Source organism: Nicotiana tomentosiformis, chromosome 7 (assembly GCF_000390325.3).
Source record: "Nicotiana tomentosiformis chromosome 7, ASM39032v3, whole genome shotgun sequence".
Lineage (NCBI taxonomy): Eukaryota > Viridiplantae > Streptophyta > Magnoliopsida > Solanales > Solanaceae > Nicotiana > Nicotiana tomentosiformis.
In genome coordinates, this window is record NC_090818.1 from 47608379 (window position 1) to 47680467 (window position 72089).

A 72089-nucleotide genomic window follows, 5' to 3' on the forward strand; every position below is an offset into this window, starting at 1 on the left:
GAGTTACCATTTTTATGAGAAACACTTTCATTATTGATTTTACCTACAGATAATTTTAAATAAAAAATTTAGTTAATAAGATGAATTACTTTTCAGTTTACGTTGTTGAAAATTTGGTATTAAATTATAAAGGCCGTGAATCATATTGAGGCAAAGTGCCAAATTGTGAAATATTATTCGGTTGAGTTGTTCACTCCCGACCACTTTGTTAAGATGTTGTGCACATTATGATCGAGTCATGGCTCCTTATTGTAGACAAATAATATGTTGTAATATTTGATCATTTGATGTGCAATTTGTGATATGTTGTAATATTTGAGCACTTGATATGCAATTTGTGAAGTGTTGTAATTTTTGAGCACTTGATGTGTAATTTGTGATATGTTGTAATATTTGGGCACTTGAGGTGCAAGTTGTATTATGCTGTGATATTTGGGCACTTGAGGTGTGATTTGTTAAATATTGTGATATTGATATGCATGCGGTGAGATAAGGGGGGCTTGAAATGCGTGGCTAGTAGGGGGAACTACTAGAAGTCATGCGGTGATATAAGGTCAGGGTGTTGAAACGCATGCGGTGAGATAATGGTGGTTTGAAACGCGTGGCTAGTAGAAAAACTACTAGAAGTCATGTGGTGTTATAAGGGTGGCTAAAACGCAGGATGCTATTTCGGAAAAAAAATAATTTCTTTAAAATTTAATGTGAACGCTCCCGCGGTGATATAAGAAAATGAAAGATTGTGAATTTATTTATGATTTGGGATTACGAGACAGTACCTCGGGAGTGCCCTTTTGTTGATATTTCTCTATGGCTGCACTTGCCTTTGGTTATTTTGTTTTTTCGTAATTTGTAAATTCTTGTGTTCTCCGTGATGTATTATTTTATTTAATATTAAGTGATTTGTATTTCTTGATGTATTGTGTTGACCTTGACTTTTTTCGTACGAGACTTTGAGGATTTGTATTTTTGGGTTTTACTTGTTTTGATGATTGAGTTGTTTTAAATGAAAGAAATTTTTTTAGTATGTTTTAATTTAATAAATTTTATATTCAAATCAGTAGTTTATCTTTTGCTTTATTTTAATGGAAATTTTATTTTCTTCACTCAAACGATTTCTAAAATAAACTTATCTTTTTGTTGATTTTTTACTTGATTTAAAGATTTTTACCTTACTTTATTGGAAATAAATTAATCCTGCGGATATTATATATAATGATGATTTTATTATTGACACGTGAGTTGTCCGTATGATGGTGATAGAAATATGGGTATAAGGTGCCGTGAAAAATATAAAAGTTGTCTGAGACCCGTAATTTTTATGATTGTGAAATGAGATGTCACATGGTGACTTTTACTTGAAAATATATTTATTGGAAAGTATTATATCCTGAGGATTTTTATTTGAAAAACATATAGACGGAAGAATTTATATTTGAAGGACTTGATAAATTGGTTGTACTTGTGTTTCCTTATTCGTCTGAGCAATAATTATGATGTTCTTGTTGCCTTGTTGGTATATCACTGGTTGAATTTATTGTTATCATTGCTAGTTATTTTTCAGTACTATTGTATGCTGCTATATTGCACAGGTTATTTGACTAGTGAGTGTCTTGACTGTACCTCGTATCTACTCCATTGAGGTTAGTCTTGATACTTACTGGGTACCGACTGTGGTGTACTCATACTACAATTCTGCATATTTTTATGCAGAGCCAGGTATTGGAGATATCGGACTTGAGCAGAGTTAAAAGCGGGATCACAAGGATTCAAGGTAGAGCTGCTTGATCGTTGTAGTCCCTTGGAGTCTTTTCATTTCATTGTATTGTTAATTTTTAATCAACCAATATTGTATATTCGGTCCTCGTGATCATTCCATGTATTCGGTTAGAGTTCGTGACTCAGTATTACCAGTCTTGGGAGGTTGTTATATTTGTAATTATTTTCGCTGTTAGTTTCTATATATATAAAAACAAATTAGCTTGAATTGTATAAAAATCGGCTTACTTAGTCTTAGAGACTAAGTGTCATCACGACGCCTGTGGTGGGATTTTGGGTCGTGACACATGCATTACTAATACTTGTATTAAAACACAAAATGACAAGAATACCCTTTATTCAAACTTATTTTTTTTGTTTAAAAATATATATATTTAAACTATACTAACAATTTTAATAAAATAAAGTAAGCTAATAATAAATAGCACTCACATTACATTTATATTACTAATCCTTATATAACTACCGCATAACTAATCCATGCATAACTAATCCCAACATAACTCAATCTTGCATAACTAATACATGCATAATTAATCCATGCATTACTTATTCCTGCATAACTAATACATGCATAACTAATACATGTATAATTAATACCTGCATAACTCTAACCGGCAACCAAACGACTCCTTAATATTTGCACAACACTCATGAAGTTAAGGACATGATGTCTTAAAGTTTAACAACATAAGGTAAAAATACAGGACACTTTGTCCTTAATATTTACACATCACTCACGAAGTTAAGGACACCATGTCCTTAATATTTACACAACACTCATGCAGTTAAGGACACTATGTCCTTAACATTTACACTGCACACATGAAGTTAAGGACAACACATATGAAGTAAGGACATGATGTCCTAAAGTTTAACAGCAAAATGTGCAAATACAGGACACATTGTCCTTAATATTTACACAATACTCATGGAGTTAAGGACACCATGTCCTTAAAATTTAGATAACACTCATGGAGTTAAGGACATGATGTCCTAAAGTTAAAACAGAATATGCTAATTCAGGACACGTTGTCCTTAATATTTACACATCACTCATGAAGTTAAGGACACCATGTCTAGTACAGGGATATTTTCGTCCGGACGAATAAAATTTTATTAAAGCATTAGCTAAAGAGTAAATATATTTTAAACATTGGCTTAAGAGTAAATACAACTTTAATTAGTGACTAACCGTGAACTTCCCCCCTAAAATTTATGGATAACAGGCCAAAAATTCAAGGCTTAAACAGGAATAAGGCCGCAGAAACGTCACAATATAGTCGCTTTTAGGGACATTACTAGTGAGGTTATGTCCGGGCTAAGCGCGGGACCAACGGCTAGATGAATCTTCACGTTAGCAGATCCATGAACATTTTTATTTCCATTGAAATTATCAAAATGAATAGCATAAGCAACAACTACCTCTAACATTGCTGTTACTGTTCTTGCTAAAGAAACTATAGATTGTTTGCTCCACTTTTAGCAGAGCCTAAACTAAAACATGGCAATACTAAAATCTATTAAGATGTATTTGTGAGCTTAACACATATTTCAAATTGCAAAGAGTTTGTAAAGTTTTTAAATTTCATCTATAATAAAATAAAGTATAGGTATTCTATCTTTCTTCTGAATCAAGTATTTGAGAAGACATGTGATTTAAAATGTTTTGCAAAAGCATAGTGTTTAATGTCAATTACTCAACATATCTTTGCAACTCAGAAATTATTTGGTAAGATCAATTTATGAACTTCACATAAGAACGAAATAGGAATTATGAAAATTGTGAAGGTTCCATCCTTTCGATCTTATGCTCAAAGTATATCACAAAGTATTCCAAATTTTTTATAAAATCTAAACCACAAAGCATTTTTCTTCGTTGATAAGTCATTAGTTAATAATATTAAATAAGATGAGATATCTTTTTTTTAACGTAAGAAAAAATATGTGTCATTAGAAGTGGACCTGAAAATATAAAAACAAACATTTTTAAAGAAATACTAATTATATCCTTTCTTTTTATAGACGTTTATCATTAAGTGCTAGAATTAAAGGTAGTTGTTTGAGCAATTTTTGAAATATTTACTTAACATTCAAAATAATCATGAAGATTCAAATGGTCAAGTTATTAGAGTTTGAATAATAATACCGTGAATTCTAAATCGACTCCGTATCGTTTCCTAATCAAATTACTCTTTTCTTGTTCTATATATTAAAAAAAAGAACATAATAAATTTATTATTAATATTTAAAATTAAGCCGAAGCATGTTTTTACTAAATGAGAATAACTTAATTAAGTTTTAGTTTGAAATGACATAGTAATATTTACAGATTAGCCTTTTGTAAGTAATTTTGTATTCTGCTTGGTTAGAATACTTAATTATTTAGTTTGTTCTTATTTTTAAAATAGACTATTACTGAAAAGGGATTTAGTAAATAATTTTGTATTCTGCTTGGTTATAATAGTTAATTATTCAGTTTGTTCTTATTTTTAAAATAGAATATTAAGGCAAAAAATATTTACTTGCTTCTAGATATTAAATCAAGAGAAAAGAATATGTAACACACTTTAAAATTACATAGTTAATGTAATGCTTAATTAGGGTAGCCGTTTAAGAGGAAATTGGATGTGAGATGATAATCATTAATAGTAGCTATTTAAGTGGGGCTCATTCTAATAGAAATATGTAGAGAGGAATGTGTGGAATGACAAATTTATGCAGGCCTCATATTATAATAGCCTTTAACCTTGATTGATCTGTAAATTACAAATTTAATGGGACCTACTGTTGCAGCAAACTCACAGCTGAGATATTAAGCGGTATGACAAACTGTAATATAATTTTGGGCCAGGCAGACATGTTGACCATGAGCTGCATGATTATTCCTACTTATAATATAGATATAGATATAGATTTAAAATATATTTAGAATTTTGAAGGTATTTACAGTTTAATCAGATTTCAAATTTCAGATCTATTTTCCTCTTCCATCTTCACAACTTAAAAGAAGCAATACCTTGCTATGCGTTGTTATAAAACAATGAACAGACTGCAATCAAACTGAGATAACTTTGGAATTTTTTTTGATAGGTCCAACTCTGAAGGCTTTGAATTGCCATAGCTAAACGTCACTCCTAGTAAGGTTGATTTTGAGGCGGCTAATTTTTAAATACTTTATAATTTTTAATTATAATTTAAATAATGGTCCTAAAAGAGACTATTTATGAACTTGGGTGATAAAGATGATAGCTTCACTTTTTGCAAGTGTTAAACCCAAACCTTAGTCCCCTATAATCGTTCAAAGAAATATTGCCTTGAGGGACAAGTTCCAACTTTATCTTGTAAACATTGCTTGAATGCCAGTGTGATTGAAATAAAATTCGACAGTGTTATCTCCTTTCATCATCAGTTCCTTGTAATCTTTCACCAAATTTCTCCCCGTTAGATAATTTTAACTAATCATTTTAGATTAATTTTTTAAAATAAGCTAGTTTAACTATACATAATCAAACCTGACGGTTCTAATCTTACTTGAGGAGAAACACGTACAATCTTTTGTTCACCAAAACATCTGCTGCCCCTTTCAGTTGAGAATCTTGTTTGGTCATTGCTCATGCCAGCTTCCAAATCCAAAACCCTAAGCTCTATGTTTCGCTCCGCCAGTAAAATATCAAAGCAATGGAAATCCGCTGCCCCTTTTACCCCGGCTGAGGATATTGCCCTAAAACAGTACGTCTCCTCCATTAAATCGCCATCTTCATCTCGGACTACTGATTGTTCCAAGTCTCTCAGTGAAATAGCCGCCGAAAGCCTGAATTTTAAGTCAGCTGCTGATTCTGGTACCACACTTGTAATTCTTCTTTGCTGGAGCATTATAAACACTTAAAATTGCTTGATTATTTATGTTCTTTGTTTCGTTCAGGAGAATCTGCAAAAGTGCTATCAGGAGAAATATCGTCGATACTATGTGGTATGCTTTTTATTTCTGTGTTAATTTGATAATTCAGGTACATTTGTCATAAATTTTAAATTTTGGATAAGTTAAAAACTGAGGAAGGACTACTAACTTATGCTGGGATATTGCCTTCTTTTTGTTTATTCTTTTATTGCTCTGTTATTCTTTTGGTTGTTCTTGTTTTACTTCGGCATATCACATGGACTCATTTGTTAAAGTAGTAAAGAGCTGTTTAATATGAATGAACATTATGATAATTGTTAGTTTGCTCTAAAAAATGAATGCACATTATGACGAATCATGTTCTGACCTTTGAAGTCTTAAATAATAGTGGGAGAGCATCTAAATGAGTTTCTTCTAAAAATAAAAAGCTCCTAAACGAGTCACCACAAATTTTCAGTTGCCAAATTGGAATATATCAATAATTTTCAGTTTAGCTGTTCATCTAATACAAAATATAAGTGCATTCCCTAGTTTAGAATTTGAATATGTTGTGGTTGTCTAGGAATTCTTGTAATGATATTTAATAGCAGAGGGTTGAACAAATGTGTGAACTATGATCGTCCAGCTACTGTTATCCTTATATTGATATTTCTGCATTATCCAGAAGGCTTAAAAGATGGGCTTCAGCAGGTGGGATCAGAGAGGACTACCTGAAATAATTCCTATCACAAGATCCACTGTGATGTAATTAGATGTGGGGAAAAAATGCACGACTTGGAATATCTATTTGTTTTTGCATACGTCGTCTGCATGCTATTGCCTTACAAACCTTTTTATCTACATATTCTTCTTATTATCTCTTATTGTAGGTGATTTAGATTATGATTTGATCGATTCAGAAACGAGTAGCAACACAAGTTGTTTGGAAACTGTATTGGATGTACCATGGTTATCAAATATAGATAGATCCAATAAGTCATTACGGCGGAAAGAAATAGCACGAGAAAGGAAGGAAATATGGACATTCAAGAGTAGTCAGACAAGCCGTTTCCACCAGTTGGTTAAACAATGTGCCTGTAAATTGGGGACTGATACTACCATTAAAGTGTTTGGTAAATTGGGACGAGAAACTGGCCTGAAAGAATATAATGCTCTAATAAGACTCTGTATAGAGAAAGCCAGAGAAACAAATGATGAAGAGGTGTCGTTGAAGCAGCTTTCAAAAGCTTATCAACTTCTTAAATCAATGAAGGAACAGGGTTTCCAAGTAAAAGAGGAGAGCTATGGTCCAATTCTTATGTATTTTATTGATTTTGGCATGGCACAGGAGTTTGACTTTTACTGTGAGCTCATAATAGATAGAAATTCTGATTCACTTGCAAGATTAGCTTACTATGAGATGTTGCTTTGGATTAAAGTTGAGAATGAAGATAAACTAGAAGAACTCTTCTATCATCTTTCACTTTATGATGGCGACGATAAATCCTCCTTTCAAGGTTTGCAATTTACTGGACACATGTCCCTATTACTATTTTATTTTTTTTATTCAAATTCGTTTGATCCTACTGGTTATTAGAAGCTACTTGTGGCACCTTGTACTTCAATGAGTAGATATTAAAATGATTAAGTTGCATGTTTCTTTTTCTCATATTTATTGTACATTATGTTTGTAATGCATATGCAAATTGTTGATGAATTTGGAGTCTGTCTTTGCAATCAGATACCATCTTAGAATGTCACAATTTTTTCTGAAATGCATCTTATGATGAGTTCTGGCAAAGGCTGTCTCTGCACCAGTGTCATACTTTAGAATCTCACAATGTTGTACATGTTGCAGAAAACTATCTGTTAGCACTGTGTGAAGAGGACCGTGTTAAAGGTTTTGTGAGGCTCCTACACACTGTTGATATAACAAAAATTTCATCTATGAATTGTGTCACAAATATATTCAAGTTCTTGGGGAAGTTGCAACTGGAGTCCTTCGCAAAGAAGTTACTTCAGGAGTTAGTAACAATAGGTAAACTTTTCAGTTTTCTTTTGTTTAGAGGCGCCTATATAGTTGGTTCATTTGTTAATTCACTGGCCTCATGTTAGGCAAATCTTTTCTAATTGCATTGGGTACTATAACATGAAGGTTACCCATTATTATTTAACTCATAGGATGTTCTCTATGTTGGTATCTTATCCCAATACATCTTAGAAAGGGTTAATATAAAATTTTGCGAATAGATATACTATATACAATTTTCTCAAAAAAAAAAAAAGAAAAGGAAATTACTATATGCTAGAAACGTTTTTGAGTATTCACATCATTTGTAAGGAAATTGACGATTTTCCTTTTGCTGTTCCTGTTAGCAAATCCTTAACTTCTGACAAAGTGCCCTAATCTCTTCCACTTACATTCCCTTCTCATGCATCCTAATGTAATCTCTCTCAAAGCAGATATTGGAGCAGAAAACATCTCAAAGTTCATTTACAATTATACAACTAGCATGCCAAATTTTGCGGTGAGGAACTTCTCATGAATGCTGCTGGTAATCTCCCTTGGTATACAAGTCACATGACGCTTGCATAAACAACAACAACAACAACCCATTATAATCCCACAAGTAGGATCTGTGGAGGGTAGTGTGTACGCAGACCTTACCTTAACCTGTGGGGCAGAGAGGCTGTTTCCGATAGACCCTCAACACAAGAAGATGAAAAGAGACAATAGAACAGTAACAACAACCAACCAGGGCCAAAAAGATAGAATTAGAAAAATAAATGGAAAAGATTGTTGGATAGAATATCTAAGACGCTGTTTTTTCTTAAGTCACAAGTTACATAAACATCTTAAACTCTGCGTGCAGTCAAATGGTGTCAACTGATGTCACATGAACTGGAACAATGGAAGTTAAAGGGAGTTCAATTTTTTATTGTATTTTGCCCTTCTGTTTATGTTTTTTCCTCTAGATACTGATTGACTCTGGATTGCGATTAGCATAACTTCTTTACGTTGCTAATGTAAAGTTGGTTGTAAATTTTAAATAAACTATTGCTGTTGCCAAGTGGATCTGTAGCCATGCTAGTTCTTAATATGTGTCCACCTGTGAAATATTGCTCTGATTGCTTTGTTATGTTGTGGAAGCTTGAAGATGTGATGCTTGAATTCAAAAATTTACATGCTGAGTTGGAGCTTACACCAACATCTTCCCAATATCAGAAGCTTATTATGTACTGTTGTGAGTTATTTAAGGTATGAACCGATTGTTTACTGATGTTTTAGATATACTCTATGCAGTGATTGGAGATTTCTTTGTGCAAATAAGTCATTGCATGTTATGGTTGATATCTAAACTTCTCCAATGTACTGATACTTGCAACTTTGCAAATAGGTACATGTTGCACTTGATATGGTTGATCAGATGTTTGAAGCGGGTGTGACGTTAACGTTGGACACATTTAATTCCATACTAGATGCCTGCGATAGAAGCTGTGAGTATAATTTGGTAGGTTGGCTTGAATCTTTTATCTTTTTTTTTGATGTTTTAGCTCATTAACTTAAGTTATGAGGAGCTGACGCATAGTTTGGGCTAGGACACATCAATTATCTGAGATTTTACGGTCACAAATGATCCTTGCTGTTCTGATAATTTGTTACTCATGTATATGGTTACAGTAAACAGTTTTGATGCTCCAAAGCTGAACCTGGATAAAGAATCAAAGCATCCTGGGCAGCACGTTTAGATGAAATACTAATGTACTAGTATAGATTGTGATATCAATCTTTAGGGGCAAAAGATAAGAATTTGTTCTCCTTCTCAAAAGAGAGAAGAATTAGTTCTCATAATCTGCTCGTTAGAGCTTTTAACTCTTAGGAACAGCAAAGTTGGAGTCTCCAAATAGGTTAAGTATTAAATAGCAAATGGGCTTAACAAATATTGATATATGTCTTATCAGTAGAAGAGCTAAGTTTATGATGTCAAATCCAAGTAAAAGGTAAAATCTTCATGGCTGTGATAGATTTTCAGCTGAATTTAACCCGTCGGTGTTCTTATATATCTGTTCAAGATCCACTCTAGTCCCTTCTCTTTGTCCTTTCTTCTTTCTCCATTGTCAACTGAATTTTTTGCTGCTTCTTTGATTCAATCACTTTTAGCGGCGAAATATTTCGAGTTGAAATTTACATAAGTAATTTTTCCCGAAGTACCAGAGCATTATATATTTGCAAATTATCCATTGCATATCTCTTGTATCTTTGATTTATTTCTGGCCGTCACAAATCAAGTTTTAATGTGTATCCTCATGAATCTTAGGTTCATCGAATATATTCAATGTTACTTCGCCATGGTCTCAAGCCAGATAGCGAGACCTTCAGGATAATGATAAATATGACTGTGAGAGCAAAAGATGTAAGTTTTCTCTTAGGGAATGTATTTGTGTATGGGTGCCTAACTACAAGAGCTCAGTGTTCTTTATGTTGTCCTAAATGCAGTTTGAAGGTGCATATGGCATGATCGAAGATTTGAAGAAATTTGACGTGATGCCTACCACTAGCATGTACAATTGCATAATGGCAGGATATTTCCGGGAGGTGGGTACTCCTTTTATCATGTTATCTTCTATGCTTGAGTTGTCATAATTTATCTATGTGCGGAACGACTAACTTCCACTCTCAAACCTATTTATTGCTTCTTGTGGTCTTCACTTGACCACCGCGTCTCTTTCAAAGTACTTATAGAATGTCTTTTTGAGTAAAAGGGAAAATACATCAAAGTATATTGCTCAATTTTAAGTCGCTACATTTGAGAAGTAAGGTTTACCTCTTTAGTGGATCTAGACATAGTAAGAAATCTAGCAACTTTATCTAAATAATTTCACTAAATTATGTGGGCAAAGTTGTTTGTTTCTCTACAAGAGTTGTGAAACTAGAGCTAGGGGTCGTCTGGTTACTCGTGTTATTGGAAATAATTCCGGATGAATTCTGCGTCAAATGTCAAGTGTTTGGTGATTGTATTTTGTTTTTGTATTGTTATTCAGATGTTTGGTTATCAAATTTTGTTTGCGTATTAATACCCACATTGGTTATGTGCATATTCATATCGTTGTGAATAACAATACACATATTAGTAATATATGGAGGAAATGATTTTCTATGCTTACAGTTTGAATAGAAGAAAATGGTCCTTCAAAGATCTCCTGTGTTAAATATAGATCTCTTTGTTATTTTTCACTGATCTCTTGTGAAAAGGGTTCTATAACTAAAATAACATTTGTAAAAAACTACAAATTCAAATCTCCTGTTGTTTTGATATTGGTTAGCTCATAGTCTGATACAGGGTTTTTTTGTAATAGGAGCTAACCTTTATCCTCTTTTGTATTCTTCCTGTAGTTTTGATATTGGTTAGCTCAGTCTGATACATTTTTTTTTTTGGTGGTAACAGGAGCTAACCTTTATCCTCTTTTATATTCTCTTGCATCTTCTTGATGCCTTTTACATAACACGGTACTACTTCAAAAAAAAAAAACTCTTGTTATATCTGCATACGAGCATGTAATGCAGAAACAGTGCTTTTTATCTTATTAATTGTTTAGCTATTATACTCGTTGTATCTCATTTATTTTATGTAATGCTTGTACTTCTGGTTTAATAATTCGAAACAAACTGTTTAAAATGGGTCTTCCATGATTAAAAGAGTAATGCAATGTTCATTATTCATTATCTTATCTTATCTTCCTTATAAAAAAAAAATTTCATTATCTTATCTTTTTTGAGAATGATAACATTTTATAAATATAAAACAGCACAAAGTTTGTGCTGCTATAAGTGATAGAATACATCCCCCAAAAAGTAAAAGAATCCCCCACTACAAAAATATACAAGGATTCTATGATATGAAGTATGGAGTTACTATCATTTACAGGGCATTCTTTACACCAAAAAAGAAAAAGTCCTAAACAGTTCATTTTGATTTTCTGAATGGAGTTGCTAACATTCTCAAAACATCTGGAGTTCCTCTCGTTCCAGACTGACCACCAAATGCAGGCTGGGATCTACTGCCACCATTTCTTCTGTCTGACTCCACCTGTCACACCAGCCCAGCATCTCAAGAGGTCGGATGTATCTTTTGGCATGGCCCAGTTCGTTCTGACAATACTTAGAAACACGTGCCACAAATGATTATTTTAAAATTCTTATCTTTAAGATACATTCAGAAAATTCTCTTAAAACTGTTCATTATTTTGAGATAATTAAGAATTGATTATTATGAAGTAAAGTTATTATAATTTATAGTTTTGTTACACACACACACATGTATATAGTACCAATTATTTTCTTCTTTTATGATAATAAAGCATATAGTTGATACATATATTGGATTAATTAGGATCAAAGTAGCTATCCGAGTAAGAGTACTTATGGGATTTAGAGAGCTCCGAATTTGCTTAAATTAACTAGTATTGCAATGAAACGAACTTGAATGGACAGGCTGGATATAGATAATTCATATAGTTGACCCCAAATGATTTCAGATCGATGCGTATTGATTGATTATGTTAATAAACCAAATATTTCAGTGGATAAATAATGTAGCAAATTTTCATTAAATTTAAAATATTTCATTGGATAAAATATTATTGGTAGCAAATTTTCAATAAATTTAAAACGTAATACATTTATTATATTATACACCTTATATATTTATCAAGTTAAACATCCAATGGTACAAACTATCTGGTGATTGTTATTCAATACATCCCTGTAAATATAATTTGTTTTGTATAATTGGTCGGCGAACCAAACCACCCTTGCAGAGACATGTCTGGATACTTACTCCCCCAAATTCTTGAATTTGACCAATGTTTCTGTAAATATAATTTGTTTTGTATAATTGGTCGGTGAACCAAACCACCCTTGCAGAGACATGTCTGGATACTTACTCCCCCAAATTCTTGAATTTGACCAATGTTTGTGCGTTACAGGTATTAGAAAACAATCTTTCTTTATGTCCATCCTTCTCTATATTGGGAAGGGAAAATCAAGTGATGCTTCCATCATGATTCATGGTCGATAAGTTGTCTTGTGCATGCATTTTAGGTACAGAAACAGCCCTTTTTTGGGTGTGAAAAGCCATCCAATCCACGTGAAACATACAATTGCTTGATGGCTTTTACTAATATATTGAAATTTTGTTGCATGAATTTCCTTATCGCCGGAAATGATAATGGCTGTATAGTGCTTATTACTTCTAATTTTTTCTGCTTTTGACTTTTCCTATTTGCTGAACTTTCCGCAGAAAGACATTCATGCTGCACTAAAGGTTCTCAAACAAATGGAAGATGCTAATGTGAAGTCAGACTCTCAGACTTTCAGCTATCTGATAAGCAATTGCACAAGCGGAGATAACATATCTAAGGTCCTTTTGTTTTTCATCTTAGTTCAGTACTCCTTTGTGATATGTTCTATTCTGTGATCTGTGATAAAAGAACCTGCCCAGACTTGGCCAAATTATTTAGCACCCATTGTTGTGGGAATAGGATTATAAATCTGGACTTGCATTTCTCATTTGGGAAATAGCCGCTCTACCTTCACAAGGTAGGGGTAAGACTGCGTACACACTACCCTCCCTAGATCCCACTTATGGGATTACACTGCGTTTGTTGTTGTATTGTTGTGGGAATAGGACTATGAATCAGGGCTTGCATTCTCATTTCTCTGGCTGACTAAGTTTGATAATTTGAGTGGATGCATTATTTTCATTGTACTAGCTTATTCAAGATTATGTGCCCTTTCATATTTCTCGTTATTATAGAAGGCGGTTCAGTAATCGGGAGTAAGAAGGTAGAATGGAGATGATATTCTAACTTCTTGCAATGGAAATGATAGAATGGAGATGATAGTATCCTTGATTATAGAAGGAAGGCCAGCTTATGTTGAGCTTAATTCCAATTTAAGATTATAAAGCTAGTTCAATTCATGTACTATCAGAAGTCGTGCAAGCATATTGACAAATCCTTGGATTCCTTTGCAGACAAGTATGGAAGGGCCACTGTTGAACTCCTGGGTAGGAAGGAGGATTTGTGGATTGTAGTTTGCCATATTAAGAATCATGAGGTTTCAGGTTCAAATCCCAATGAAGATAAAAATTATTAGGTGATTCTTCCCATCTATCCAAGCCTTGGCGGGCAGAGTTACCTGGTACGTGTGCTGGTGGGAGTTAGCAGGTACCCGATGGAATAGTCGAGGTGTGGGCAAGCTGGCCCATACACCACCGTCATCAAAATGAAGAAGTTGATAACTGCCACATAGAAGTGGGATAAACTGTGTATTGCAAATTAACTAGTGCAACATAAGAAAATTCTTGTATTGACCCTCATATCAAAAGAGAGGAAGGCCATTAAGGCCTCATTTGTTTTTTTTAAGATTAAGACGTCTGAATCTGAATGCACGTCTGAATATCAAGATGTGTATTAAGATTAAGATGTTTGAATCTGGATACACATTTGAATGTTAAGATGTGTATTAAAATCTGAATACTAAATGATTAAGATTGTTTTTTTTCAATATCTGAATGAATAAAATTTATCTTTATTTAAAAATTAATAAATATAAAATTTAAATAAAATACTAATTTACTTAATATTTTATCAACAAAATATTTTTAAAAAAAAATGGTAGTTGATGGTGGTGATGGCTAATGGTGGTATTTGTAGATGCCCACTAGAGGTGGTGGTTGGTAGTGGTGGTTCTAGGTAGTAGCTAGTAGTGATTGATAGTGGTGATTATGGTTGAGAATGGTGGGTGGTAGTAGTTGATAATGGTGGATGGTGATGGTGGTGGTTGAGGAAGGTGGTGGTAGTTCATTACGGTGGGCACTAGCTCTTATGGTTAATAATGGTGGTGGCAGTTGAGGTGAATGTGTGGATGGTTGTGGTTGTGGATGATTGTGGTGGTGGCGGTGGTAGTTGATAATTGTGGGGATGGTGAGTGGTGGTAGTCAATAATGGTGAGGTGGCGGGTGGTGGTAGTCAATAATGACGGTGACGATGATACTTGAGGATGGTGGTGGTCGGTGGTGGTGGTTGAGTATGGAGGTGGCGGGTGGTGCATGTTGGTAGTTGATAATGGTGGGCAGTGGCATTAATTAATTGTGAATATGGATAATAACATCTTAATGAAATTAAGTCTCTGTTATAGATCTTAATTGTTCACACCTATTCAGACTTATTAAGTAGTTGTGAAATGAAAAAAATAAATACACTTAATTATTAAGTAGTTGTGAAATGAAAAAAATAAATACACTTAATAATCAAGATCTGAATGATTCAGTTTCAGACTTAAAAAACAAACGCACTTAACATGTGAAATCTTGAATGATTAAGATTCAGACCTCCATTAAGTGCAAACAAATGAGGCCTAAATGATTTTTTAATCAGGATAAAAAATTTAACGATGTCTCGTGAATACATCCATCATCACAGTGCTAGTCTTTCCATTTGATGTAAAAATTGTCCTTTATGTGACTAAAATTCTCTTGAAGTGATCTACCATAAAATTATCATAGAATTTTTGTCAGTGGTAATTGGATTCATAAATCTGATTCCTTTATCTAATTTATCGAGGCATAGACTTTTTTGCTCTTTTGTTTCTTCTTTCCATATTAGCGCAAAGATGCTTATTCTATTGACATTGACTATAAATATGCACAATAACAATTGGTAATTTGAAAATCTGTAGTTTCTTGATGAGATGAAAGATTCTGGAGTTCAATACACAAAGCATGTATATATGGCCCTAATAAATGGATATACAGCGTCTGGACAGTTTGAAGAGGCTAAACAGGTACACGAGTATACCCAGTTCAGTTTCTTGTTTTTACAAGTCTTTGATTGCCATATGTTTCCCTTTTCTGCATGATAAATTCTTTATTAGATCCACGAATTCTTAATAGCTGGTTTTCCCCTTCAAAATTATTTCAGTTGTATGCTTTTCTATATTTAGACAAGAGTAGGTTGCTCTAGTGGTAAGCACCCTCCACTTCCAACCAAGAGGTTGAGTTTGAGTCACCCCAAGAGCAAGGTGGAGAGTTCTTGGAGGGAGGGAGCCGAGAGTCTATCGGAAACAGCCTCTCTACCCCAGGGTAGGGGTAAGGTCTGCGTACACACTACCCTCCCCAGACCCCACTAGTGGGATTATACTTGGTTGTTGTTGTTGTTGCTTTTCTATATTTATCTATTTATTTAATCTTGTTGAGGTCTCTGGTGGCACATTTTTGGTGGATGCATATGTGAATATTAAGAAATAAGTTTAGTGCATAAAAGATGTAAATTCATTGCTTTCTTCGAAGCTAAGTTGCATCTCAGTGAATTCTCTTGGGGCTTTTTATCTTGGCCAATCGGAAGCTTTCATGTGAAATATATTCTTTGCAGCAAAATGGAATTGCGTTCTAACTGATAAGCTCAATGTAGAGCATTCATGCGAAAGTATTTTCTGTTCCTTTGTCTCCTCGGAAGAGGCCAAACAAAAATGCTATTTCTTCTGATGATTTAGAAGCATCAAAATATGTGCAGGTAATCTATGATCGAAGAGTACCTGTAAAGAGCTTCAATGAAATCAGAAGTGCGCTTATTTCAGCTCTTGCATCACATGGACAAATGCTTGATGCCCTTAAAATATATGAAGAAATGAACAAAGCTCAATGCAAGTTGGAGCCAAAAACAATCATATGTCTCATTGTAAGTGCTTTCTTGCTCATTTTCTCTTTCCCAAGATCTTATCTTTAAGCACCTTCCGAATTCTTGACACTTTTATTCTTTTAAATCATAATTTTATAGGAACACCTTCAGTCTGAAGGAGAGTTGCATAGATTGCTGCACTTGCTTGAGCAACTAGATGGCCTGGATCGTTGGGTTGATGCTTGCTTTAGGGTCATAACATATTGTGTTCGGCACAACCACTTGAGGTATAAAGTCAAAACTGTTTCTTGAGAGTTATTGCTGAAATTTGACTCGCTTAAAATTTCCCCCTTTGTGTAATAGATCTGCTGTTGACTTACTCAAAAAGCTGGTAGATGCATACAAGAACGATGAAGTGGCTAAAGAAGTTCTGTTTGATGAGGTTTTGCTTTTGTTCCTTTTCTCTGCTTTTGGTTGGAAATTATAATTATGGATCATGGATCTTAGTACTTTTAGGGCTCCTGCCGTTGATATACTCTTATCAGTCCTTGTGTGTAAGATGGAGTGTCTTGCTCCTCACTGCATATAATATTTTTACTTGTCAAAATTGTTGGCTCTCATTATTTATGGAGACCTTAATTTAGCTCTGATGTGTTAAATTCTTGTTTGATACTGATTTTTGGTAATCATCGAGCAGGTTTTCTGCCAGATTGCGATAAATGAACCAACAAATTTGCAGTTCGGCTTGGATCTCCTTCAGGCTATTAAGAAAGAGATTGGTGTCCGCCTTTCAAGAAAAAGTCTTGATTTCCTCCTCAGTGCGTGTGTCAATGCCAAGGATTTACAAGCTTGTTCTCTGGTTTGGAAAGAATACAGAACAGCTAGTCTTCCTTACAATGTTTTAAGTTTTGTGAGGTAAATTTTGAATTACTGATATTTCTCAATCTTGTTTGCTTGCCTGAACATTCTGTTCTTAGGAAATTCATGATAGTTACTCATATTCTTTATTTTAATTTCTCTACAGTTGCATCTGTTGAGAAACTATTGAGTCAATCATTCAACTCTAAAGATTTAAATAAGCTTGACTAGTGCATTTTCATATGTTTGTTGCGTTTTTTCCTTCTTGGTTAGAGTGAAATGCAAAGGTATCCATCTAATACAACTTAAAGTTAAAGTTGGAAAGAAGTTAGAAAAAAGCATCGAACTCATAAAGCTTCTGAACTACAGATAGGTACATACACTAAATGAATCATTTATATCAATTTTCATACAATAGTTATTTTCACTGATTCTAGGAGTTAAATTGTAACAATTATTCTGACAAAAGCTGCACTTTCCCTATTGGTGACTACCGAAGGATGAAACAATTGATGTATTTTGACCTTATGTTTGGGCTACTTTTGAGAGGAAAAGCCCAAAACCGTACATGATCTTTGGCTTTAGATTCAAAGTCATACATATTCTTTCACATGGAGCACTAATAGTACATTTACTTTAACAAAGTGGTGCACTTTTAGTCATAACACTGAAAAAAACCCAAAAACATACATTATCTTTGGCTTTAGACTCAAAGTCATACATATTCTTCCACGTAGAGCACTAATAGTCCATTTACTTTAACACAGTGGTGCACTTTTAGTCATAACACTAAACACATTTTAATTTTTAACAGAAATCTAAGATCTGACAAAATATTTGTTCCCTTTATTTTCTTATTTACCAAAAGAAATAAAGATGACAGATTTATCTAGATAGCAAATAGTAAAATGTTTCTATATCTAGATAGCAAATAGTAAATATGTGTAAAGATGACAAAAAATAAATATTATGTTTACTATACGCTGACTCCCATAAAATAAAAAAATCTAATAAATATATATTACGTATATTTATTTTAGTAATAAAATTTATTTATTCTCAGCAATGATTTTACGTATATTTATTTTATGTCAACGTATAGTAAATATTATGTATATAATAAAAAATCTAGATACCATTTGAGGTTATCTAGATAAAAATCATTGCAAATAAAAGTTAACGGTGTTTAACATTTCTTAGTAAAATGTATATTTTACGTATAGTAAATAAATTCTATGTATATTTACTATTTGCTATCTAGATAAATCTGTCATCTTTATTTCTTTCGGTAAATAAGAAAATAAAGGGAACATATATTTTGTAAGATCTTAGATTTCTGTTAAAAATTAAAATGTGTTTAGTGTTATGACTAAAAGTGCACCACTTTGTTAAAGTAAATGTACTATTAGTGCTCCATGTGAAAGAATATGGATGACTTTAATTCTAAAGCCAAAGATGATGTATTGTTTTGGTCTTTTCCTCTACTTTTGAGATCACAAATGTTGTTTGTCCTTTTATGTTTTCCTTATTTGCTCTAATACCCCGTTTGATGCAGGATGTATCAAGCCTTGTTGGCATTAGGGGACTACAAATCTGCCGCAAATATTTTCAATAAAATACCAAGGGATGATATTCACGTTTGCAGTGTACTCCAAGCTTGTCAAGAAACTTATGGAAAATCTGTTTCCGCAAAGGGGAAAAAGAAGAAAAACAAAATTGGAAAGAGTGTGAGATGTGAACAGTGGAGTTCATAGATGATTTAGAAAATTCTTAGGTGTGTATAAATTTTGAACGTGCCATCTCTGTATGAGAATATTCTTTGCAGATCATTTAGTTTATCTATTCCTGCTTGGTACTTTATTTTCCCCCCCCCTGCTCATTTTTCTTCGTCCTTTTTGGTGCAGCAATTGCTTGAGATCAACTTTTTGCAGATCATGTAGATGTACAACTTTTAGTGCTGAGAACTCATACATTGGGCGTAGAGCTCTATGTTAGTCCAGCTTTAGAATTGCCCAGAGATTCAACATCAAGTTGGAAGTGGATCAAGAGAAACGTGAGACACTTATTTTGACTTCTGTTATCATGGATTTATAGCCTATGATCATTTGAAACATTGAAGGGAACTTGCACTGGAACGTATAAAGGACTAAGAATCAAGTGGTGCAGATGTCTTGTTTCATTTTGAAGAGCAAGGAGAGAATCTGAAACATGTGTCCTCCCGAGGTTTTAGTTCTCCCTTTTCCCAAAAAACGAGTTCTCTGTAGAATCATATGTTAATTTGGAAATCAGGTGTATGATAGTTTCGTATTTGTAATTGGTCTATGATACACACATTTAGCCTTCAAATTTCCTACCTGATATTTTCGATGGTTTAGTAGGCCTTACCTGTATTTTCATTTTGTAGCTAGTCATCTTGTCTGGTGCTAACATTTCAGACCATTTGGTTTAAACCTTATGTTAATGGAACGATTGTGAAAACACCATAGCCTGTAAGGTATAAACCCACATGGAGAATAAGAAAACAGGGCATATTGGTCTGCCTGTGGTTTTAAGCAGAATGAGAAATCCTAGTCGAGTAATGCAAAAGGGGTCAATTGTAGACTGTTGAGCTCTCTTATTATTTTCATCGTCAAATAAACCTATAAAAGCAATTGTTCTTCTCTGTTTTCATATCTTCTGAATGAAACAAATATGAAGTGATTAACAGCTTTGTAATAACATTTCTTTACCGAGTCTTGTTTTGTTCTTTATCAAAATTTCTTCATTGCTAATTGTAGCAACTTGAGTACAATATTTATACGTGGATTTGATACTGAAGTCTTTCTTACAGGTAAGGTCTATTCAGTACCCACATATCTAACTTTCAAGGAAATGCTAGTTTGTTCTTGCAATAGTGATGTCCTTCTGATACCAGATAAATATTTGATTTTTTTTCTTTTTTTGGTGAGAAGAAAGTTTACATACCCATGTGTCTAAAACAGTATTTTGTTGATGCAATTGTCCATCCACATTCTTAACCCCCGAGGGAGTATGTTGAGGAGGGGAAAGAGCAAGGGAAAAAAGGAGGTAGAAGGTTTTGCTAGTCCAATACTGTAAATTAAACACTTGAATGCACTATAATTCTATAAGAAGTGGTCAGTTAACTGAGAATCCAATACAGAAAATTGCTTTTATAATGAATTTTCGGTAGAACAATTTCTTGTACTACTGGTAGTTATTATTACTCTTAACATTAAAGAAGATTTGAGCTTCCCATTAGCAAAATCTTTCAAAAAGAATTAGCAACAAGAATTGCTTGCCTACAACGTGCCTTAGCTTGTTCAAGTCTCTCATTCAGTGTCTCTTCTTTCACTGCAGCACTAACCATAGCCAAATCCATCTCCATTAACTTCAGGACTCTGGACAATTCTGTCACCATTCTATCTTCAACTTTCCCTTCTTCCCTTAACACTTCTGCTTCTTCTCTGGCTCTTTCTGCCACTATTTCTCCCACTTTAGCCAACAATGCTGTCGACCCAAAATCTCTAGCCATCAACTCCTCCAATTTTTCTAAAAAATCCATTATCACATATCCTACAGGCTTCTCCAAATTAATAGGCTTTGTTCTCTTCCATCCAATCTCAAAGTTTGGTGGATCCTGCTTCACAAGCCCTGTTCTTGATTTTCTATCGCGAATTATCTCTGACTTTCTTCGTTTCTCTATTGGGAATTTTTCTGGGCTGATTGTTGTTTCTGAAGTTGGAGTGGGACTGAGGAAATTGGGGTCTGAAGACTCAGGTGTGGGATTGGAAGTGCATTTGATTGTGAACTGCTTTACATGGATATGATTTGTGAGTGGTTGTGATGTTGGAATTATAGAAATTGGATTTGAGGGAAGATGAATTGAAGGGAGAGGGTGGACATGGTGGAGTTGGAGGATATTAGAAGCCATGCTAAATTGCCCAACAAGTTGATAAGGTCTATTTTGTCAAGTGGTGCCAAGTATCTCGTTTGTTACTACTTTACTAGTAGGGAGGGGCTAAATATCTTGCCAAGGCTTTTGCTTTCAATTGTAGAAAATTAAGGTGTTCCATTTTGAGTATTTTGTTAAAGGATTTAAATATTATGTACACCGGTAGTTAGTGTAAATTTTTTTCTATTTTTATATCAATTTAGATTAATAAAATTGCAGCAAATATATATGCCGAAGATGTAGAAAATTTGTTAATATTCTACTTTAATTGGTTTTAGCAAATTATATACACTAGCTATATATATAAAAAAATGTTTGTGTCAGGTGAAATTTAACGTGTTCTATTGTGTTCCTTCTTTCACACTGTATCCCTTTTGTAGTTTATCAGTCTCCCTAATTGCGTAAGCTTCAGCATCATTAGGATTTCTCACATCAAGTAAACTGTAAAAGACAACCCCAGGCATGAAGCAAATGTTGCCACAACAACCAAACCAACCTTAAATATATTGTATGTTAAATCCATCATCATTTGAGATAATCTTCAAGCTGATTAAAGGATAATCTCACGAAATTCAATGTATCATTTGAAAAAGAATTTCTGATGCCTTAATTCTTAATATTTACTAGTTCCTCCATCCAAGTTTACTCGCCCATTATACTAAAAATAGATATCTACTTTTACTTGTTCACTTTGAAAATCAACAGATAATTTATCACTTTTTCAACCTATGTATAACTAATACAAGCATTAATTACACACCCGATCTGGTATTATCATATGTAGCTAATACATAGCAAACCATGGTATTAGCAATACCAAGATTATTAATACATGCATAACCTTAGTTAAAGATAGGGGTGTACGACAAACCGCACCAAACCGATAATTCGAGTCAAATTGAGATAAAAAAATCGACTATGATTGGGTTTGGTGTTAGGAAAACAAATCCGACCGTAACTGGTTTGGTTTGGTTTTAACTAAAAAAAGTCAAACCGACACCAAACCAACCCGACATTACATGTATACAAGTTTTAATATTATTTTATAAGCCCAAAGCAAATTCGGGTTGGTTTGGTATTATTTTATAGGAGGTTCTCTCTTTTAATGTATTATTATTTCAAATGATCAAATATGTTTATAGCCCATAAAAGTTAGTAACTCAAATAAGCCCAAAGTAAATTCAAATCAATACTAATGCTAACAAAAAAAATCAATCAATACTAGGAATGACAATAGTATTGGATATTTATTTTTTTAGTTTTGCATTGGTTTAGATAATGAAAATGCATAACTTACTTTTAATACTATTTAGTCATGTAATTAATACTTAGTACGTATTCTCGTACTTATTTTAGCATGACTTAGTACTTTTAGATGATGTTTATTTTTATTATGGCTTATTAATTAGCAATATTTATTTTATGCGATTTGTTGAGTATTCTAGTATAATCACGATTCATCTCACATTATTTTGTATTATTTTATTGGGTAATATATTATATAGTTTTATCATACTAGGACCTAAGAAATATTAAAGCACAAATTATATATTTTATACTATGAAGATTTTGTCCGAAAAAAATCGAAAAAATCGAGATTGAAAAATCCGACTTTTGTTGGTTTAGTTTATAGATTTAAAAATTCGAGACGGTTTGGTTTGATAATTGAAAAACCCGAACAAATCTGGCCTTTGTACACCCCTAGTTAAAGACAAAATTGATTTTATGCTTGATTATAATTCTTTTGACATGTTTTTCATTAATGTATATAAGATACAAGTTGACAAATTCGCCTTTTCTAATTTTTTTTCCACCCTATTTTCTAATATTAAATTCTTTCAATAAATCATCCCTTCTATTTAAAAATCATATTTAAAAGAAAAAAGCCTAGAACACGCAATTCCTTTTCTGAAAATTAAAATACTTTTCTCTACAATGGTAGGATTCTTCCTCTTCCTCTCTCTCTCATGTGAGGCCAATTGCTCCATGGACACACGTCTTGGATCAACATTTGCACAAACTGTATAGACCAAATTAATGCAATTATCCTTAAAGAATTTGGCGGTTATTTTAATAAACAAAGAATTTTCTAAAATAATTATGTAATGTATATAATTTTAATACACCAAACCAAATAGTTGATAAAAATAATCTCAACATAACTACTGCATACATAACTAATACCGATATAATTAATATCCGCATTATTAATACACTCTATTCAACATTATTCTTATACATTTATTAAACGACCCGTTTTGAATTAGGAATTGCTTTTGGATAAAAAGTAAAGAACTCGTATGATTTGGATTTTTGGATAAGAGATTCTTGACAATCAACTAAAGATTGGGTTCTTTACACAAATAGCTAGTCATATTAATTATTTATTTTTGTTTAAATTATATATAATTATATACATATAATACATAAATTATACGTATATTATAACTCATGAGCAACTATTTGTGTTAATACTTGTTAAAAGGAGGATTTACTACTTCCATTAAAAGACTAACGAAGGAAGATAGTGGACGCCCAGCGACAGGGGTATAATTGTTGTAAGAAGCAAAGGAAGTGTTCGTGCGCCGTGTCTGGCGGAAACACAAAAACCTGTCGCTGACGACTGAGCTGAGGAGTGATGGCGAGGATACCCATAGGGTGCGAGCCGGTGGTGGGATCGTTAACGCCGTCAAAGAAAAAAGAGTACAGAGTCACTAACAGACTCCAAGAAGGCAAACGTCCGTTATACGCCGTCGTTTTCAACTTCATCGACTCTCGCTACTTCAATGTCTTTGCTACCGTCGGCGGAAATCGAGTACTATTCCTCTTCCTCTCTTCTTCTCTTTTTTGTTTCTCTTATTTTTTTTTGGGTTACCTCCTATTTTGTTTTTCTCTGCTCAGCGGTGTAGTTAAATAAGCCCTAATTTTCCTTAAAGACGAATCTTTGGATATAGAGCATTCATATAGTTGAATCCCACTAGTTTGGTATTGAAGCTTATTGTGTTGCTGGAAATTATTTAGGATTTAACTCACGTTCTTCTTTTCATTTAGGGATGACAAGTACATGAAAACTCACGAGCGTGCTTCGCCTTTACTACTTGTTTACTTCTTGTTGACTGTTATATGGGAGAAGGTGTAATGTTTAGATAGAAAGCATCAATCTTTTTCCATCTTGGTCATTTTGCCTATTTGTTAAAACCTCAAGTTCAATAATGCTCTCTATTGTTCATTTCAATTAAATGTGCCAGATGTAGCTCTGCAAGTTACTTTAATATTGAAGGCTCGAGAATGGAGGACCCCAACCTCTCCCACACATTCATTTTTTAATGCTTAGAAGCAAAAATGTTTAACTCATTGCTGAAACCTTCTTATTTACTTAGGATTGTTATGCCTGCTTTTAGCTCACGTTTACTTTATACACAGTAACTGTTGATTGGTTCTTTTGTTTCTCCGTATTTGCAGAGTGCCACATGTTTTACAGATTGCAAATATTTCCCTATTGCTTTACCTTGCTAATATACCCTTTGTTCATGCCAAAGATAATGATTGTATTAGAATTGCCTATAATCTAGAAATCTTGTATAATTTCTTTTCAACGTGAGAATGATGGAATTATAAAACTTGTTGTATTTCTGTTCAACTTGAGAGTTATGCATGAGGCAATCTTTTATTGCTTAAAATAAATTCAGAATTTGGAGAGGCTTCATGTTCGTGTAAATGAGGTGTCTTTTCTTAGTGTAGATTATGCCATCTGAGAATTGTTAAAAAATAGGGAAACTGAAAGAAGATAAACAATAATAGAAGAATAGGAGTGCTGATATTTATCCATTGTATGCCAATAGTGATAGCTCAGACTCAAGTCTTCAATTTTTCTGTTGGCTTGTCAGGTGACTGTTTACCAATGTCTGGAAGGTGGTGTTATTGCTGTGCTGCAGTCTTATATTGATGAAGATGTAAGAAGTTGCAAGTTCTGTGTTACTGCATTTATACTTTACATATGTGATTTGTATGCTTAAAAAGCTCTTGGCCTTTCCATGTGCTTTGTAGATCAGAAAGATGAATCCTTTTACACTGTAAGTTGGGCTTGCAATATTGATGGGAGTCCATTCATAGTGGCTGGAGGAATAAATGGAATTCTCCGTGTTATTGATGCTGGCAATGAGAAGATACACAAGGTCTTGTACATGAAACTTTGGCTTGCACGTTTACATGGTTAAAGAAGACTAGCTGCTTGTTTAATTTTAGAGTGAATTTCTGCAAATGATCATAACATCCATCTAATTAATTTTTATCTGACTTGTAATATATTTCTTCTCCTCCATGATCCAATCCATCTTATTCATTGTGATACTACAACAACACCAACAACGACCAAGTAAAATCTCACAAGTGGGGTCTAGGGAGGGTAGTGTGTACGCAGCCCTTACCCCTACCCGAAGGAGTAGAGAGGCTGTTTCCGAAAGACCCTCGGCTTAAGAAGACGGAAAAGACGAGAAGAGAAGGGAAGGGACAATATATTAGTACCATCAAACAGAAATCAAAGAAATAATAACAACATTATAAGAACTAGAAAATAGTTGAAATGCAATAACAAAATCAGAAAATAAGCCCCGATGCTATGAAATACGGAAGGATAGTGTGAACACAATATTAACCACTAGCAGTCTAAGGCCAACCCTATCGAACTAGCCTCACCAACGGACTCGGCTACGTCCTAACCTACAACCCTAATGCTCGACCTTCACACCTTCCTAACAAGGGTCATGTCCTCGGAAATCTGCAGCAACGCCATGTCCTGTCTGATCACCTCTCCCCAATACTTCTTAGGCCGCCCTCTACCTCTTCTCGAACCCACCAAGGCCAAACTCTCGCACCTCCTCACCGGAGCATCAGGGCTCCTCCTCCGCACATGCCCGAACTATTTGAGCCTCGCTTCCCACATCTTTTCATCCATAGGAGCCACACCCACCTTCTCCCGAATAAGTTCATTCCTAATCTTTATCCATCCTATCCATCCTAGTATGCCTACACATCCACCTCAACATCCTCATTTTGCCACTTTCATCTTCTGGATATGAGAGTTCTTAACCGGCCAACACTCTGCCCCATACAACATGGCCGGTCTAACCACAACTCTATAGAACTTATCTTTGAGTAACGGTGGCACTTTCTTGTCACACAGGACTCCTGATGCTAACCTCCATTTTAGCCACCCCACCCATATACGGTGTGTGACGTCCTCGTCGATCTCTCCGTTCCCCTGGATAATCGACCTCAGGTACTTAAAACTACTTCTCTTGGGGATGACCTGTGATCCAAGCCTTATGTTCATACCCACTTCCCCCGACTCGACGCTTAACTTGCACTCCAGGTACTTTGTCTTAGTCCTGCTCAACTTGAAACCCTTAGACTCAAGGGTATGTCTCCAAACCTCCAGCCTGTCGTTAACACCGCCTCGCGTCTCATCAATCAGAACTACGTCGTCAGCGAAAAACATACACCATGACACCTCCCCTTGAATATGGTGTGTCAGTGCGTCCATCACCAGCGCAAGTAAGAACGGGCTGAGCGCATATCCTTGGTGTAACCCCATAACAACCGGAAAATGCTTTGAGTCGCCTCCCACTGTCCTCCCATTGTGATATAAGCAAGTTAAGTTTTCCTCCATGATTCAATCCATGTTAAGTGATATCCAGTTAAACAATACAAGTTTGAAAAAATGAAGATGCTTTTGAAACTAGTTACATGTTAACTTAATAGCATATATCGATTCACCTTTTTCCATTTACTTGTTTATGATTGAACAGAGCTTTGTGGGACATGGAGACTCAATAAATGAAATTAGGACTCAAGTCCTGAAACCATCTCTTGTAGTATCTGCCAGCAAAGTATGTACCTTAAGTATCCTTCTCTCTGTCTTATTTCTTCTTCCACGAGGAAATTTTATTTCTCTTAAATGGGTTACTTCTTGCACTGTTGCAAGATGCATGTAGAATAAAGATCAATTTTGGAACTGTTTCATATGGCATATTTTAATCATCGAGATTTGGCCAGGATGAATCTGTTCGCTTGTGGAATGTTCATACTGGAATATGCATTTTGATATTTGCTGGTGCTGGGGGTCACCGGAATGAAGTACTCAGTGTGGTAAGTTACTGTATTTACTGCAATCCCACTCCAAGGATGGAGCTGGTAGCAAATTAATGTCTTTCACATCTATTGTCAAGAATACTGTGAACTAGGATGTTGAGCATATCAGCTGGTTTTGATGGTTGTAGGACTTCCATCCTTCTGACATATATCGTATTGCTAGCTGTGGAATGGATAATACTGTTAAGATCTGGTCAATGAAAGGTAAATATGTAGTCATTTTCATTTTCCTATAGATTGTTGAAATGACATATGATATACGACTAAAGGAATGTCATCACCTACTAGAACATTGAAAAAGAAAAAAAATGAGTGATCTCTAGAGGAACAACTTGTGATTGTTTTTGTTCTCAAGGTTTGTCCTGAACCTTCATAATGGTATTAATATTGTCGTTGATGTGTTCCTGTACTTTTTCCAAATTTGATGGTGTCACCTATATTCTCTGATCCTGGCACGACTTCTGGGAGGTGCTAAACTAATGACTTGCACCCCAATGTATAGTATAGAATACGTTGAATTTATTAAGAGATATTTCCATGAGGATATCCTTGTTTCTGTCACAAGTGTGAAAATGATGTCAATAAGTCAAAGATTTGCTTGTTATAAATGCACCAAGAAATGCACCAACTACCTAGAAGGAAATATGAGTCAGCATGCAGTTCTCCTAGACATTGCATATTCTGGTGTTGAGAATGCTTGTCATCTAGACTACTTTACTACCCATATATGGTCATATGTATCAGCAAATAATCTACTGTTCCTGGTAGGAGGATGCAGAGTTGGTTGTGGATCAGATTTGTACTGCATCATCTATTCCATTGATGCTCAGTGGTTTCGAATTTGAAAAATAAAATGTAACATCAATTTAAGCTAGCAATTCTTTTCTGATGACCTTGTTGCAGAATTCTGGACATATGTAGAGAAATCGTTTACTTGGACTGATCTTCCTTCCAAGTTTCCCACAAAATATGTACAGTTTCCAGTGAGTATTCTTCTTGTAGCTTCTCACCTTCTCCGCTTTGTTTTCTTCTGAAAGTTTTATTGGGTAACTTTTGCTTGCTGTAACCCCCTCTTTATCATTTCAGATATTCATCGCATCAGTTCATTCCAACTATGTTGACTGTAACAGATGGCTTGGTGATTTTATCTTGTCCAAGGTGAATAGCATGACCTGCTCATGACCTGAGTTCTTTCTTTCTTTTCTCTAACTGTTCTGCTATATGAATTCTTGATTGGCATTAGCTTCCTTTCCCCTTAACAAGAGAGGGAAAATCGGAAAACCTGAGAACCTCTGTAAAATCAAAGACTAGCTTGAATCACTTTTTTTTTAACCTCCGAGATGTCTACCTCAAGTTGGAAATGACATGTTAATTGTTTGATTATATCTTCTCTTTTTTTATATATTGTTGTCATATTTTTACCTGTACTGATCCATTAAATTTGTCGGAACTCAGAGTGTTGACAATGAAATTGTATTATGGGAACCAAAGATGAAAGAACAGTCTCCTGGAGAGGTTAGAAATCATGATCCTGGAATCTCTTTTTGAGAACTATATTAAACATTGACACTCAACTTCCTAATGTATATTGCTCTAATTTTAGGGCACAGTTGACATCCTTCAAAAGTATCCTGTCCCAGAGTGTGATATTTGGTTCATCAAGTTTTCATGTGATTTCCACTACAAAGCAGCAGCTATAGGTAATACGAAGTGTTAATCAAAATATTGCATGTCCCGACTTAATGAGCGTTTGTTATCATTGTTTCTACTAAAGAATTTACTGCTCGTGCAACACCATGTTGTTGCTGAGGTTGGCGATTAGTAACTTGTGACCATCTGGAATCAAGATTATGAAAATTTGAGAATAAGATGCAACGCGAAAACTACAGATGCGCGGTCTGCATGCATGCTATGTTTCTCCTTGCAAGTTTCCTTCCAAGCTTGTACTGGAATGAACCCTTTGACCTTACATCTAACAGGGAATAGGGAAGGCAAGATCTTTGTCTGGGAACTACAAACCAGTCCACCAGCTATGATTGCAAGGTTGATCTCCATCCATGCACCCTTACCTAGTTTCTGATCCTTCTCATTTATGATTTGGATTTCAAGTGTTTGTGCTTCATTTTTGCAGGTTATCTCATGTTCAATCTAAATCTCCAATTAGACAGACTGCCATGTCTTTTGATGGGAGGTTAAGATCCAAGAACACTTTAATTGCTTCTTCTGTATGTTTTTCTTTTTTGCAATCTGTGCATTAATTAATCGATGTCTTTTTTCTTCAGCACCATACTTAGCTGCTGTGAAGATGGGACTATATGGCGCTGGGATGTGGTAGCAACTTCTTGAGTTTTTCATTAGGTGTTTGAGCAGGACATGTCTCAATGTTTCAATTCACAGCAGCTGCCAAAGACATCCGACAGTGATGGGAGACTTTGATTGAATATGGTATTTGAAGGATCTAGAACATATCTAACATGCAAGCAAACCTGCCAAATGCTACTTTAAGTTTATTTCTAACCTCTTTCTTGTGAAACTAACTTAATGTACTAGTGAATTAACTTGGTACTTTTACTGCTGAAGATGCATGTAGTTGTTAATTTTGGTAGTGGCAAAAATTCAGTGTAGCCTTGAGTGGAAAGTTCTGAGATTTGTTTGCTAATTAGGTGATACTGGTCTTAGTTTGTTGTCTGAATTGGCGCTCTCTTCTGATCGACTTTTTCCAGTTTTTCACTCTGACGCCTTGCTAAAAGAAATTTTAGAAGTCGCATCTAAGTTTACGTATGTACTAGACATATTTGTATCGGCTCACTCTTGCTTAGTGGGCTAGCTATAAGGTAGGACAACATCTGTAGGGGGAAGTTCACAGTTAGCCAGTAATAAGACATGTATTTACTTTTAAGTCACTGTTTAAAATGTCTTTAGTCTTTATCCACTGCTTTAATAAATTTTTACTCGTCCGGACGAAAATACCCTTCTGCTCATAAAGGTCAGGACCAAGTGTCCTTAACTTATGAGCTTGTTACTGTAAGTTCAGGACTAGCTGTCCTTAATTTATAAACTTGTAACTCTAAGTTCAGGACTATATGTCCTTAACTTATGAACTTGGAACTCGAAGTTCAGGACTACCCGTCCTTAATTTCTGTGCTTGTAACTCTAAGTTAAGGACCAAGTGTCCTTAATTTTTGAACTTCCAATTCTAAGTTCAGGACCAAGTGTCCTTAAATTATAAGCTTGTTATTGTAAGTTCAGGACTAGCTGTCCTTAATTTATGAGCTTGTAAGTCTAAGTTAAGGACTATCTGTCTTTAGTTTTTGAGCTTGTAACTCTAAGTTTAGGACTACCTGTCCTTAACTTTTGAACTTGTAACTCTAATTTCAGGACTAGACTGTGACTTGAGTGTAAAACACCTTCCTTTGATATCTAATTCAGAAGATTATAAAGCAAATTATATACACTGAAAAATCAAGATTTGGTCAAATATCCACCAGGAGAAAATGTCTGTTCTTAATATGCCTTTTAATCTTTTGTTAAATATTATGGTAGCATATCGTGTTGATGTGTCAATTCGTAGCATCTCCTTTTCCAATCCAAGCTTGGGGAATCTATACGTGCTTGATTGCATAGTATTTATGTCAGACTTGTTGAACCCTCCTGCCGAGCTCGAGAAGACATAGAAGAAAGGGTAACACCGTCTTTTCATATTAATTTTAATAGATTAATGGCTACTTAAATGCTGGATGAAAAGTAAATACCACTTTAAAAAGTGGCTACCCCATGCAATTTTTACGCGAGACAAGTAAAGATTTTCAATTTATAAGCCCATCATATTCAGTATTCACACATCACAAGTACAGATGTGCGCAGGTTGTCCCGTCCATTAAAGAACGACTTTACCCTTTAATGATAACAATCCAAATTATTGCAGCAAAAAGGGTCCCAGGATTTTGGTTTATTGGTTAAAGTGCGTATAATGTGAATTAGATGCATGTCATGATCTTGAACTCTATCATAGACAAAAGCTAAAGGTTTTTAATGAAAAAAGGGTAAAAAGATGGACTCATTATCCATCGAATGTCGAACTGTATGTCACGATTATCCAAAACAAAAGTACTGTGGCAAAGGAAAATCAATCTGTGTATCACTGACTCGGGCATTTCTCGATTACCCAAAACAAAATTATTGTAGCAAAGGAAAATCAATGTTGCTCTATGTGGCCAACATAATGATCTTGCATTTACTGTTGGCAAAATACAACAATATAATGTAAAGACACCCTTATATAAGTGGGTGATGAATTCGATCATACATCAATACAAAATTTTCTATGCAACTGCGGTGTCTTTTTTTACATTTTCTCGCTGTGCTACATGCTCAACATATTTTAGATAGTACATATCTACAACAAAGAATGGCTGACCTGTATGAAACTTGAACTATAGAAAAACAACCTACTACAGATAGAACTTTGGGAGAGGAGAATTGAATCAAACTTGAGTTCGCAATCGCATCAATAGTTTCTGCATATTCTCCAGTTTCTGACCCAGCTCTTTAAAATCATCGACAGAAGATGCAGAACTACCTAGTTCAACACTTAGAGCAGCACATTTGGTCTGTGATTCCTTCATTATCTCTTCAAGAGAAGCTACTGTTGACTCTATACATGAGTTCCGGCTTCCACCAGTTAAATTTGACGATGGACTTAGTCCTATACTACTGCTGCTACTATCCCTGCTGAGTTTTTCAGGGGTAAATATTCTATCGAAGCTTTCAGTTCCTGCAAGAATTCATTGGTCCAAGTCACTAATCCTCAACCAAAACAAAGCATTAGAACAATTAATCTGACAAGTCCAGAACAAGGCCATGATATAGCATCATTTACTAAATGTCTAGTATGCGGTATCCTACAAACATGGCCTTGCTCTTCGTTGAAGGGGACTTTTTGGAGCCGAGCTCAGCTATCTTACGGCAGAGACTTCTATTTTAGCAATTATACGGATAAGTGCTACTGATTCAGTAAACTTACGACATTTAGGTTTAGAATCTCACACTACAGAATGAAGAGATATATGGTGAAAAGAAAGTTTCAAATAAGATGCAAAACTTACCTAAGTTACTGAGTTGACGGATTGCTCCTGGGCCGATAGAACCTTCTAACTTAAGTACCCGCAGGATTCCAGCGGCAATCCGACCCATAGAGTCAACCTCAGACTTGCACAAGAAAGCAAGGTACTGGAGCTCAGCCTTCGTCACCACTGCCTCAATCTGCCAAATGCAACATACTTTATACATATTCAGAGCAGGGAGATAGAAATCAAATGACAAACTCACAAAATCTTCGTACCGGCTGTTTGACAGAGAATTTCAACTTTTCGACAATCCACTTTCCCATTCCATCATCAATATTGTCTTCGGCATTCACTATGTCTACTTCGATGTTCATACCGCCAAATGTCTCAGCAGTCTCTTTAATAGGTCCTTCAGGACTAACATCTCGCAGGATACTCTGTCGAGAGCGCGGTTTTAAGATCTGCAGACCTTCCACACCAACCTGCAGCAGTTCCTAGACTTGTTACTTGTGAATTGAAAATGATTGAGAAAAAGAGACAACAACAATAACAACCCAGTAAAATCCCACAAGTGGGTCTGGGGAGGGTAGTGCGTACGCAAACCTTACCCCTACCCCGGAGGAGTAGAGAGGTTGTTTCCGATAGACTCTCGGCTCAAGAAGACAATTGTGAAAAAGAGAACAGCAAATAGATATTTGCATAAAAACCAAGGTAGCATAGTAATCTGTTCATGTGCTCACCTCAAGAGACCAGGGCCACAACTGACAAAAGTAACCCAAACATAAAAAAAACCCTAAGAAGTATTTGGAACCTCTGAAGCTATAAAGATAGGTGTAAAACTATGAAATAATTGCTATGTTTCTTGTCTAAGCACTGTTTTAGAGCTACTGTAAAAAATCTCAACATGCAATAAATGCTCAAAACAATAGCTACCCTGCAAGATATAAAGTACCTTATAACACGAGGTCAAGTTTTATCAGTTTCCACTGAGGCAAATACATTGCACAATAGGAATAAAGTGCTTACAGTAATCAACTCGAGGGGGTATCTTTTTTTGCCAGACAATTTTCTGCTGCCATCTGTTACATGCTTAGAGCTGCTTGCTTTGACACAAATGTTGTGGAAAGTTGTGTGCCAACACCTCTCTTCGCTGATGGAATCTTCATGATCACAGAACCACCACTTTTCTGCTGCTTCTTGTGCACCTTCCAGAGCAAATAACCAATCTTTGAATTCGATTGATATGTCCACATCATCAGGTGTTTCCAACTGTAATCTTCCAGTGTCCTTTCCATCTGGAAAGAAGAAAAGTATGAAGAAATGAGATGACCATTGAACAAAAAGATCACAAGCAAAGTTAATCACTGAACTCATAGACGACAAAGAAAATGAATTCTCCATCCATCCCGAATTGCCTGTGCCTAATTTATAAGTTGTTTTAATTGCCTGTGCCTAATTTGTAAGTTGTTCAAAAACACTGCGCACTTTCCTTAAAGGGAAAGTTTTAACACATTCAAAATAAGACAGATTTGTGGACCACCTATACTCTTTTACATATCATTTCTTCCTCTAATTTATTCTTTTTAAGCATAAAATTCAAACTATGGCTCCACATGTTTCCTCGCAAGTACTAAAAAGCTCATATTTTCAACTCTTCTCTTAATGATCATACCAAACCAAAAGTGCAAAACCGAATTCGGATGGCAGGAGTAGATAACATCATAAGTTGAAGAGTCTAACCGTCTTCAAGCTCATTGATGGTAGGAGGTGTTGCTTTCAAAAGTTTAGACAAAGGCCCAGCAGACAAATGCTCCAAACCTTTAGTAAGCCCTTCCCCAGGACCACCATCTGGCCCAAGAATTCCAAACCTGTGAAGCAAGGCTTCTGTGTAATTCATTCCTCCCCCAAGGCGGACACCAGCAATACAAGCTGAAACATTTAGACTGTGACACTCCATGTCCTGTGTTTTATATGGAATCACCTGTACCATTTTTATGTCCAAGAAGGGAACTAAAACAAAGTTACCATTTGATTGATTGATCTTCCTGTTTTGCACCCAAAAGACAGATCTAAGTTGACATCCATTCCCCATCAACTGGCCATTTTGGTTTGAAGTCCACGCCAAGCCGTTCTCACATGGCAGGCTACTCAGAGTATCTGCACAATCAACTTCAACACTTTCCCAAAGCAAACTTGATGAAATGGCTATAGCACCACCCAAGGTTCTATGAGTAACATTGACGGACAGCTCTTTGCCTATAAATTGAACCAAAGGCATTCCTGAAATGTCAGTGGAAGAAGACTCCAAAAATCTTAGACGCAGATCATTCACTGCTAAACTTACAGCAGTATCACCCGGAACTTTTTCACCTAATGATCCACCTGAAGATTTTTGACTTACTTCCTCGTGCGAATTGATCCTCCCAACTACTGCCATCTTTTCACTTATCCTCCCAAAATATGTGTAAAAATCTAGGACAAAAAATAATTGCTCAACCGAAGTGTTGGAGAAGTACTGCTGACAGGCAACTCCCACTCTGACAATTCCTCCAGGGGGTGGGACATTTGTTAAAGGGCTTCCATCTGCAGTAGCCATAGCTATTTCAAGGCAAGCACCTTTCAGCTCAACACATCTCCATAAATTTGAAGATAATGTAAGAGAATTTTGGAGTCCAGTTGCATCATTACATGTTTGTAGAGATAAACTAATGACTGAAGCACCAGCACTCAATTTCTTCTGGCTACCATCAATTGGTTGATCTTCCCATAGACAGAAGCATGCCGGATCCTTCTCGAGGTGTAGTAGCCCAAGCTTAAGAGCAGGTGACTCAGAAAGGACGAAATCTTCAATATGAAGTCTTGCCCCACCAAACAAACTCTGACAAGTGTTATTTTCACCTGAAACAGTATGATTTGGTGTTCCCGTGTCTAATGGGACAGTAATATCTATCCCCTTAAGATTGAATGTAAGGGAGTTAATAGAGAAATCTGATAGAACTACTCCAGGATTCACTACAATTCCATCTGCTAAAAAGGAACATATCCTCAAACATGATTCTTCCTGAAGATGAAGCTGACAACCAATCAAGAAGAACAACATAAGTTCATCAGGTAGTCCAAAGAAAAAGACAATATGAGGTTGTTATCTAGAATAGAATATGAATACCATAAGGGGCTGACAATTGATAACTGTGGTAGAAGCAAGAATTGGTGGAGATGGTGAAGGCTTGAGCTGAAGAGAATGGAGAGATATCAGGGGGACCCCAGCACTGAAGTTCCCCTGCTGGTCCCCTAGAGGATATATGGGAGGACAAAAATCTTTACCTGGATTAAGCAACAAGAGAAATACGTCAAATTCAACCATATATTCTAGACTAAGCTTTCTATCCAGACATAACGTATTTCCTCCAAAATTGATGACAGTACCAAAGTCCGGAATGAGCAAAACATCATCAGAATCCGCCAGCTCTGATGGCTGCACCAAGGTGCATGGAGGGCGTGAAAATGTATCCCTGCATTTCAAGCAATTGGTGCACTTAGAACGTGCTATGGAAATTAAATTCAACTCTGGGAAGACTTTGTATCCACTTAACCAGATCGTTATGAAATAACGGATCCCTAATCTGACTAAATTAAAGTTTACTTTTTTCCAGCAAAACATTTTGAGATCCTTGGGTCCGTATTCCTCTTGCCATAAGGGTAAGGTAAGAACTGTTAAAACTTACTGCATGAACTCCACTACTCCAGACAAGTAGATATAGTTTAGCAATAGAACAAAGAGAAACTACATTTACCCCGTTGTGTTGAGGGTCAAACCCAACAGTATTTGATGAACATAAATGGTCCAAATACAAAAATATATTAACAAAGCACTTAGCTTGCTCAGAGAATCAATACATTGAGCAGTAAGGTGTTGCGAGTTCAGATTCAGTTAAACTCTCCATGAAGTACAAAACATAATACGAGATAGATTTAGTGAACTGAGGCTCCTAGCCTCGCAGTCATTCACAAGGTAAACTGTCCATATTTGAAAACTAGCATAATTCAAGCTATAGCTATAATGCCAACAGCATTTACAATACACTTAATTAATTCAACTCTTGTATGACTATGAAGGTAAAATTTCTCTCAAGACATCTCTGAGCCTCATAAACTAATGTTAAGCTTAGAAAAATGGAGTTACCAGAGTCCTATACATAGAATGCATAACATTCAAAGAAAACACGGTTATTTGGTTGCAACTACTGATAAACAATAAAATCTTATTGCTGAATTAAGCTAAAGTTGCAGTCAATGATTTTTTGCAAATAGTGTAGTATGTGAATGTGTGAAGTGATGACAGAATCGTGGAAACTTGCCTTAAAAAGACTCCCCCTATCATAAGACGAGTCAAGCATTTTGCACTTTCTCCACCTGAGATACTTCCCTACAGAGGGGAAAATCCAATATAAAGGCCCTTACAACAAGTAAAAAGAACAGCTGGTTCCACCAATATACAATGTGTTGCATCGTTTCAACTTTCATGAATCATTATAAAAGATAAGAATATTTTATTTTTATTTTTTAAATAAGAAGCTATACCCGAGAAAAGATTAAAGACTGCATCAACAGTTCAAGCTGGAATTCTGCAAAGCAAACTGACACATATTAGTGGAATTTTGAAAGAAATAGAAACCTTACAGAATCGATTACAATATCCTCCATGTAAATAAATGACTTCGCAGAGAAGGCAAGCATAACATCCAATAATAGATCTTCAAATAAACATATGTATCACAATCATTTTGAATATTATATATTGCTTGAGGGGTAGCTGATAGTTGATGCACTGAACTACATTGAAGCATTACTTTTTTCAGCTGTCTTCTAGCAAAGAATAGGAAACCGCTAAGTGACCCAAAAATTCTTTGAAGTGAACTCATGCACAAGATGTAACACTCTCGTCTCCATGAACCGAAATTCAGTGTTTTCAAAAGCAAAAAGTAGAAAAGAATCACATGTTCATCGGTGGTTTGAGCACAATCAAATGGTACGGGTGGAGGCTGGCTGTCTGTTAGTGTTTGGAGTGGCAAGTTATACATAGGCAATGATGGGCGAATATTTAAGAGCAGATAGTTACAGAATCACTCGGGAATAACCATTGAGGACTGAAAGTGGAGGAGGTTGAAGTATTTCTATACAAATATATGATAGGCCAGTCGGGAGGACAAGATGGTATTGGGGGGAGGGGCTATGCATGGTGAAATCACTTTTAAGGATATATACGAGGGTGGTGTAGAAGAAAGTGAGGCACAAAAAATGTAGCTTTTTCCAAATGGTGTACAGTACGCAGTGCAGTATTTATGGCATATAACTTAGGCAAGAGGAGGCAGATAATGGTAATTTTGCCCACTTGTCCGAGGAGTTCAGAGAGGAGACTAGTCATCTGCCCTTGCATTGTAGTTTTGTTAACATCTTTTTTGAGATCAGCATTCTCGCTGTTCAACATAGCATGGGTGTTAACTAGGACTGTGACAAAGGCACTCACAAGTTGGGATGTTTACAGAGGATTGGCAATGAAAGGAAGGAAACGGAAGAACGCCTTTCCTGAAAATTTTCGGCCAACTTGGAGTGAAAGAAATGGAATGTCCTGTGAAAGAGTGCACAGAATGTAAAATGTACAAAAATCTCTTCTCATTTTCTTTTGTGTAAAATATGTATAGATGATTTGAGTAATAACAGATGTATGTGGTCGACCGCACACACTTTCTACATACTTTGACACCATTTGGTGTTTATTAATGAAAAAACCTTTTAAAGAAAATACTTTAGTCAATGAAAGATCCCCACAAGTCCGAGAATCCAAAGTGTACTTAAAATCTTAAACAAGGACGATGGTGAATTGTGCGAACCACCTCCTCAGAAAGTTTAAACTATTAGAGAGGACACAGCCTCCTTACATGCGGACCCGGTTCATTTCTTGAGCCAAGAACTGGATGATGGTGAGGCTCGAAGCAAAGATCTCTGCCCCTCATCTAAGGGCTTAATCTATTAGGAGGTGACTCACTTTTATTTATTTGTATTAGGTTTGTCTGAAGACTGAAGTTTACTTGAAATTGAACAAAATCAAACATTAAAAGATGAAAAGATGAAGCGATAAAAAAAGATGGAAAGATGATCCAACAAAGAAAATTAAACAAATAAGATCATTAGAAAGGCAGACAAGAGGTAAATATTACAAACTACAAAGCTGTTTTAGAAATCTTCCTCTACCAAAAATGAACTCCAACAAACTATATATTCTTTTTTTTATCAAAGAAGATGTTACATTTTGTCTATTTACCCACCAAATTTAAATCTTGATCCATACATTTGATTGATAAAGTTCATCGTGTGTTGCATCCTTGAAGTTTGACTATGCTTTTACTTTTAGATTGTACTGTTTGAGTTATTCTCCTTAAAGTAAACTGTACGAATTTGAATTTCTATTCTTTTTTCTTCTTTTTTTTTTGTTTAATTGGTTTAATCAGATAGATGTATCATTAGCTTTTGATAGCTAGTTATCCTCTCACTGCCTGTGCAATTACTGAAAATAGTACATGTACTTGAGGTGGCAACCTAACCTATGTCCTTTACACGCAGAAAAATGTGATCCACAACAATGGAGACCAAAGACCGCCCTGCTGCTTCTGTAGAATGCTGCCATAGTTAACAACCCATAGGAAAAGTCAGAAAGAGGAAGTACACATCGGTCTATAACTTTCTAAGATAATGTCAACATTTGGAACCAATTAGCAAAAGTTTTATGACAGTTGTGTCAGTCATACTTGCTGATTTGGATTGACATCTCCTCTGTTAATACATGCATACAATCCCGTCAAGAAGCGAAGAAGGGCTCGTAATCCTGCAGAATCGAAATAGTAATAAGTAGATTGTAAAAAACAAGACACAAGAACATCCAAATAATGCATAATCTTTTCAACATGCCTGGCTCACTTAGAGCTGGACAAACAGCTTCTGTGATATGCAGTTGAACTTCAAGCCCTAGTGGACTATTTAGTTCAGTCCTCTGAATCGTAATCTGATAACAAAGTAACAGCGAGAAAGGTATCAATATCAATGGCATGTATGCCTCAAATCCATAAGCTAGGCTCAATTGAGAAATAAGATTCATAGAAGAAAACAGTGTGCCCAATTGGCATTACATTAGCCTCTCCAGATATTCCTTCAATGAATCTCTCCCCGCCAAAAAATACTCGCTTTGCTCCATCTTCATCTCTCTTGTTACGTCCTCCTTGAGAGCTCGCAAAATGTGCATCCGCGAACATATCGGGATGAGGTAACAGGTCAATAGATAGATGTTCCCATTCAAGCTTCTGTTATTAAGAGAAAAGTAGATGATGCAACATTATATAAGATGCAAACATGAGTAATAAAGGGTTTAGGACACTGCACAAAAAGAAGGTACCCAACACAACCCTGTAGAGACTGTCTTGAGAAGAATTATAGAATCCCATTCACGTAAACAATATGGGGAAAGTAGCCAAATATTAGAAAAGGAAATGTAATTACTTTGAACACATATATGAACTCCTTGCCACTAGAGAAATCCCTTGCTTCCTTCAGATTTACAACCTGCAACAGCAGATTGTTTGAGCCATTCTTGAGCAACAATCATACAAGTCTTATCCAAAATAAATGCAACCAACCTCCCAGTTCTCATTTGTAGTATACAGAAGAAGATTACGTATAGTGATTGAAGCCATAGGTGATGCCCTGGTGAAATAGACAAACTAAAAAGTAAGAAAACTATCTAACAGGGAAAACTAAATCACATGATTGCAAGAAACCACAGCTAGCAGATAAACAAAATTGCTCAAGTCACAAGTTTTTGCTAAGCCCCGCCAAAAGATGCAAGGGGGTCTGAGCATTAAACAATAGCATGTGATTTACAAGTTAGGAGCCTTTAGATATACTGTTTTGCACACTGCTGATTAAATCTTCTCTAGTAGAGTGCACTTATAGATTGGTGTAGAAAAACGTTATGCAAATAATAGCGTCAAAGATCTTCCTATATAAGTGGCAGCCCTGATCGACTTAAAACTAGAGTTGAAAGGTTTCTGTACATTATAGTGAACTTCCTAGCAGGAATAAGAAGCTTGCAAATCACTGAAACCTACTGGAGAATTTCTATCATCTTTTGGAGTAGCTTTGTCGCTTTAGCAGCCTCATCTTAAAGGTCATTCTTACACTATATGTGGTTGGACCTATAAACCTCTGATTTATGCATCCTGCTTCTATTCTCAATTTCTGGGGTTAATTGCTGCTATCATACAGAAAACAGTCCCCAACTTGCACAGGGATTAATTTCTTTTCCAGTAAGTACACCAGGATGCATGTAAAAGTATTAGGGTACACTGAGAGGGAAGTAGGTAACAATGTAGACAACCAGCTGCATTCTAGTTTATAGGCAGCATAGAGGGAACAATCATCCCAGAAACCAAAGGTGATCCATGTATTAAGTACGTCTAATTAGATAAGAAGCTCATTAGGACATCAAATTAGTAGAGGAAGCCAGTTAATTTAGAAGGAAAAGCGATTGGAGAGCTTGGGACGTTAACCCACTAGTACATACGTGGATCCTGTGGAAGGAAAGAAATAGGAGAGAGTTCGAGAGGATGGAGAATGATTATGTACTTTTGACGAATAGCCACTTTCTTTTCCTTTTTTTTAGTTTCTTTTTGGTGCACCCATGACATAAGCTTCCACTTTGTATTGAAGATTGGTTGTCTTTTTGCCAGAGAATATATTATAATGCAAATTCTCTACTTTTTTGCCAGTGTTGTCAAAGGCGCGCTTAAAGCGAGCTTGAGCCCGGAAGCAAGGTGCAAAACATATTGAGCGTTTTCCCTCGCTTAGCGGGCGCTTCAGTGTCGTCATCAAGGCTCTAAGGCATACTTATTCTTGCCAATGAGTATAATGCTGAAGAGGCGACACTAGACAATCGATATTTCATTTTATCGTATTTTATTTCAATGTCTTTGTCCATATTGTTTTTATTCATGCTTTTAACTATTAGTCTTGGAGTACACATACATATTTGTGTTTTTTTCCTTCATTTGCGCCTTTCATCATTAAAGCTCACGTTTAATTTGCGCTTTACGCTTAAAGCCCCAACAGACCTTAGAGCTTTTTTGCACTTTTCACCTTTAATAACACTGCTTTTTTTTTATACTGCTTGTATGCAAGAGATTTTTCCATTATTAATAAAATTATTTACCTTATCAAAGAAAACAGATATGCACCTTGCACGAATGTTTGGTAACTAGATGATTGATACATTAATGCCTTTACTTAATTTTTTGACAACATGGATTAGAAAGCATCCAGGAGTGTGTATATATATATATATGCTCTCTTTTTTTATACTGCTTGTATGCAGGAGATTTTTTCATTATTAATAAAATTATTTACCTTGTCAAAGAAAACAGATATGCACCTTGCACGAATGTTTGGTAACTAGATGATTGATACATTAATGCCTTTACTTAATTTTTTGACGACATGGATTAGAGAGCATCCAGGAGAATATGGGAAGTTAGTACATATATCTATATTATTATAAAAGCATGAATACAATGTCGGTTTACAAAAATAACCTTATAATTTTAAGCATAATAACTCATAATAAAAGGACATAACCGGAATTCTAGATATTAACTTTATAATCCTATTAGTTTTAGGACATAATACTACACGTTCGGAATCCTACATGATTACCTTTAAGAATCTTATTAGTATAATTATTTTCGGGTTGTCTAATCCATATAAAATTGAACAAGTAAATATATTTAGTCATGTAATCATATTACTTTTAGGATATACTTATTAAAAATTCCTATTAACAATTTAATTTGAAAACGTATTATAATGTTCTATTACTAATTTAATTTGAGAATGTATTATATTGTCCAAATCCATTTAGAAAAATGAGAGCCTATATTATTATAAACGCATAAATACAATATTAATATATCAAAATTGCCCTAAAATATTAAACGGAAGAACTCATAGGGAAATGACATAACTGCAATAACCTATTTTTTTGGACTACAATATCTTCTATGCTAATTTATAATATATAAAATTTTAAAATTAATAAAATTTTGTCTATTAAATTCTTATTTAAAATATGTATGAAGGTTTAATAAAATCATTTTCATAAGAATCCTCCATATTGGCAATACATTACCACTACATAATGTCCAATACGAAGAAAAAATAAAAGTAATATTAAATAGAATGCATAAAGAGTTAAAATTGAGAGAAAAAAATATCACCACGATAATATATTTTTATATTATATTTGAACTATTTTCCTACTCAAATAATATTTTTTTTATCAATTTTTTGTGTAAAATACCCAATTATTAAACAACAACTAAGAAAATATTTAAGAATATAAATTTGTGAGAAAGAGGAAAAAAATGGTCTTAAGAGTCAATACCACTAATGATTCTACAAACATAAAAATCTAAAAGTGAAATGTAATATCAATCTTTTACTCTTTGAAAATAAAATTTATGATGGATAATAATATAATTAAGATTAAATATTCAAAACAAGAGATGAACTAATATTAAGATCTGAATCAACATAGAATAAATTATTTTTTATGTTAAAACCAAATAATTAAATCTTTTAATTAATTATTTAGCAAGAGAATCCAATTCAATTATTTTTTAAATTTATCATATGAGTAAAATTCTTTTTCAAGTTAAAAAAAATCTCAGGGTACATAAATATTTTCCATAAAAAGAGCACTAGAACACAAAGTAAAAAGGTTAGTATATTATTAAGTATCAAAATGCTATACAAGTGTCTGAGGAAGCACAATCAAAGCTAAATCCTAAACAAGAACAAGTTTTCAAGACTATATTATAAAGAGTCGACTCTGGTATAACAGGATTATTCTTTGTAGATGCCACCGGCGGAATCGAAATAATATTTCTATGTCATGCATTACTTGCAAATATCATATCAAGAGGCATGACACGGTTAGCAATAATAGCAAGTGGTGTACAAACAACGATTTTATTGTGAGATCACCCACTTTAGATTTGATATACCTCGTCAAACAACTTAAATAACCATCACAAATATATCAAAGCAGAGCAATGATGCTAAATTTATAAGGAAATCAAAATTGATAATATGGGATGAAGCACTTTATGACTAAGTGTCAAACGATCGAAATAATTGCCCGGAGTTCTAGAGATATATTGGATATTAATGAACCGTCTGGTGAAAAATTAATGGTTTGGGAGGTGATTTCTGTCAAGTACTACCAGTGGTTCCAAAATCGACAAAAGCAGAGACTGTAAAAGCTAGCTTACCAAAGTTATACTTCTGGCCTCAACGAAAAAGATTCAACTGACAATAAATATAAAGTAAGAACATATCCAATATTCAGTGTTTTCTTGCTTCGTGTCGGAAACGAAGAAGAGCATCCAATAAAAGATGATTTGGTTCTTCCCGAACACTTGGTTATCAATCCCAATGGTAATAGTAGTGCATTTAATAAAAGAAATATTTCTATCATTAGATTAAAACGCAATTTGTGCAAATCGCATGATAGAATTAAAAAGATATTTTAGCTAGCAAAAATGAATATGTTGATCAACTAAATAAAAGGTTGACTGCAAAATTTTATAGTAAAAACAAAATGTTTTTCAGTTTTTGACTCAGCAGAAAATGATACTAATAATTATTCCCAAGAAAAATACTTAAATACTTTAATACCAAATGGCCTTCTACCATACATGTTTGTTGTGATGTTTCTTATTTCTTACTTATGTTAGTGTCACCGTATATATAGTAGACTAAGTTAAAATTGATCTTCCATTGTATATAGGTTAATTTTGAAGAAAAATATGTCTGCCATGCTACTGAAAAACTTAGATACGCCGAATAGCTTATGTAATAGCACACAGATGGTATATAGAAGTTTTGACAATAACGTCATACATGCAAAAATTATGATACTGGTTAATGTGTTTCTAAGTATATTCTTATCCCTGAATTCAACTTTCGTCTTCCGAAACTAAGGAATGTCCTTTTAAATTTGTGTGAAAATAATTTTTAGTATGTTTATGTTTTGCAAATATAATAAATAAAGCATAAGGACAAACATTCTAAATATTGGACTATATTTACCGCAATATGTTTTCTTACACGAACAACTGTATATTGCACTTTCAAGAGGGATATAAAGATCGACAACAAGAGTTCTGGTTAAGGCAGAGCAACCAACGCATTAGGAGGAAACATACACAAAAAAATACTGTCCACAAAGAAGTGTTCGTTAAGATATCATCACTTTAAATACTTTTAAACTATAATATATAATTATCTAACTAACATGACAAAATTGATCATTTGTGTAAGTTTTAACGATGTACTTTTATTTTAAATTCATGTATTATGCTAATGTAATAATATTTTTCGGCATTTAGATGATTGTTGTAATATTATACATAAAATTTCTCTCTTTAATTAAATTTTATTCTTCCTTTATATAAATAAATGTTTAAATCATCACGTGTCATTATTAACGTGCAACGCACGTTCATAAATACTAGTATACATATATATGAGGAAAGTTAGAATTCCATATAAAGTGACATGCTTTATGTGTGTGTATATATATGTATATGAGGAAAGTTAGAATTCCATATAAAGTGACATGCTTTATGTGGTTGGTAGTTAAAGACTAAAGAGGCATGCTTAACAGACGAAAACTTAAAGAAGAGAGGCATACAGCTATGTCCAAGAAGCCATCTTTGTGGTAAGAAAGCTGAAACTGTCATCTTTTTTTAAAAAAACTGTGAGGTGACTTCCCAAATCTGGAACATCTTTTTGTGCATGAGAGGTATCAAATGGGCAATGCCAAAAGGTTCTTTGGAGCTATTAAGATGTTGGAACAGGGAAAGAGGTTTACCCAGGCAGAAGAGCACATGAAAGATGATACCAGCCTGCATTTGGAGGATTGTTTGGAGGGAAAGAAATTTGAGATGCTTTGAAGGCACAGGTAATCCAATTCAGAAGATCAAGATGAACTCCCTTTTGATATTTAATTTTTGGTGAAAAAAATAAGCCCTAGTGAGTATTAAGTTATTCTAGAAATTTTAGAAGCTCTATAAATAGTTAAGGTTAACGTTTTGTTTAGCTCCACAACTCTACATATGGTTTTGGCATAGTTTTTTGCACTGATATATAAAATTTGTGACCATTCAAAAAAAAAAAACCATTCAGGAGTAAGAATATCCAGTCCGATTTTGAAACAGGTGCAGAGTGGAGGATTGATCTCGGGAAGAGAAAGAAACGGGAAAAAATAGGATTAAAAAAATCAGAAGTGAACTTCTTGAACACTTACCAGCTTGCTCCTCCCCGGCGTCGAGCACCTCCATGAGTTTCAAGTAGAAGATTAACAGTATGCACTTGTAATGTCATGCCATCTGCAATCTGACAATAAAATGCCAACATACAAGATCACTCATCCCGAAGGATCGCCCCACCAAATCTCTTTACAAGTATATGATCTTTCCAGAATTGAGAATTTAAACACAAAGACAAGGAAAATAAGAAGACTGGTGATGGCTGTAGTACATATAGGAATCAGTCAGTGTAGAATAATGAAAGCACTCGACCTAAAGTAGAGTAAACATGATGTAATAAATTTATCTATACAACACAGTCTCTGCTTTGAGTTTTCAGCGAAAGAAAAATTGAAAATGAAAGAACATAGACGTTACATGGGTTTCCCAACAGAAAAGAGCAATTCTGCGACTATCAATTCGTTGCATGTTGGATATCATATGATTTCACTAGTCGAAGAGCCCTATGAATATACGCCTTTCCTTTTCAGTCTGGTGATGGACAATATGAAGAAACAAAAGAATAATTACAACAGGGTGAAACAAGAGCTTAAATTAAGACCTTTATGCTTTAACTAACCCACTTATTCTGGAAGATATGATCATCCACAGACCTCTAAGGTTTAAGCTGACTAAACAATACTAAGGGTCTACTGATTCCATTGGATTATACTATACATTAGCTATCTTCAAACTTCAAAACATTTTTCAGTATTTCATCCTTCCTTGGAACACCTATGTGATGGGAATCATTGGATTGCCAGTATTTCATTGTCAACTTTAAATTGTTACATTCTAAATTGTGCATGAATTCAATCAAATCTCAACAAATTATGTATACAAATTCCCATGGCGATGTAAACAATTAACTCGAACACTCAACCATAACATTAAAACCAAGTAAGCTGATTCTCTAATGTTGCTAACCTTGTCAGCAAATCCATATCCACTGCCCTTCGAGGAGCTACCAGATGATGCCGCACTGACAGCAAGATATGAAGTGAGACAACAATAATCAAAAGAAGCTCCTCAGAGAGTCGTATATTAAATGCTATCCAGGTACCTGCTAGAGCTCCGAGATGTATCGATATCATCTCTTTCTTCGAGAACTAAGTCGAGCCTATCAATTTGCACGACTATTGGCTCTATTTGCACATTGCTTACTGATGGAAGCTTTCAATTTTAAAACCAAAGTATAGGTCAAAAACAGTTGGAAAAATAAACATTTGAACTTAATAAAGATTAACAATATATCAGAAAGACAGAGCTACTAACTATGATCTCCAATTTTCCGACTTTTGCGGTTGTAACATTCAGTGCCGGTGGTAATCCCGCGCTCGCATGCAAAGCATCTCCATTTATATCTACCAAAATCACCAAATTTGAGCTGTATAATCAATAAACAAGCTTAAATAATTGTAATTAGATGAAATTTTTACCTAAATTGGAAAGTTGGGCCGTACGGCCCTGCAATTTGAACTGATCTCGGCTAAATGACTTTAGCCAGTACTTCAATGTGTACTCCAAAGCTCGAGCCAGAATTGACTCCATCTATAGCCTATCGCCTTGAGTGAGTTGCAGATCTACAACAACACCGAAGAACAGAAGAATTTCACCGGTACCGGAAAATGACGGCGTCGATAGCAGAAAACCGCCTGATCAAGGACGGAGCTGGTAGACGCGGCGGCCGGCTCTTATGAGACCTTCTGCTAAAGGAATTCAGGCGAAAATGGATGGATAGTGAACGGAAGATGGGAAATTAGCGGGCAGAACGGCGTGAGTCGGTAGCACGTGCGAATCACGTGAAAGAGAGATTCTGTGGGGCCGTAAGTGTACTATTAATAACTTTCGGTGTGATTTAGTATGTATGTGGTCATTTGATATACTACTCGATAGGTGTTTGATAAATGTTGGGGAATGATGTAGATGATCATAAGAGGGGTATTGGATCTCGAAAAACAACTGATATATGTCAGGAATAGCACAACAGATGAGAACGGTGGGCGCAAATGTCAGTATTACTCATGAGAGATGTTTTGTCCATGACTTTTGAATTAAGGTGGTGGAGCATATGATATGAATTGTATAATATAAAATTGATTTTTCCACGTCTTAGTTTTTCCACTTTACCATTCCACTAATCATGCCTCCGCATCTATCTGTAATTGTTTGCCTTTTACTCCTTTTTCCTGTTGTTCATTTTTTTTTTTTTTTGGGTGAATTCGGATTGAATTTACTTACATGTTCAATATAGTTTGATTTGCAGTAATATGTTATTTTATTTACTCTGTTTTAAAAGTTATCATCTTACACGTAGTGGTTAGTGTAATATCCTTTTTTAGTAAATTTTCGCAACCCAATTCTATAAATATTATTAAACTTGTATAAATTTTTATTCGTTATATTATGCTCGAATATATGTGTGTAAAACTTGATTGCGCATGTACTTATTTCTATTGAAAATGAATTGCAATGTCCTACTCTCTCTCTTATGCTTTGGGTAGTAGAAATAACACCAAGTAATCATTTGTTGCTATTTAGGAATTAGTCAATACGTTCTGAATTTTAGTTTTTCAATTTAATTTTTCCCGACAAAAATATCTCGAATTATTCTGAAGTTAAGATTTTTAATTTAAAATTTAATAAAATAAGTGCTAACTAATCCCTAAATAGTATGGCTCAGAATGTCTATCCCTTTACTAAAGGCCAGGTTGGAAAAGACCCAAAGTATAATAAAGGTAAATTTGATCAATTTTGTGCAGTAAGGTGTTAGTAAAATATGTTTGAAACACTTGCATGTTTACGTTTAACAGAAGAGCTCAAACACGAAGTCAGGTCAATCAGCTTGGCCTTCAATGATTTCAATCTGTTATTGCACGCGCTCTTGAGGAACTTTATCTCCAAATATGCTCAAAATTTTCAGAAAATCCATGAGCATCTTAAATTATGCTCATGTCACATCGTGTAGACTCTGCAATAGGATGAAATTATTCTTCTTGCATTTTAACAGACACACAATGTATAAATTTCTTCAATCTCTGATTTCAAGTATGTGTTATGGACTATGGATTCAATAGCATGAAACCACATGTGAAGAAGAAGCATTCAGGATATATAGAGATTTTCTTGGCTTGATTGTGGTTATTCTCAGTTTTGAGTCTTTTGAATTTGAGCAGCCATCCTCTAACCTATGTTAAACATGAATGGAACTGATTATGCGAACGTAACAATTTTCTTCTACTAATTTTAAGAGGCTAACTTCAGCTGTAAATTAGATGTCCGATATTCTGTTTTTTGATTTCTCACCCGGTGTTCGGTACCCGCATTGGAGCCCAACTATCCGGATTCGCGCCCCATTGGGCACATTCAGCGCTTCCTACCAAGAATTTTTTCATATCCAGGGCTCGAACCCGAGACCTCTGGTTAAGGGAAGAGCAGCCCCATCCGTTGCACCACATGCTTTGGCGATAGATGTGCGATATTCAAGTACAAAGTGGCAGATATTATGTGAAGATTATCAGCGTTAAAGAATTTTGCTTGACTAGTTAGCAGGATACTCTGGCAGTGAATTCAAGATCTCACTGTACAGTAACAACTAACAAGGAACAAATACTTGTTTGTATTGATCATAACCAGTACTCAAAATGTCCTTCAGTTGAATGCATACTTTTGAGCTGTTATCTTTTCCTTTTCTGGTGAAGTGGTGATATATCAACTTGTTTATGCAATGGCTATCTCCAGCAGATAATATATTGCCCTGCCCATAACAATATGTGCTGCAGATTGGCTCCACAACCGAATAATTTAATTGCTGTTCTCAAAGCCTTAATGTCACCCTTCTTTTCCAAGTTTCTTTCCTTTTGTTATTTTTAATATTTTTAATAAAATTGTTCCACTAGCTAATTCATTGTAATATGGCCAATATTTTGGCTAGTTGAGTCCATCTCACATAAGCATAAGCATATTTGCAAAGTGTAAACTTTGTTGGCAATATTCTTTGGGACCTAAAAATATTGCATTGTGTGGTGTATATCATTTGCACAAGTTGTATCTTTTCTTTTACAACTAACAGGCCAAGACTTTTTTGCCTATAAAAGGAAATGACATTAGTTCATTTTAATCACACCAACAAGACTTGAGTCTTCATTTCTTGTTTCTTCCTTTCCTCCTTTATTAAGAGTGTTTGTATGAGATTTGAGTGTTGGGAAGCACTTGTGTGAACCCTTTCTTTGGAGTGATCTTGTGAGGTTATTCTCTTAGGGTATTTGGGATTAATTTAGAGTATTTACTCTAATTTTGTACTCTCTCTTGTTCTCTTGTTGGTATAGTGAAATTGTTCCTCTCCACTTGTGGACGTAAGTCATTTTGATCGAACCACGTTAAATTTGTGTCTTCTTTATATACTTTAATTGTCGTTATTATCAACTTGCATTGTCTTTGTTATTGTTATTATAACGTTGTTTGGCTAAATTCCGCACTACACAAGTTCCCGATCCTAACATTCATGTTAGGGATCCCCTTACAAAAGATAATACTCCCTCCATTTCAAATTAAACGAGGTGTTTTCCTTTTTAGTTTGTTCCAAAATAAATTACACATTTATAAATTTGGAAATAATTCAAATGTCATGGCCTCACAAAGCTTTTACCTCTTAAGCTTTTAAGACCACAAATTTTAAAAGTCTTCTTATTTTTTCTTGAACTCCGTGTCAAATCAAACTATGTCATCTAAATTGGAACCGGGAGTACTTGCTAAGGAAGTGTAGTTTATTAGAACTTTTTCGCAATAGAATCAGGGACGTTTGTAGTCTAAGATGAGAACAAGCATTATGTCTTGTCCAAAAAGAAAAACTGTAACAACTAAATACAAGTCGTCCGGTAATTTCACAGTGAATATAAAATCAGTATTTCTTCACATAAACATAAAGCATTATACAATAAGTTATACCTACTTTCAATTAAAACTGACTAATGTTGATACCATGGGCAACCAAATGATTCATGGTCAATTCGGAAACTTTTTCACTCATAACATATACATCTGATACTTACCAACCCCAAAAAAGTTAAAATCAAATTTCCAAGAAACAATGAAAACTACTCGCACTAGATAAAATTGGAGACCTCTATTTAAAATCAGAAAACTATCCTAGCACAGTGGAACTTGAGACCTGATCTTGCCCTTTTTCTATCTTTTTACGAATCTCTTCCCTAAGATATTTTCCAAATATTCCAGTTCGGTCTCCTCTGATCGAGTCTACACGTGCCGCATATAGAGATTTTGTTGCCAGCAGTATACAGACTTGCTTCCTTAAAGAAGGAGGTGTACTCTGAATTATGTCTGTTTGCTCAATATAACCTGCTAAATTGTTCTGCCTTTTGGTACCAAGATTCAATATATTACAAGCAGGCATTTTCGCCAACGACGAGAGACCACCAGCAGAAGTTATAAGTTTTGCAGCAACTGCAGTCCCAACAATTGCAGAAAGATTTGGCGCAATATTTCTCTGTACTAATTGTTCGTCGAGAACAACAGTTTGGGACAGTTCCTCTATATCAGCTTGGGACAATTCGTCCATATCAGCTTGGGACCTTTCCTCCATATCTGCTAGGAAAAAATTAGTAATAGTTGCCATTGTATTTCTACAAAAACTCCGAAAGTATAAGAGTTGTCGCTAGACTGAGTTTAGAAGGTGCTTTTATATAGACGTGCAGTGTGCTTTTCTAATCTATGTACGAGTAGGATTAGGAATATGCGGAGCGTTGAGTTGTTCTAAAGGATTTAATTTATTTTATTATAATTAGGGTTAAGACTTAAGAGCGCCAAAACCACAAATTTACAATTAAATTCAACAGAAATATAATTTAACTTGATTTTTCAAGGGTAAAAAGTAAGAACACAAATTTCTAACATGAAATTTTAATCGACGTTTTTTTACTCTTCGTGAGTGCATTCATGTCGGGTGAAGTTGTAATTACAATTAATTTTACTTACATTAGGATTAGTTGTTGGAAATGTCTTCTATTTGGAGTAGGGATATCCATGGTCTAATTTGATCTTTTGGTTCGCTTTTTAATCGAAACCAAAGCAAATTAACTAGAGATATCAGTTCATAAAATACAAATCAAATCAAACCAAATAGAGTTGGTTTTTTTATTTTGGGTTTATCGATTTTTGGGGATTTTCACCTGAAATACAATTACAATTCATTCAATCTATTAGAGCTAAATATATAATTTCTCATCGGTATATGTTTAGCAAGAATCAAACAAATTGATTTTTCTTATATCAACTGCAACATGTGTTCATTGTAAGATATAATAATTATTCATTCTCATAAATCAAACAACAAACTTAATCTATATTTTTTTTCTATTGTACCTAAGATTAATGAAACAATATATAAATTAATCTATAACTTCATACAAGAATAGAATATTCAAGCAAGCACTATGAATATGTGATACAACCTTTCGCGGCAAAATTATAAAGTATTTAAAATATCTCTATATTAAATATTTATATTTACATAAATTTATAAATTAATCGATAATGTACCAAGCCAAATCAAAGTACATGCCGATTTTTTTACGTTGGTTTGGTTTGATTTGACTTTTGATTTTTTATTAAATATCCTACCTTGAAAATAATTTTATTATTTCTTGAAAAGATATTATATTTATTTATTTACATCTAGGTATGTGTTACAGATGGATGACAATTTCATTCTTCCTTAACAGCTAGTTCGGATAGTTGCTACTTATTGCAGTGTATTATATTTTTTTATTAATAAAATCCATCCTTATGATGGAGGAGTGGGCTAGACTCCAACCTGTTCATTCCAAAAGATCATAATTACACGGAGGATGACATACACCTTGGTATTACATGATGAAAGTTGATTGAAACCAACCTTTGTAAAAATTGAGAGGTTAATAGACAAAAAATTGAGGACCTCTTCCCTAAACCTAGGAAACTTAGGGAGTTTGTAAGTAGAAATTATATATATATATATATATATATATATATATATATATATATATATATATATATATATATATATCTCCATTAGTAATGATATAGCGCTTCTTTCTTGTTTTGAACTTGAACTTGGGCATCTCATCTTGATCAAACTTCAAAAAAGTTCTAACTAGACTAGGCATAGAAACAACTTCATTGAAGACATCATGAGTTCTTGTAACTACCCCCAAGTTTGCCAAGAAATCCGCAGTAGAGTTACTTTCTCTAAAGATATGTACAAACAAAAAGTTGCCAGTTGTTATGGCCTCCCAAATCTGATCCACAATGGGTTTGATCTGCCAATGAGTCTGACTCTTCTTATTGATCATGTTAACAACCATAAGGGAATCAAATTCAATCACAACATTTGTAAGGCCTATAGTCTTGCACATATGAAGACCTTGTAGTATGACTTTTGCTTCAGCAATATTATTGGTTCATTGCCCATAAAAACCAAAGAAAGCCTTGAGCAAATTATTATTGTGACTTCTGATTATTCCTCTTCCACCAGCTAATCCAGGATTACCCTTGCTACAACCATCCATGTAACGACCCGGCCGGTCGTTTTGACTATTACAGCCTCGTTCCCCCATTTACTGCTCAATTTATGCTTTATAACTATTATGTAACTTGTCGGGGTAATTGATTCGGGTCTGGTAAGGTTTCAGAATGAATTGATACACTTAGTCTCAAGGATGAAAGTTTAAGTTGAAAAGGTTGACCGGATGTTGACTTATGTGTAAACGACCCCCGGAATAGACTTTTAATGATTCCAATAGCTTTGTATGGTGATTTTGAACTTTGGAATGTGTCCGAAAAATTATTTGGAAGCCCGTAGTTAAATTAGGCTTGAAATGGCTAAAATAGAAAATTAAGTTTGGAAGTTTGACCAGAGAGTTGACTTTTTGATATCGGGGTCAGAATCCAGTCTTGAAAGTTTTCATAGGTCCATTATGTTATTTATGACTTGTGTGCAAAATTTGAGGTCAATCGGACTTGATTGATAGGTTTCGGCATCGAATATAGAAGTTGGAATTTTTTAGTTTCGTTAAGCTTGAATTGGGGTATAATTCGTAGTTTTAGCGTTGTTTGATGTGATTTGAGATTTCGACTAAGTTCGTATCGTGTTTTAAGACTTGTTAGTATGATTGAATGGGGTCCCGGGGGGCTCGGGTATGTTTTGGATCACTGATTGAGAAACTAGTTAAGTTAAGGATTTGGAGTTTGACCATGGTCAATATCAGGTCAAGATGACCTCTTTTCGGTGTTTTGAGTGCGCGAGCAAATTCGTAGCGTGTTTTATGATTGAAACGCATATATGATTTGTGTCTGGGAGATTCCGAATGAGTTTTGGATGCTAAAACAAAAATTCTTTAGCTGCTGATTTTCTGGTGTAAAATAATTACGAAAATGCTATTTTTTATCCATTAAATTTTGAGACTTCATTTAAATCTTCAAACATCATATCTCCTTCATTTTAAGGCCAAATTGGGTAATTCAAAAGCTTAACTTGACTGAAATTTTACAAGGAATGCATTGAAGGTATCAAAAGAGAGTTTCGAGATTGTTTGGCATACAAACCGAGGCAGATCAGTTGGGCAAAAAAATATTTAATATCGAGGGTTTGTTTATTTTCCATTTTTGTCGAATTGGAGCTCGGGAAGAGGCGATGTTCGGGATATTTTCAAGAAAAATAATGGTGTAAGTGTTCTTAACTCAATATTGGTCAAATTACCCGAATCCATAGTTGTTTTTAACATTTAATTAGTGAATTAAGTTGGAAAATTTAGAAAACCCTCTTTGTTTAATTTGAGGATTTGAGGGTCGAGTTAATGTCGGAATTTTATAAAATTGGTATAGTTGGACTCATGATTGAATGGGCATTCATATTTTGTAACTTTTATCGGGTTCCAAAATGTGGGGCCCACATGCGATATTTGAGTGTAATTTCTGAATTTTTAGAGAAAAATAGTATTTTGATATGGAATTAATTCCTATAATTTGTGTTGACTGAATCGAATTAATTGTGACTAGATTCGAGTCGCTCGGAAGTTGATATGCGCATAATGGAATTTCTGGAGCATTATTTAGCTTGCTCGACATTGGATTCGGCTTGTTCGAGGTAAGTAACTCTTCTAAACTTGGAGCTGAGGGTATGAATCCTGATTATACGTATTATGTGAATTGTTTGGAGGTGAAGCACATGCTAGGTGACAGGCCTGTGGGCGTGCACCGTAGAAATTGAGACTCAGTTGATTTAGTAGAGCTATATAGTCAATTAACTTGTATTTTTCCATGTATTTTTATGTGTTAGAGAAACTGAGTTGTGACTCATGTTAGAAATCATGCTTATGGAAATGTTGGTATTATTGGGACCCACTGAGGTCATTTCTGCTGTCGAAGTATGTTTAAATTGTATTTTCGGACTCAGTCATATACATTCATTGCATATCATATCTCAGTCTCTGTTGTTATTTATTGATACATCATATCATCATTTTAGGCTAGTTTCATGACACTGTGAGCCCGAGAGACTGGAGAGATTGATGACGGAGTGAGGCCGAGAGCCTGATTTTTAAGATATTGATCCTATAGCACGTGAGTTATCCGTGCAACACGTGAATTGTTCGTGCATCACGTGAGTTGTCCGTGCGCATTCAGATATTGATACTATAGCACGTGAGTTGTCTGTGCAACACATGAGTTATCCGTGTGGATCCAGATATTGATACTATAGCACGTGAGTTATCCGTGCGGATCCAGATATTTATACTATAGCACGTGAGTTGTCAGTGCGGTTTATAGCGCTTGGGCTGAAGGAGCCCCTCCGGAGTCTGTACACAACCCCAGTGAGCGCAGGTACCTACTGAGTGCTGAGTGCCGAGTGTCGAGCGATTGGGAGGATTGAGTGACTGTGAGGACTGTGTGACTGGGGGAACTGAGTGAATTGATACTCTGAGAGTATGCATATGGTTTTATTACTGAGATGTATCGCATTGACATGCACACTTGACATACATGCATAGAGATGCATTTTTCCTCGTGTTGTATGATATTGTGTTATTCATGACTTCACATACTCATTGACATGTAGGCATAAAGATGTATTTTTCCCATGCCATTTGAAAATAAAACATCCTATCTGTTATTGAAAAGTTTTAGGGAAAATCACAGTTTTACAAAACATACTCATATTTTGGTGATTTCGTTAAACGATTCGGGTTTTCACTGATATACTTGAAAAGCAAGCCTATTTTTCTGGAACTGTGAACGAGCTGAGCATTTTATCTCTGAGCTACTTCTTTTATTACTTCTATTATGTTGTTATGAACTGTTGTTGGCTATTGGTGTTGGACCCTGACCTTTGTTCCAGCTCGTCACTACTTTCAACCTAAGGTTAGGTTTGTTACTTATTGAGTTCATGGGGTCGGATGTACTCATACGTGTTATGTGAATTATTTGGAGGTGACGCACATGCTAGGTGACGGGCGTGTGAGCGTGCACCATAGAAATTAAGACTGAGTTGATTTAGTAGAGTTGTATAGTCAATTAACTTGTATTTTTTCATGTATTTTTATGTGTTAGAGAAATTGAGATGTGACTCATGTTAGAAATCATGCTTAGGGAAATGTTGGTATTATTGGGACACACTAAGGTCAGTTCTGCTATCGAAGTATATGTTTAAATTGTAATTTCGTACTCAGTCATATACATTTATTGCATATCATATATCAGTCTTTGTTGTTATTTATTGATATATCGTATCATCATTTTGGGCTAGTTTCATGACACTGTGAGACAGAGAGACTGGAGAGATTGATGACTCGGTGAGGCCAGGGGCCTGATTTTTGAGATATTGATACGATAGCACGTGAGTTGTGTCACGACCCAAACCGATGGGCCGCGACGGGCACCCAATACCTTACTCAACCGAGTACCAACATAGCATATCATTCTTATCGTACTTTTATTGGAAAATGGGCCAAACGTGCCATCATGGGCTAACCAGAATGAACATGGGGGAGTACTCCATATAGGACGACCCAACCTAATATAAAAACTTACACATGTGACATATGGGTCTATAAGGTGACAAGGCCATACAAGTATCTGTATACATGATATTTGTCTATAAGCCTCTAAGAGTACATAAGTATCATAAAGGTCGGGACTGAGCCCCGCCATACCAATCAATACATGTCCTAATTATTCTGACCAAATAAGCAACTCCGGAGCAAATGGAGCGCACTAACATCTTCCGCTGAGCTGATAGCCTACTTGGAGGACTCTTGACCTGTCTATCGGGACCTGCGGGCATGAAACGCAGCGTCCCCAGGCAAAAAGGGGACGTCAGTACAAATAATGTACCGAGTATGTAAGGAATGAAAATCAGTAAATAATAGACATGAGAGAAACATGAAGTAAAAGACTCGACATGTACGTCTGCATAGCTCTGTGAATCATTTCATTTTTATAATGTTATGCATATGCATATAAATGTCATACCATGCATAGGTATATGCGTTCATAACATCATCAAACCTCTAAGGGCATCCCATCATATCATTTCGGCCACTGTGGGCAAATCATCAACGTATACCAGCTGATCAGGTGGTGGTGCGTATATAACGCTATAACCTTTTCCAATATCACATATACATATAATATACACATATATAATGCCATCTAGTCATGGGTCAATGTACATGTATAAATACATGAAATGCATAAGAAATACGTTAATAAGATTTTCTCAGAATGTCATAAAAATAATATGCGTGTCGGATAAATTTTATCAAATACGTATTTTTATGAGACCCATGAACAGAAGATATAATAATAATTCACATGGGTAATCAAGAATATAGACACCCCTAATATTTCTATGAATAGAGTCATTTATGGAAATTGTACATTTGCTCGTTTCGTTCGTGTCGTATAGATCATGCCAAAAGAAAGAAGGGATAGCCTTAACATACCTAGGTCGATTCTCTTGACAATCCTTCTAACACATGTCAATTTTGACAACATGTAACGGTGGATCGAAGTAGGAAAAATCCGTATGATGTTCTTGAGAAAGATTGTACCGTACTCTCTTAATATTGTAAAATCTCACGTTAATTAAGGTGCTCTGAAATCTCGGGTTTTGAAGTGTTGGAGACGCTATGGGACATCATATTTTGAATTCCTTAAGATTCTTGAAATCTCACGTCAATTAAAAATGGAAATGTGATTCTTATGTCTTTAAGACATATACTGGTTCTCTTTTTCCAAAGTTATATATGACTCACTTTATAAGACTTGTCCAATTCTCACATTCTAGTCTTGCCACATATTTTGATGACTTAAGAGTCATACATGGGGATGGAGGGGGCTGCCACGTAATTGGTCATAAGACTTATCAAAAAGTCATCCACTTAATTCCTTAATTACTTCATTAATCCCCCACTAGTCCAATAATTAATTAATTATCCACATAATTAGGAATTATCTCAATTTACTTATCACTTGGTTGAAATATCATAATACTTATAATTCCAAAATAATCTCATTCCCGAGCTTACGTCGATTAACTTACGACGAAACTTTGACGTACAAAAATGTGGGATGTAATATCTTATTTTCGAGCTTTCATCAATTTATTTATAGCGTACTTTCACGTACGAAAATATGGGGTGTAACATCATTCCCCCCTTTGGAACATTCGTCCTCGAATGTTGACTGATGCACTTATTATTTTCATGACTTATGCCTTCCAAATACTTTAGTACTCTCCTTTCCATATAGGAAACTATTCTGTGAATAATTCCAAAGGCCATGGCATTCCCCCCTTTAGGCCTCTTTCTCACACCATGACTTGTGGTCGGAATCAGTTGCTACCTTTTGTCATGCAGCATGTACGACTTTTTCCTTGTATGTGCGCCTATGCGACTCTTCTATTCAGCTTTTAGCAAATCTCTAGGCCTCGACATATACAGAACTTGACAAGACATCCCTCTGGGCATCTATAAGTGTACTGAAGTTCTTTGCTCGGTACTTTGTCAAACTTACGAATATTTCTTTATCTTATTTCATAGACCTGGATATCCATCCACGTGATTTTTACTGCATCTAGGTAGTTCATACGGTACCATAACTCTTACTTCGATTTATCGTTACTAAGGTCTGCTACCAAACTCCAGGTTACTTTCGTTGCATCCCATATGTATAAATCTAAGTCCTTTAATACTTCCTTATTACTGTTCATCTTAAGAATAACGGCCTAATCTCATCTCATACTTTGTGACTTTTGTCCATCCATTATTTATTCACCTCAATATTGATCTAAAATCTACCACTGATAACTTGAAACTTCTTACATAATCACTAGGGCTCACGTTGCGTCGTGGAACACTTGAAGTGATTTTCCTGATCCACCTGGGGAGATACGATACTATACTTCCATAATCGTATTTCATAGCACCCCAATGTGATTCTCCTTACGTGGATATTTTTATCCTGTACAATTCATCAAATCATTACTCAATCGAAGGCCCAACCGTCATCCTTTATCTATCACAATTACACCCTCATTGTACTATCAGGGCGACATTCCATCTCTTTTAAATGCCATTAGTCTTAGACTTTTTTGAGTTCAGTCACGCTATACTGAGCTTTCTATAACTTAGAGAAATCATCAACTCTCTTGTTTTCATGGGCTTAATCCTGAGGACTTCTCCATTCTCGTCACCTTCTCACTTGCCCTTTCTTATCCTTATTCTTGTCATAAATCCTTTTCGCTTTACTATACTTTAGCTTGCGACCTATACGTATCTATTTATACTGCTCGCAACCTTCCTTCAACTTGCTTGCACCATCGATTTCCTTATGTCATTCTGGAACATCAAGCGAGACATCACATCGCCTCTAACTCTTCTTTACTCTCTTAACTAGACCTCTCAATACGTAAAAACCATAGGCTGGAAGATATGCCACTAACGATGCCGCTATCATTCCTGGATATTAAATCCCAACGCTTCTAGCCCTCTATCTGAAGTATAGATTATTCACAACCTTCTGTACCTGTCTCGTACGTTGTTCACATTTACCTTACTTACCTTAAAATCTCGCATCACGTCTTCTATCTCTCTCATGACCCCCCTTCCACATAGGTATGATTCACATCCACAACTTGAAGCTCTATTATAATACTTGTACCTCTAGTGCATACATAATCCGGTGGGAGCTTCATACTGACTTCTTACAAGGCGGGTATTCTTCTAACTGGCTTTATCGTAGAGCCGTCATAAAATATGGTTGTTGTACTATCTCTTTTGTACCTCTGATATTAAGAGTAATTCTGCAATTTTCTCAATCACGATGTCTAAAATTTTTTGGGTCCAATAATCAGACTCCTGATTTACTTAGTTGATGTAACTCTTTAGTTTGCTCTTTCTTCTGATCAATATTTATTTAGGCTTAAGCTATCTTCCGATCTGCGGCTCATGGTATTAGTTATTACTTTAGCCTTTCATGGGCGCTATGGAATATCTATGATACAATCTTTTAACAATTCAATCCTTTGTCTATGACCTGGACTCAATTCTTTTTTTTTTTAAACTTATATCAGAGTCTTCTACGGCTGTATGATTGTCAACATATATACTACATGGATAATGCTCCAAAATCTCAAGTGCGTTCATAACGTAACTAACTCTGGATCATTGATCTAATAATTCTTTTCGTTCCTTCTCAACTTTCTTTAAGCGTAAGCTATTACTTTTCCTGGTCTTTGTGTCCCCTTGTTGCGTGCATACTTAACTTATCTTAGTTCCCACGCATGCCGAAATTTTCGTGCAACTCATATGATTTCGAATATTACTTTTGATGTTACTTTTCGTTCATTAGCCACGGTAGGTGCCACTTCCTTATGGAGTGCATACAATATTGTAGTGAGACTGTTTTTACAAGACCATTTCCTCTCTAGGTCACTGTGCTTAGGTTGAAGCCTTCTTGCTTATTCCCTCAACTAGTCTTTCATTGTAGTACTTAGGGAGGACCCTCTGACTCTTGCAAATCTGTAGGCGTATTACATTGTATACTCGACGGACCTTTTGATGTCCTTCCTTGACTATAATTATCCGTAGTTACTTACTTCTACGCCCTTGTGCTTGTAGGTTTGTTCTGAACTGATATTTTGACTGTCTTCCCAATGAGACTATCTTTTATTTCCATAACATTCATACGGAACCTTTAACTACCCCAACTCTTATCTGAATATTTCTTAAGGGTCACGATGTCGTATTTGTGAGATTGAATTCCCTATGTTGGGGTTCACTATGTACGTCTTACACAATCTCTTGATTTGTCTGTGTCCTCTTGTTTAGCCATAACTAGGCTCTTCCTGAATCAACTACTAACTACTCGTTGGCCCATTCTCATATCAATATTTTGCGTAATCTTTCTTGGGTTACTTCCTTTGCATTAACTTACGTCTCGCAGTGGCTCCTTATTTATCAATAACATCTCGGGTAGGAACCCTTACTTTCTCTCTTTGACATCGTGTTTGCACAATGTTCTGGAATCGTAGCATATCTGTAGGCTTGGAATAAGTGCAATCTCATCCTTTTTTCATTATTTTTTTTTGCATTCTTCCTTTACCTTTCCATAATTACTAGAACCACTTAATTCTGACTTAATGCCACATCACACCATATTCCCCCTTTAGGGGAGTACTAACATTTAGTGCTACGATAATCTACATATAAATGTTTTACCTCTTCATCTTTGGCGTCTTTTCACATCATCGATAACCCTCATTCGCCTTGCGGTAATCTTTATGTACCAAGGGTAACTAATTTCCTTACTCGCGAAGGAAACACCTAGTGTAACTGGCACATACAGTCCCTTAAGCTTAACTTTACTCACCTTGCTTGCTTTAGGGAAGCATCTTCCTGAATGACCTTTAAAGAGTATTCTTCTGTTGTCCATTCTATTATCGCCGGAACGAAATTTGAAATTCTCATGATGTCGACCATTATCGAATCATTCATTCCCTAATTCATGTTTAGTTTATCTTGTTCACCAGCCCATACTGATTTCTATTACTCTAGGATTTAACTCTCCCTTCTGGTAGTCGCATTGGAGTCACGAACTTATTTCTCGAAATGAGGATATGACTTTGTGGCCTATACTCTTTTGTTATTTCAAGGCCTGGATCCTCTCGTCTTTTCCTTCACTTGACTATATACTCTGTAATACTGTCATCTTTTTGATCTACCGTTGTCATCCATGCATCAGAACTTACTCATAATGCTTCATTAACTCTTTTCTTATTTTCCCCTAACATTAGTGTCTATTACTTTATTTAGAAAATTTCAACAAGACATTCTTTGCTTTTAGCTCCCCTTGCTCAATCCCCTGGCTCTTCGGGTTGCCTAACATTCCCATTCTACTAGAGAAGTGAGCCACACTAAGGTAATGTTCATCCCTTCAAGGCTTCCAGTGCCTATCTTTGTAGTACTCATATCTAGCTGTACTATTTTAAAGTGCACCATCTGGGTGTCTCACAAGGAGATCTATTACCATATTTGTAATACCCTTCGAAAATGTCAACTAACACAAACAATCCATTCACCATTTTGGGTTAATCTAACCCCAGCCGGATCCTGATATCCCGTCCTTCTCTTAAACTACACTTGTCAGCCCCCAGAGGGCATAACTGAAATGGGTGTGATCAATTGTATATATCTCCGTTACTATTGAAGGTAACTCAGAATGCTTATATTCCTCTGCCTGAATTGTAAATATTGTTAACCCTCATTAACTGGGCGCCTCGTACCCTTCTTCATCTTGCTTCTTTTGCTTGTTGAAACTTGCATTTATCTTCTGAATCTCTTATTGTCTTCAACCATAAAGGTGGATAGGTATTCTTGCCTCAAGGCTCATTATCCAGAGGCTTACACATCTTAGTACACACACGATCTACTGAAGACCTTATATTTATTTATCATAAGCATCGTGAAAATTTGAGTACCTCTAACTCAACTTTTCCATAGTCACATTCAATCTCTTACCAACTGTCCTTCTGGATGTAGGTATCATCTTATTATGAATAAAATAGAAGTTAGGAATTTGAATTCTTACAACTGAGCTCTACCACATGATCTAGAGTAAAAAAAAAAGAGTGACGGTCCTAAATGCCCTGTAGCCTCTTGCTTATAAGTGTGGTGCACAACACACCCATAAACAAGACTCTACTAGACACAGCTTGCAAACTCCCTAGGACAGAACTGCTCTGATACTACTTTTGTCACGACCCAAACCGATGGGCCGTGACGGGCACCCGATACCTTACTCAACCGAGTACCAACATAGCATATCATTCTTATCGTACTTTCATTGGCAAATGGGCCAAACGGGCCATCATGGGCTAATCAGAATGAACATGGGGGAGTACTCCATATAGGACGACCCAACCTGATATAAAAACTTACACATGTGACATACGGGCCTATAAGACCAACATGATCATTTGTAAACTCAAAACATAGGCCGACAAGGCCATACAAGTATCTGTATACATGACATTTGTCTACAAGCCTCTAAGAGTACATAAGTATCATAAAGGTCGGGACTGAGCCCCGCCATACCAATCAATACATGTCCTAATTATACTGACCAAATAAGCAACTCCGGAGCAAATGGAGCGCACCAACATCTTCCGCTGAGCTGATAGCCTACTTGGAGGACTCTCGACCTGTCTATCGGGACCCGCGGGCATGAAACACAGCGTCCCCAGGCAAAAAGGGACTTCAGTACAAATAATGTACCGAGTATGTAAGGAATGGAAATAAGTAAATAATAGACATGAGAGAAACATGAAGTAAAAGACTCGACATGTACGTCTGCATAGCTCTGTGAATCATTTCATTTTTATAATGTTATGCATATGCATATAAATGTCATACCATGCATAGGTATATGCGTTCATAACATCATCAAACCTCTAAGGGCATCCCATCATATCATTTCGGCCACTGTGGGCAAATCATCAACGTATACCAGCTGATCAGGTGGTGGTGCGTATATAACGCTATAACCTTTTCCAATATCACATATACATATAATATACACATATATAATGCCATCTAGTCATGGGTCAATGTACATGTATAAATACATGAAATGCATAAGAAATACGTTAATAAGATTTTCTCAGAATGTCATAAAAATAATATGCGTGTCGGATAAATTTTATCAAATACGTATTTTTATGAGACCCATGAACAGAAGATATAATAATAATTCACATGGGTAATCAAGAATATAGACACCCCTAATATTTCTATGAATAGAGTCATTTATGGAAATTGTACATTTGCTCGTTTCGTTCGTGTCGTATAGATCATGCCAAAAGAAAGAAGGGATAGCCTTAACATACCTAGGTCGATTCTCTTGACAATCCTTCTAACACACGTTAATTTTGACAACATGTAACGGTGGATCAAAGTAGGGGAAATCCGTATGATGTTCTTGAGAAAGATTGTACCGTACTCTCTTAATATTGTAAAATCTCACGTTAATTAAGGTGCTCTGAAATCTCGGGTTTTGAAGTGTTGGAGACGCTATGGGACATCATATTTTGAATTCCTTAAGATTCTTGAAATCTCACGTCAATTAAAAATGGAAATGTGATTCTTATGTCTTTAAGACATATACTGGTTCTCTTTTTCCAAAGTTATATATGACTCACTTTATAAGACTTGTCCAATTCTCACATTCTAGTCTTGCCACATATTTTGATGACTTAAGAGTCATACATGGGGATGGAGGGGGCTGCCACGTAATTGGTCATAAGACTTATCAAAAAGTCATCCACTTAATTCCTTAATTACTTCATTAATCCCCCACTAGTCCAATAATTAGGAATTATCTCAATTTACTTATCACTTGGTTGAAATATCATAATACTTATAATTCCAAAATAACCTCATTCCCGAGCTTACGTCGATTAACTTACGACGAAACTTTAACGTACAAAAATGCGGGATGTAATATCTCATTTCCGAGCTTTCATCAATTTATTTATGGCGTACTTTCACGTACGAAAATATGGGGTGTAACAAGTTATCCATGCAGCACGTGAGTTTTTCGTGCGGATCCAGATATTGATACTATAGCACGTGATATGTCTGTGCAGATCCAGATATTGATACTAAAGCACGCGAGTTGTCCGTGCAGCACGTGCGTTGTCCGTACGAATCCAGATATTTATATTATAGCACATGAGTTGTCTGTGCGGTTTATAGCGCATGGGCTGAAGGAACCCCTCCGAAGTCTGTACACACCCCCAGTGAGCGCAGGTACCTACTGAGTGCCGAGCGATTGGGAAGATTGAGTGAATGTGAGGAATAAGTGGCTGTGAGGAATGTGTGACTGGGAGGACTGAGTGAATTGATACTCAGAGAGTATGCATATAGTTTTATTACTGAGTTGCATCGCATTGACATGCACACTTGACATACATGCATAGAGATGTATTTTTCCTCGTGCTATACGATATTGCGTCATTCATAACTTCACATACTCATTGACATGTAGGCATAGAGATGTATTTTCCTCATGCCATTTGAAAATGAAACATCCTATCTGTTATTGAAAAGTTTTTGGAAAAATCACAGTTTAACAAAACGTACTCATATTTTGGTGATTTCGCTAAAAGATTCGGGTTTTCACTGATATACTTGAAAATCATGCCTATTTTTCTGGAACTGTGAACGAGCCGAGCATTTTATCTCTGAGCTACTTCTTTTATTACTTCTATTATGTTGTTATGAACTGTTGTTGGCTATTGGTGTTAGACTCTAACCTTTGTTCCAGCTCGTCACTACTTTCAACCTAAGGTGAGGTTTATTACTTATTGAGTACATGGGATCGGTTATACTCATACTACACGTCTGTACCTTGCGTGCAGATATTGGATGGTGATATTGATGTAATCGACGAAAGATGGATTTGAAGATGTACCCGTGTTCCGGTCATAATTGCCTCTTGTTCATGGTAGACTTAGATTTATAAAAATATGTTTTTGTATATTTCAAACAGATGATGTATTTATTTCATACCAGCTTGTAAATTCTAATCTTAGAAGTTCATGATTTGTACTACCTGTCCTTGGGGAGTGTATTAGAGTCAGTTAAATAATAATTAAATTGGATAGTTGTTAAGTATTCTTAACTCAATATTGGTCAAATTATCTGAATCCATAGTTGTTTTTAACATTTAATTGATGAATTAAGTTGGAAAATTTAGAAAACCCTCTTGGTTTAATTTGAGAATTTGAGGGTCGAGTTGATGTCGGAATTTAGTAAAATAGGTATGGTTGGACTCGTGGTTGAATGAGTGTTCATATTTTATAACTTTTATCGGGTTCCGAGACGTGGGCCCCACATGCATTTTTTGAGTGTAATTTCTAAATTTTTAGGAAAAATTAGTATTTTGATATGGAATTAATTCCTATAATTTGTGTTGGCTAAATCGAATTAATTGTGACTAGATTCGAGCCGTTTGGAAGTTGATACGTGCATAATGAAATTTCTGGAGTATTGTTTAGCTTGCTCGATATTGGATTCGGCTTGTTTGAGGTAACTAACTCTTCTAAGCTTGGAGCTTAGGGTATGAACCTTGATTATACGTGTTATGTGAATTGTTTGGAGGTGACACACATGCTAGGTGACGGGCCTGTGAGCGTGCACCGTAGAAATTGAGACTCAGTTGATTTAGTAGAGCTGTATAGTCAATTAACTTGTATTTTTCCATGTATTTTTATGTGTTAGAGAAGCTGAGTCATGACTTATGTTAGAAATCATGCTTAGGGAAATATTGGTATTATTGGGACCCACTGAGGTCAGTTCTGCTGTCGAAGTATATGTTTAAATTGTAATTTCGTACTCAGTCATATACATTCATTGCATATCATATCTCAGTCTCTGTTGTTATTTATTGATACATCATATCATCATTTTGGGCTAGTTTCATGATACTGTGAGCCCGAGAGACTGGAGAGATTGATGACTGAGTGAGGCCGAGGGCCTGATTTTTGAGATATTGATATTATAGCACGTGAGTTGTCCATGCAGCACGTGAGTTATCCGTGCGGATCTAGATATTGATACAATAGCACGTGAGTTGTATGTGGAATACATGAGTTATCAGTACGGATCAAGATGTTGATACTATAGCACGTAAGTTGTCCGTGCAGCACATGAGTTATCCGTGCGAATTCAGATATTTATACTATAGCACGTGAGTTGTCCGTGCGGTTTATAGCGCTTGGGCTGAAGGAGACCCTCTAGAGTCTGTACACCCTCCCAATGAGTACAGGTACTTACTGAGTACCGAGTGCCGAGCGATTGGGAAGATTGAGTGATTGTGAGGAATGAGTGACTATGAGGACTGTGTGACTGGGAGAACTGAGTGAATTGATACTCTAAGAGTATGCATATGATTTTATTACCGAGTTGTATCGCATTGATATGCACACTTGGCATACAGGCATAGAGATGCATTTTTTCTCGTGCTGTACGATATTGCGTTATTCATGACTTCACATACTCATTGACATGTAGGCATAGAGATGTATTTTCCTCATGCCATTTGAAAATGAAACATCCTATCTGTTATTGAAAAGTTTTTGGAAAAATCACAGTTTTACAAAACGTACTCATATTTTGGTGATTTCGCTAAAAGATTCGATTTTTCACTGATATACTTGAAAATCAAGCCTATTTTTCTGGAACTGTGAACGAGCTGAGCATTTTATCTCTGAGCTACTTCTTTTATTACTTCTATTATGTTGTTATGAACTGTTGTTGGCTATTGGTGTTGGACCCTGACCTTTGTTCCACCTCGTCACTACTTTCAACCTAATGTTAGGTTTGTTACTTATTGAGTACATGGGGTCGGTTGTACTCATACTACACTTCTGCACCTTGCGTGCAGATATTGGATGTTGATGTTGCTGTGATCGACGGGAGGTGGATTTGAAGATGTACCTGTGTCCCGGTCATAACTGCCTCTTGTTCATGGTAGCCTTAGATTTATAAAAATTTGTTTATATATATTTCGAACAGATGATGTATTTATTTCATATAAGCTTTGTAAATTCTAATCTTAGAAGCTCATGATTTGTACTACCAATCCTTGGGGAGTGTATTAGAGTCAGTTAAATATTAATTAAATTGGATAATTGTTAATTGGCTTATCTGACAGGTTGGGTTAGGTACCATCACGACTAGGTAGATTTTGGGTCGTGACAATCCACATTAAGCTTGACACAGTCTTGAGTAGGCTTTTCCCAAATAATAATTTGCGATTGGATCGCAAGTTTCAAATTAGCAACAACTTTATATTTATCAAGCCATTAGGTAGGAAGTTGTAAGGTAGGAAAGTGACTTTTAAGAATGAGGTTGATATAGTTGGTAACTTGATGGATTATGTACCAACTAGACATATTCTTATTATCAAACCTGGCCGCACACCTATTTTTTCATATCTCCCAGTAAATTACCAAAGGAAGACACCGAATCATAGTAGCATGGATATCATTCTTGGGTTTGGTCAGCCACCACATCATAAATCTATGTCTAATGTGATGGTTGTTGTGTTGAACATAGCTAGATGTGCAAAAGTAGGACCAAACCATATCAGCAATCTGGCTCCCATTAAGAAGGTGGTCAGCATCTTCTTCCTTATAAATGGAACAACAAGAATATCTGAATGGAATTACCACACCAAATTTTTTGAGGGCATAATTTGTAGTAATTTTTTTTTGTAAAAACCTTTTCACAAAGAAAGAAATCTTACATGGGATGCCTTTATGCCAGATTTTCCTACTATGAAGAGTGCCATCTTTTCTTTCCCTAAGTAGTTGCCTAAGAGATTTGGTAAAAAAAATTCAAGTGGGTTCAAGGAGCCCGTAAGGGCAGTATTTACCGCTTCCATTAATCTCTAACTTTTCAATAGTATTGACAACATTCATAAGGAGTAAATTTTGAAGTTTGTCATAATTTCATGTCCCATTCTGAATGAATTCTTTCACTCTGGTATGCTTAGAAGCCCTCTCCAGATGGATAAAAGACACTAGAGCACCCAAATCTGTCCAATTATCCCGCCAGAATGCCACATCTCCAGTTCCATAAGATATGAGGTTCAACATCGTTCTTGATGTCCATCATCCTCCTCCAAGTATGAGAGTGGCCGTAATTCCATTTTTTCCCCACAAGGTGGGATTTTTTGCAATATTTAGCCTAAAAAAAATCCTTCAAAATATTATTATGAGTCCTAAAGTTCCACCAAAGTTTGGCCGAGAAAGCCTTGCACACATCCTGTAGAGCTCTAAAACTAACTCCCTATTCAAGAAACGAAAAGCATAACTCTTTCCATGCATATAATATTTATTTCTGGTTGTTACTTAATTTTATTGTATTGCATCGTTAAATGTGTTGTCTTGTCACAAATAAAAATTTTATTTTATGTAACGACCCAATTTGATGCGTATTGTTACCTTATATTTTTTCTCATTTTGTCCTTAATTATATTTAATAATTTTTTCCCTTTATCCTATCTTTTGTTATAATAACATTACCTCGTAACTTATTTTTTTAATAATATTGTAAGATTATTCTTCAAACTGCGGGTACGTGACATTATGAAACGGCGAAAAATGATACTCCCCATGTTCCAATTTATTTGAACCTACTTGATTGGGGACGGAGTTTAAGAAAAAAATAAAGACTTTTAAAACTTGTGGTGATAAACAAGCCATAACATTTGTGTGACTATAATTCTTTTGAAACTTGTGGTGTTAAGCATGCCTTATATTGGGAGTTTAAGATAAATTATTTCCAACTTTAGAAAGATGCCATTCTTTTTGGAGTGGACCACGAAGGAAATATGTTCATATAAACTGAAATAGAGAAAGTACAATTTATTCAAACATTATATTTAATAGTACAACACAATATAATATAAAACAATACAAAGTTAATACATTATGAAACGATACCCAATAACTATCCAAACAAGTTGTAAACGGTAATTTCTCTTTAGTGATGTTGGAAAATTTTGAAATATAAAATAATTTGATACCTTTTTGAAAAAGTATTTCACTTCCTGAAGAAGTATATCCTTCCCATGAAATTAAAGTCTATTGTTGATCGTTGATAGTTGGAACTAGGAGAAATGCCATTATATGGTCTTCTAAGTTCTTTGGGGAATGATATAAAATAAATTGTTAGTTGGGTGCTAGACAACTCTAACTTGAAATTGCATAGTATACAGTAAGACTATAATGGAATTATTACATTACGTATTTTTTTTTAGAAAGAATTACAAGAAAATATACGTGACTTCATACCATAATAAAAAATAGCCCATATTTTTATGTTTTACCAGACCTATCCCATATTGTACATATTTTGAAAGCACTAACAAATTCAAAATTTGTGTTCTTACAACCATTGCTTCTAAAAGTTATGGAGTTAAATCTGTGTTCTCACCACCATTGCTTTCACTCTCTCTTTTTCTCACATCTTCTACATATGCTTCAAGGGGCCGAGCCGTGTATTTTCTGGTCCCCCCTTCTCCCGTGTCACCTGGTTGCAATGTAAGAAAATTGAAGAGTAGAAATTCACCATTGAAGGCCATTCAAAGCTTTGCTTTCGAATATATGATTTTTTGAGTTTGTTAGTTGTTTGGATTGGGTGCTGTTCCAATTGATTGAAAATATCAAAAGGAGTTCAAAATTTAAATTTGAAATGATTTGGATTAGAATTGAGTTAAATTTAAGAAAAGACGCAAGGAAGAAGACGAAGTCAGTTTTTTGTATAATTATGTATAATCTTGTATAATAGTATTTATGAGTGTATAAACACATCTTATACACTATTATACATTTTTATACACTTTTATACAAGCGTATGTAGACGAAATTCTTTCACGATTTTCAGTTGCAATTCTTGTTCAAAACCAATCCAAATCTCCATTAAATGACTTCAAATTTTATATACAACCTCCTTATACTATTTCTAACAAGTCTAAATAACACCAACTCCAAATTTCTCAAAAAATTAAATTCGAAATTTAAACCCACATATTTAAGCTTGTTAAAAATCTAATTTTTACCACCCAAATGGATTTAATTTATTAAACTAATATTTGAGTCACGGTTAATTATTCAAAAATTAACTTAAAAGCTTGAGCAATCTTATTTAAAAATTAAATAGTAATTTCGAAAATCTATTGGAATTGAATGTTGAATCTTAGCTTATTATTTTTGGGCTAATTGGTTATAAATTAAAATGAGAGCTATAGAATTAAAAAGTAGGGAGTCCAGTTATTTTTATGTGAAATTTTTCCTTTTTTATGAGTTGACGTGAAGACATGTAGTCATTAGACAAATAGTACAAATTACTACTACTTGTATCGTTTGACAACCACGTGCGAGTCAAATTTATTTTGCTCTGAAAGTGTGGGTAGATAACTCTAAATATAAATCAATAAAAATGATGTAAAATAGTTGTAGTACTTCCCATTATATGAGCTCTACAATATTTTATTGAACACGACACAAAAGCATAGACTTATTTGCAACTTACACACACAACTTAATTACACATTAAGTTAAATTTAAATTTAATTATTGATTACATAAATATTATGTATTTACTCATATATGTGGAAGAATAACATAAATAAAAATAATAATAACTTAAGAAAATATTTCTTAAAATTTTAGACCACAAAGCTATTGCTAACTAAAAACTTATACTTTTTACGAAATAAGAAAATAATACATCAATACTTATTGCAGTTCAATTCACAATCATATAAAATATCTAACTTTATTCCAACACTTAGGTTGTTTAGTTAATCTAGCATCTTCTTGCGAGTATATACATGTGGATCTTGCACATTATTTGTGAATTATAACATACTTTTATTTTATCAAATTGCAATATTACATAAGAAAATATTAGTAGCACTTATTGATAGTAGTACTAACGGTCATTTCCCTAACAGTAATGCACCCAAAAATATGACTACGATATGTAAAATATTGCAAATTTAAACCCTCACTCCAACAAATCTATAGGGCTATGAAAATATATGACCACGAGTATATAAAATATCATAATCGTTAAACTCATTCGCATATATTTCAAATCTACATGGCTGGTAAATATTTACATCTCTTGCCCCGCGGCAGTGGCATTTTTGTAATTACTAAAAATTACAACAGCCAAATTATA

The 72089-nt window shown here is 35.1% G+C and overlaps 5 protein-coding genes across 5 annotated transcripts; 2 read left to right on the forward strand and 3 right to left on the reverse strand.

Annotated features, from left to right (window-relative positions):
* The first annotated feature begins 5043 nt into the window (after nucleotides 1–5043).
* Nucleotides 5044–19674, forward strand: LOC104088193 (pentatricopeptide repeat-containing protein At4g04790, mitochondrial-like). The gene is made up of 17 exons (XM_009592835.4): nucleotides 5044–5618; nucleotides 5702–5749; nucleotides 6547–7173; nucleotides 7515–7694; nucleotides 8120–8184; nucleotides 8808–8915; nucleotides 9055–9168; nucleotides 9976–10071; nucleotides 10155–10253; nucleotides 12958–13077; nucleotides 15399–15503; nucleotides 16232–16396; nucleotides 16496–16623; nucleotides 16700–16778; nucleotides 17034–17251; nucleotides 18750–18968; nucleotides 19099–19674. Exons 1-16 carry the CDS (start codon nucleotides 5393–5395, stop codon nucleotides 18946–18948), a joined length of 2577 nt encoding a protein of 858 aa, XP_009591130.1. The 5' UTR covers nucleotides 5044–5392; the 3' UTR covers nucleotides 18949–18968; nucleotides 19099–19674.
* A 664-nt stretch (nucleotides 19675–20338) lies between these two features.
* LOC104088192 (protein CHLORORESPIRATORY REDUCTION 41, chloroplastic) lies at nucleotides 20339–21198 on the reverse strand. Its single transcript, XM_009592834.4, has one exon. The coding sequence runs from the start codon at nucleotides 21123–21125 to the stop codon at nucleotides 20463–20465; it is 663 nt and encodes a 220-aa protein (XP_009591129.1). The 5' UTR covers nucleotides 21126–21198; the 3' UTR covers nucleotides 20339–20462.
* A 2446-nt stretch (nucleotides 21199–23644) lies between these two features.
* Nucleotides 23645–30026, forward strand: LOC104088191 (polycomb group protein FIE1). Its single transcript, XM_009592833.4, has 13 exons — nucleotides 23645–23961; nucleotides 25034–25099; nucleotides 25199–25321; nucleotides 26954–27034; nucleotides 27201–27293; nucleotides 27425–27500; nucleotides 28200–28279; nucleotides 28383–28454; nucleotides 28752–28811; nucleotides 28900–28996; nucleotides 29276–29339; nucleotides 29428–29487; nucleotides 29579–30026. Exons 1-13 carry the CDS (start codon nucleotides 23785–23787, stop codon nucleotides 29640–29642), a joined length of 1113 nt encoding a protein of 370 aa, XP_009591128.1. The 5' UTR covers nucleotides 23645–23784; the 3' UTR covers nucleotides 29643–30026.
* Nucleotides 30027–31507: 1481 nt separating this feature from the next.
* On the reverse strand, nucleotides 31508–47803 carry LOC104088190 (uncharacterized). The gene is made up of 20 exons (XM_070181501.1): nucleotides 47217–47803; nucleotides 47053–47141; nucleotides 46841–46950; nucleotides 46705–46759; nucleotides 45777–45865; nucleotides 40051–40117; nucleotides 39914–39976; nucleotides 39547–39717; nucleotides 39329–39422; nucleotides 39169–39245; nucleotides 38965–39040; nucleotides 36944–36987; nucleotides 36721–36788; nucleotides 35789–35874; nucleotides 35529–35686; nucleotides 34103–35435; nucleotides 33389–33657; nucleotides 32638–32844; nucleotides 32402–32558; nucleotides 31508–32070 (listed from the first exon to the last, which is right to left on the reverse strand). Exons 1-20 carry the CDS (start codon nucleotides 47326–47328, stop codon nucleotides 31781–31783), a joined length of 3615 nt encoding a protein of 1204 aa, XP_070037602.1. The 5' UTR covers nucleotides 47329–47803; the 3' UTR covers nucleotides 31508–31780.
* Nucleotides 47804–50920: 3117 nt separating this feature from the next.
* LOC117278901 (U4/U6 small nuclear ribonucleoprotein Prp31 homolog) lies at nucleotides 50921–51412 on the reverse strand. The gene has a single exon (XM_033658333.1). The coding sequence runs from the start codon at nucleotides 51410–51412 to the stop codon at nucleotides 50921–50923; it is 492 nt and encodes a 163-aa protein (XP_033514224.1).
* Nucleotides 51413–72089: the final 20677 nt, after the last annotated feature.

What these genes read in the sequence shown, in the direction of transcription:
- LOC104088191 (XM_009592833.4), top strand. Translation starts at nt 23,785, where the DNA reads ATGGCGAGGATACCCATAGGGTGCGAGCCGGTGGTGGGATCGTTAACG. An exon ending in CTACCGTCGGCGGAAATCGA is followed by an intron (nt 23,962 to 25,033) that starts GTACTATTCCTC and finishes TTGGCTTGTCAG; the next exon opens with GTGACTGTTTACCAATGTCT. An exon ending in GGAATGAAGTACTCAGTGTG is followed by an intron (nt 27,294 to 27,424) that starts GTAAGTTACTGT and finishes TGATGGTTGTAG; the next exon opens with GACTTCCATCCTTCTGACAT.
- LOC104088192 (XM_009592834.4), bottom strand. Translation starts at nt 21,125, where the DNA reads ATGGCTTCTAATATCCTCCAACTCCACCATGTCCACCCTCTCCCTTCA.
- LOC104088193 (XM_009592835.4), top strand. Translation starts at nt 5,393, where the DNA reads ATGCCAGCTTCCAAATCCAAAACCCTAAGCTCTATGTTTCGCTCCGCC. An exon ending in AATATCGTCGATACTATGTG is followed by an intron (nt 5,750 to 6,546) that starts GTATGCTTTTTA and finishes CTCTTATTGTAG; the next exon opens with GTGATTTAGATTATGATTTG. An exon ending in GAAGCTGTGAGTATAATTTG is followed by an intron (nt 9,169 to 9,975) that starts GTAGGTTGGCTT and finishes CATGAATCTTAG; the next exon opens with GTTCATCGAATATATTCAAT.
- LOC104088190 (XM_070181501.1), bottom strand. Translation starts at nt 47,328, where the DNA reads ATGGAGTCAATTCTGGCTCGAGCTTTGGAGTACACATTGAAGTACTGG. An exon ending in ATGTCAATCCAAATCAGCAA is followed by an intron (nt 39,041 to 39,168) that starts GTATGACTGACA and finishes TAACTATGGCAG; the next exon opens with CATTCTACAGAAGCAGCAGG. An exon ending in TTTGCTCATTCCGGACTTTG is followed by an intron (nt 35,687 to 35,788) that starts GTACTGTCATCA and finishes TGCTTAATCCAG; the next exon opens with GTAAAGATTTTTGTCCTCCC.
- LOC117278901 (XM_033658333.1), bottom strand. Translation starts at nt 51,412, where the DNA reads ATGGCAACTATTACTAATTTTTTCCTAGCAGATATGGAGGAAAGGTCC.